General features: G+C 41.6%; 2 protein-coding genes across 2 annotated transcripts in view; both read left to right on the top strand.

The window, feature by feature from the left end:
* Positions 1–42,650: 42,650 nt before the first annotated feature.
* On the top strand, positions 42,651–45,927 carry SPRR4 (small proline rich protein 4). Its single transcript, XM_043964356.1, has 2 exons — positions 42,651–42,680; positions 45,672–45,927. Exon 2 carries the CDS (start codon positions 45,691–45,693, stop codon positions 45,925–45,927), a length of 237 nt encoding a protein of 78 aa, XP_043820291.1. The 5' UTR covers positions 42,651–42,680; positions 45,672–45,690.
* A 24,578-nt stretch (positions 45,928–70,505) lies between these two features.
* LOC122725601 (cornifin-like) overlaps positions 70,506–72,089 on the top strand; it is a 2,361-nt gene continuing 777 nt past the window's right edge. Inside the window, exon 1 of the mRNA XM_043962800.1 lies at positions 70,506–70,540. The gene's annotated coding sequence lies outside the window, so the exon portion shown is untranslated. The remainder of the gene's footprint in view (positions 70,541–72,089) is intronic.

The following is a 72,089-nucleotide window of genomic DNA, read 5'->3' as shown; positions in this document are numbered from 1 at the left end:
ATATTTTTTGTTAGTTCCTCTTTTTTTTTTTTTTTTTTTTTTTGCTTTGGGGCAATGGGTGTTAAGTGACTTGCCCAGGGTCACACAGTAAGTATCAAGTGTCTGAAGCCAGATTTGAACTCAGGTCTACCTGAATCCAGGGTTGATGCTTTATCCACTGTGCCACCTAGCTGCCCCCCTTCTGGATATTTTTTGACTTATCAATTCCAATTTACTCACTTATACAGCTGGGTCCAGGACAGTCAGGCTGATAGGAAGAAGATGCTGTGTTCCAGGGAGATCAGTTCCACAGCTTTGCTTTGGAGATTGTAGGTGTGGGTACAGGAAGGGAGAGATTGATAGAGCCTCAGGGTTTTCAAAATAAAAGAACACAGAGAACCTTCTTCCCTGCCCTTTTCCCACCAAGCTAAGTTCTTCAGTTCCTACCTGGAATCCTAATTTCTAGAAGTCTTTATTTTCCCCAAATTGGGGACCGCTCACTTCATGGCTCAATTTGAAGTGCTACCTCCTGATAGACTCAAGACCTTTTGTGATTTTTCCAGTTGTTAGCCAACCCCTACTCCGGATTTTCTTTGTAATATGTATGTATTTTATATATGTGTGCATATCAATATACATATATAAATGCATGTGTATGGATATAAAATATTCACCTGTGTATATAGTTGTTTCTCTCTAGTAGGATATAAGCTTCTTGAGGGTAGTGACTGAAGTTTGGGTTTTTTGGTTTTGTTTTGTTTTTTGGTCTTGTATCCATAGCACTTAGCACAGTACTGGCATATAGTAGGTGTTTAATAACAATTTGTTTAATTGAATTGAATATGTGATAGACCACTTTATGTAGGAGGAGACAAAATGAGATTCTAATTGAATATCTTGCATCATCCCGCCACCAGAGTTTTTACATTAACCATTGAAGGTGATGGCAGGGATGATGTGTCTCTGTATTTCCTATCTAAGAGCTCCTACAAAAGTAGAAAATTAGGTGTTCTGAAGGCAGTAAATCACGCACCTCCCATCAGAAATAGACAAAACCTAGCTAATTGGAGAACTGAGTCTGAGAAAAGGAGTCTGCTGAGGACATCTGGAAAACCCATGTCAGAAAAAGAATCAGAATTCTGTTCTTCAGAGAACCAAGTGCTATCTGTCTCACCATTAAGATTTTTTTTTCTGGGGCAGCTAGGTGGCACAGTGGATAGAGCACCGGCCCTGGAGTCAGGAGGACCTGAGTTCAAATCCAGCCTCAGACACTTAACACTTACTAGCTGTGTGACCCTGGGCAAGTCACTTAACCCCAATTGCCTCACTAAGAAAAGAAAAGAAAAGATTTTTTTCTGCTCACAAAGGTCTATTCCTAGACTTTCTGGATTCCTAGGCCACCTGGATGCTGATCATGATACAGATCCCTCTTCTGATCTTCCCAACATCTATTGAGGACACTCCTCCTGCACTGCAACCTGGCATTATCTTCCACTCTTCATTCTCCCTCACTCCATATATCCAATTAGTTGCCAAATCTTGGTCTTGGAGTGGTCTGAATCAGTACCAAACAATCACTGAAACAACTACTTAGGTGTATGTGAAGGGAATGGGGAGGAAAAAGGATGCAGATGGCTGGGTAGCCATTGATATAGTGAAATTCCTGCAGGGGAGAATCATAAGAATTATCACTCAGATGGGGGAGGGGCAGAGTATTTGAGTAGGGGTCATTTGTCACCATGAAGTCACCCTATAAAAGTTATAGATATTCCTTTACCACCCTTAACCTAGACTCAGCATTTTAGAGCTGAAAAGAATCTTGTAGATCATGGCTTCTCTTCTGTGTCTGGGATTCTTTGGTAGACTACTACTGAAGCTTGTGTACCCTTTCTCAGAATAATATTATTAAATGCATAAAATAAAATATATAGGAAACAAATATAAAGAAAATCAGTTTTAATGGAGTACAGTTACCAAACTCCAGGTTAAAAACTCTTATACAGGGGGCAGCTAGGTGGCGCAGTGGATAATGCACTGACCCTGGATTCAGGAGGACCTGAGTTCAAATCCGACCTCAGACACTTGACACTTACTAGTTGTGTGACCCCAGGCAAGTCACTTAACCCCCATTGCTCTGCAAAAAAACAACCAAACAAAACCAAACAAAAAAACCCTTATACAGATGCAGAGATTTCAAGCCACAGAAGGGAAATGACCACACCCCGCAAAAGTCATAGTGTCCGGGCCAGGACAAGAACTCTGGTTTCCTACTTTGAAACCAATGTTCTTTCTCCCATATCATGCTATCTCATGACTTTCCTGTCATATAATCCACTATGAATCCTTTCTCTAACAATTCTTAAACTTGTTTCTGTTTTAAGTCTGCACTGTTTCCTGGGGGGCAGCTAAGTGGCACAGTGGATAGAGTGCCAGTTCCATAGTCAGGAAGACTCATCTTTATGAGTTCAATTCCAGCCTCAGATGCTTACTATCTATGTGACCCTGAGTAAGTCACTTAATCTTCTTTGCCTCAGTTTCCTAATCTGTAAAATGAGTGGAGAAGGAAATGGCAAACCACTCAAGTATCCTTGCCAAGAAAATCCCAAATAGGGCAACAGAGTCAGACATGACTGAAAAAGGACTGAACCACCCCCCCCAAATTGTTTTCTGAAGTAATAAGGGTTACTAGATAGTCACCACTCTAGTGTTGAATATGACTTCTTTGCCTTCTCGCATTAAAGATGGGGGAAGGGGGAAACCCTCTGTCCTTGCAAGCATGGGTTTAGTCCATGTTCAGACATACCATGACCTTCAGAGTTTGAGAAGTTTGGTTATATTTTCCACCTCAATCCTTCTTTCTGCAGTCTTCTCTTCAGAAGTATCCAAGCCTTTCCCATTTATCTGCTTGCATCTCTTTCCCATAGTCCTCCTCTTCTCTTCCATCCCATTTCTTCTTCCTTCTAGTTGGTCCTTGCTCACACTTTCCCTCTCCCCATAGAGCGCTCACCCCACCCAGCCATTTCTGTACTCTTGCCTAAGGTTCTTCTGTGCAAAGAGAAATTTTGACACAAGTACAGAGGGGCATTAGGGCAGCAAGGTAGAATGGATTTCTCTTCAGAGAACCTAATTCCAATCTTGACCGGTCTACTTAACTTCTGCGTGTCATTAGAAAAGTTGCTTTTCTTTTCTGGGCTTTAGTCTACTCACTTAGGTATAAAATGAAGAGACTGGACTAGATAATCCCAAAGGCCCCCTTCCTGTGATCCTGTGGAAGAGCTTGATTCACTAAACACAGGCAGGTATTTCCCCATGATGAGCTCACTTCAATGCAATGCTTCAATGCCTATGGGCCCTCCACCTTTATGGTAATCATCTCTCTGGGAACCAAAAAGTCTGGGTTACTTTATAGAGGGAGATAAAGATAAACACCATTCTTGGTAACTGGCCAGCTCTAGATCATGGAGCTTAATGATTTTCACAGTAGCAATCAGAGAACACCAGTCAAGGGTCAGTCTCTTAAATATCTTTGTCAAAAAACAAATGAAACCAAAACAAACCACAAATGCTTTGGGCCTGGCTGTCCTTGAAGGTCCAAGCTGGGTAATTAGCATGGGTATCATGTGAAATAAAAATGAAAGAATTTTTGGGTTTAATGGGCATCCAACAGATTGTCAACTACAGACTGGGCAATTGCTCCTTTCCACCTTTAAAGTGCTGCTACCTCTATTTTTGATGCATCACTGAATCCTCCCTACTTCCATGGAAACCCACTCAAATCCCCTTAAAGATAGTCAGCCCCCACCCTGTGATTCATTATTGCCTGGGATGCTTGGACCATCCCAGATGCCAAGCCTCTAAGTCAAAAGCCATGGGTGGGTTTGGAAATCCAAGGAACCCAGGCCTTGTAAACTACCAAGGAGGTGGGGGCCAGGGCGCTGCCATCCTGAAGTTGGATGAAGGAAATAATGCCACGAGGGAGGTTGCCATCCCTAAGGGGGTGAGTAAAGCCTGAAATTTGAGGAAGGACTGGCGGATACTATTGTGACTGGGAATTAATTAGGACACCCCAATCTTGGGCCACCTCATTGCCCTGGGCAGGGCTCAGGGACCCTATAAAAGAAGAGCGGGCTTAGAGCTCCCCAACTCATCTAACTTCTCCTGTTCCATCTTGCTGGTGAACTTGGGTAAGTCTGAGAATGTCATCTTTCAGGGAGCAGAGATCTTCTCACTGCCTCTCCCCACTTCCACCTTCCTTTGCTTTCTGTCTCATGCTGGCTGGATATAACTGGGCATGGAACTGCCTGTAGCTAGTCAAATGGGGTTGGCCTTGCCTTTGGGGTCATCACTCTCCCTCCTCTAGACCCAAGGGTCATAATTTCTTTTTTTTTTTTCATTTGAACTGATACCCACATCCATCAACGTTTTCAGAGGCTTTAGTTCAAACCAAACTTGTGTCTGGTGATTTCTTTGGCTACAAATGGGTTGAGAGGAGAGGACGGGGTCTACAAGGAGAACGGTAACTTTCTTACCATGGGCTAGGTCTCTTGAAGAGATTGGAAGCAGGGAAGGGTTATTTCTCACAAAGTGTGGAGATTCAAGCAACACCTGGTGTTTCGGAGGGCAATTTTTAGTCTGGGTTATAAAGGAACAGTAGGACAGGAGTAGGTTAGGAAACTGAAATAGAGGAGGTGTAAGAGGGCCAAGGATAGGAAATTAAAATGCCACAGTATGCAAAAGCACGAAGGAAAATCAGATCTTATAAAGACCATTAATTGAGGCTCTTAACCAGGGGTCCATGAACTTATTAAAATTTTTTTTTTGGATGGCCATTTCTCATGTAATTGTTTTCCTTTGTGATCCTATGTATTTTATTGTATTCATTTAAAAATATTATTCTGAGAAGTGGTCCATTGGCTTGGTGAGACTGCCGTAGGGATCCATGACATCCCAAAAAGCTAAGAGCCCTTTCACTGAGGCTATGTAGTATGTTGGAGAAATCACTGACGTAAGTCAGAAGACCTGGGCCCTGCTCCTGGCATGCACTGGCTGTGTAACCTCAGGCAAGTCCCTTCCCATCTTTGGACCTGAGTCTTCTCATGAGGAAAACGGGGATCAGACTTAGCTGTTCTTGAAGGTCTTCCCCAGTTCTGAAGCCCTGTATCTTTGCTTAGGAAGCCGTTAAGTCGCTGGCAGAACTTCTATGCGTTTTGCAAAGTTGTCCCTCTGGGCCCTTCTCAACCCAGCTTCCTTCATGTCTCTCTCTTGTTCTCACAGTCACAGGACTCTCCCAGAATGTCGCAGCAGCAGCAGCAACAGTGTTGCCCCCCGAAGCAGCAGCAGCAGTGCTGCCCCCCACAGCAGCAGTGTCGCCCCCCACAGCAACAATGCTGCCCCCCGCAGCAGCAGACCAAGCAGCCCTGCCAACCTCCTCCTAAGTGCGCCCCTAAGTGTGCACCCCCTCCCTGCCAGCAGAAGTGTCCACCTGCCCAGAAGTGCCAGAAGTCAAAGCAGAAGTGAGCTCACCCCTCACTCATGCGACGAAGACGGAGAGCACCCATCCCCAAGAATTAACTGCCCTTTTCCCCTGCCATCCATCCAGCCGGCCGGCCAGCCACTCACCTGGCTCAGGCCCCAGCATGCCTGCTTCCCGTTGCTGCCGTGTTGCTAAAAGCAGCGCCGAGGTGGCGGCTGTCTAGATCTCCACCTGCTATTTCAGTAGCACGGAATCCCTGACAAGGATCGCACTCTCCGGAGCGTCTAAGTCATCGGCTCGACATGTATCTACATCTCTCGTCTGACTTCTCGGAATCCCCGGGCGCCGTGCCTACATGCTCTCTCCCATTGCTCTTTGTTTTCTGATCCATTAAAAATAGAATTGCTCCAGCACTAGCTTCTCGGCTTCCAGTTTTATTTGAAATCATCCTATGATCCTTAGAGATTATTCACACCATATTTTGGCATAGTTTCCAGCGAAAGCCCTTCCCCCCAGCTGGTCGTTGGGGAGTGAAAACGGTAAATAGTTGTATACATGAGCATTTAAGAGAATCAGAACCACAGATTTAGAGCTGGACGGGCTCTCAGAGGCTGTGTAGCTCGACTTCCCCATTTTACAGATGAGGAAACCGAGGCAGACAGAGCTGAAATAACTTGCGGTCCTATGAGATTGAGAAATTGGGAGTGGGGAGGAGTTGGGGAGGCATATCTAAAAAGTACGGGCCCATTCCGATGCTTCCAGAGAAGAAATAGAGAGTCAATATCCCAACACTTAGGGAAAAAAAAAACACGGTTGTGTGGAAGGAGGAGAGTCACGTCACAGAATTAGAGACAAAGGGAATGCAGAGCTGGAAGGGGCTTTGAAAATCATCCAGGTCAATCATTCCATTTTATAGATGTGGAAACTGAGACCCAGAGTTCAAGTGCTTTGCTTAAGGTCAGGTCAGAGAGTTATACTGCTGCTTCTCCAAATGCCTTGGAAATGAATCCAACTGTTTCCCCATGAAAGACCAAAGTTGCCCCATGTTCTAAGGCAATAATCAGCAATGTAGACTGTTCCATAGCCAACAAGTGCTTCCCACTAGGGCTTTTCCATTTCCACACAAGAGGCAGAGGCAGCACGGCATACTGAAATGAGGAAATCTGTCTCCAAGTCCCAGCCATGAAACTTGGGAGCAGTGGGACTCTTACAAATCACTTCTCCCCCAAACCTGCCATTTCCACAAAAAAGGAGTTTGAATGTTCCCTTCCTCTCCTATTGCCAGCACCAAGTAGGAGAGCTAAGGATGAGGAACATGACCAAAGACACATGGGAAGAGATTGGAAGAAAGGCAAAGACCCAGGAGATCCACAACCCCAATGGCCAGCCTCTGAATTAGTTGAGAGACAATGAGGTGGCAGAGTTCACATGCCGCCTCAGACACTTCCTAGCTACATAACCCTAGGCAAGTTGCTTAATATTGTTTTGCCTCAGTTTCTTTGACTATAAAATGGGGATAATAATAGCACCTATCCCCAGGGTTGTTGTGAGTATAAAATGAAATATTATTATTATGACTGATCACTGTTCCCCTGGGTAATTCCATTCTCCAACAACCTAGTACCTTTCATCTTATCTCTTTCTAACCATTCCTTTTTTGCTACTCCATCTGTTGTCCAAGCCATATGCTATAGGGAAGAGAGTCCTGGATTTGAAGTCATGTGACCTGTCAGTCAGTCAGTCAGTCAAAGAGCAATTGTTGAGCACTTCCCATGTGCTAGGTAGGCTAAGCAGCAAGACAACAGGCGAAAACCTGATCTCTGACCTCAAAGAGCATGCATTCTAATGGGTGACACTACATGTAAATAGCTAGGTATTTACAAGATATATACAAGTTAATGGAAGGCAATCCTAGAGGGAAGGCACCAGCGATGCAGGGAATGGCCTCCTGAAGAGTCACGTGTGAGGAACACCAAGGAAGCCTGGGTAATTAGATGGTAGAATATGTGAAAGGAAGTAAGGTGTAAGAAGACTGGAAGGGGGGTGGTGGTGGTGTCAGGCCGTGAAGGTCTTGAAAGTCAGTCCCATTTCAATCACTTACTGTCTGGCTCATCTTGACCTCAGGCTGGTTACTTTAAATCCCTTGGTCTCCTCATTTGTAGAGTGGAGACAATAACCTCTCACTACCCATATTGCACGCTTGTTTTGAAGATCAAATGAGATGATAAATGGGAAATCGTTTTGTTACCACAAAGCCCTAAGTCAATATGAGCTATTATTTGTTTTTCATCATAAATATGTAGTAGCTGAGTGGCAGCATGGGTTGTTGTTTGTCCTTCATTTTCAGAGGACCAATGACATCACATGGTGATGTCTGAACTCATGGGTGAATTGGATTTAAGTGAGGCAGAGTTGCACAAAGTCGTCAGCCTAACTCTCTCTTCCAGTCATGTAGTGACAGAGAGTTAGCCTAGAAGCCAGGAAGACCCGAGTTCAAATCCTGTCTCTGACACACAATGACTGACTCCGGGCATTCCATTTAACGTTTTAGTATTCTAGGCAATTTTCTTAGAATATAAATTGCCAAGAAGTTGCCCACCCAAGTTAGTAGAGAAGGTTTTCTCACTCAGGAATTCCCTGTACTACTGAAATCACAAATCTAGGCTCTGTCCCTAAATAAATAGTTACTGAGCCCAATCTATGCACTCAGGTTGAGTGAGACACTGTGTGGGAGCTTACAGTTTAACAGGGAAAACAAAACTAATACACACAAAGAAATAGGAAATAATTTTCTACTGGGTATAATTAAGGGATAAATTGTATGACACAGTCCCTAAGTGCTGTGGGATTTCAGAGGTGAGTTTCATGAGGGCTTGGAACAGTTTGGGAAAGCTTCACAAAAGCTGACAAAAGAAGGTCAGGATTAAGCTGTCTTAGAATTTGGGTCAACAAGAAGAGGAGAGGAGGGCATTCCAAACAACATGGGTGAGGGCAGGGAGGAAAGTCTTGGAGCTGGAAGGAACCTTAAAATTAATCTAGTTCAATCTCATTTTACAAAGGAAGAAACTGAGTCCCAGAGATGAGTTACCACTTTGAATAATAAATTCACACTGCAAAGTCACATCTATATTTGAACTCAGGTCTTCTAACTTTAAAGCTGGGGTTCATTGTGGCATACTAAAAAAGGGGATACATTTTTGTGATATAAAGAGGAGACTGGCCTGACTAGAGGCAGAGGGTATCTTTTAGGGAAAAGTGAGAAACAAGGATTTAACACTTTAGTTTCAGGAGTCCCTTTTGCTTTCCTTTCCCTGATCCAGGGAGGCTTGGCTTGGCCAATCAGAATTTTAAAATTAAATTAAATTTTATTTTATTTAAAATTTTTTCCATTTATGTGTAAAGATATTTTTTGAATTCCAAATTTTTCTCTCACCTTCTTTCCATCCCCGCTCCCAAAGCTAGCAAGCAATCTGATATAGGTTATATATTATAATCATGTTAAATATATTTCCACATTAGTCATGTTGTAAGAGAAGAATCAAAAGGAAAAAAAATGCAAGAAAGAATAAACAACAACAACAACAAGAAGCCACAACAACGGTATGCTTCAATCTGCATTCAGACTCCATAATTCTTTTTCTGAATGTGGAGAGTATTTTCCACCATGAGTCTTTTGACATTGTCTTGGATCATCATATTGCTGAGAGGAGTTAAGTCTATCACAGTCCTATCAGAATTTAAGGAGATGAAATCATTCAGAAGAAAGCTACAGAAATCTTCACTACTACATAAAGAAACAGAAGGTCTCTAGAAAGTCCTTGTTTCTATAGGTGTTATACTTGAATAAGGAAAATGACTGGCACACACATACATATTCTCTTATGTTCAATATTATGAACCAGCCCACTTTTCCCATTGCTCAAAAACACCCCTATCCAAGAAGTCCCTTATTTTCCTTCCCAGCCTTCACCCTCCAACACTTGACTCAGAACCCTTCTTTACTCCTTAAGCCATTGAAACTTACAGACCACATTCGCATGTACTTGGTGATATGTAGGTTTATTAATTTCCTTTGGTCATTCTAGACGTGAAGGTTCCATATGTTCAGTTAGACTATGTGCTCCCTGAAGCCAGGAACCCTGCCCTTCCTGTGTTCTCCTTACCCAAGTCTTGGTACAGGCCTTGCTATTGAATGTTGCATGCTTGACTATTCTAGGTTTCAGGATATATTTTTTAAACTTCTCCCAGAAGCAGTATGCTGGGTGTTTAAATGAGTTCACTGAATTGAGTTGACTCTATCTCATGTGCTCTGATACTTTCCTTCTCCTCCAGTTACCTATATCATGGGTAGCATACAGGCTTTAGACTAATGGAGTGGGATAAATGTAAAGCAACCTCACTAGCTGGGATTGATAGTTCTTCCAAAACACCAGGATACCAATGGCTGTTATTATAATGGTTCTGTACAAGGTACAAAGCACTTTAGTATGGTTTTTGTTTGTCTGTTTGTTTTGTTTGTTTGCGGAGCAATGAGGGTTAAGTGACTTGCCCAGGGTCACACAGCTAGTAAGTGTCAAGTGTCTGAGGCCGGATTTGAACTCAGGTCCTCCTGAATCCAGGGCCCATGCTTTATCCCTACCTGATTGCTTTTAAAAATATTTCCACTACCTTTATGTATTATACATTTGGACAATGGCTTACCAATGATAAACCAAAAGTAATGCTTATCCCCGTCAGCTCTTTTCTTTTTTATTATTAAAGGACTGAGAGATGATTCACTTTTTGAAGTTAAGTAAATGCTTTCTTATCCCCATTTTACAGATGAGGCAACTGAGCTCACTGAGGTGGAGTAATGTTGGCCAAATATTTTAGCTAGTAGGTGGTGGACTTACCACTTGAAGCAAGGTCTCCCAGTTTCCATTCTAGTATTCTGTTTACACATATACACATCACACACATCATACCAATACATAATGAAAAAGTGCCAATTTTACTCACCCAGTTCCAAGGCACACAGCTCCCCGGACCACTACCCCGCCTCCCCCAGTGAATCCTAAGCACAGCCCACCAGTAAAGGATAACCAAAGAGGAATTAACCAATGACTCTCAAGAATCTTCCAGATTGTGTATGTGCTTTTGCATGTAGGTTTGACCCAGTTTGTTTAGTCCTGCCCTGTCTAGCATTTGTTTGTATATGTGGTGGCTGTTTGGCATTCCTCAGGTTATCATTGTCATCCTTCATCAAAGAAGCATCTAACCCTTCACATGTCTGGGCATGTGGCGAAAACCATCCGGGTCATACCAATGCCATCTAACATTGTGTGTGTGTGTGTGTGTGTGTGTGTGTAGTTCTTGTGTATGTGGTTTTCTTTGCCCGTGTGTGAAAAGGTCTTTCTGACAGTCCCAGTTCCTGTAATTATGGGCATTCATTCCTAATTTCTTATAGGTATCATAAAAATGCAGAATCTTAGAGTCAGAAAGCACCTTCTCAGTTATGGAGTCTAACCCCTGCCTAAGAAAGAATCTTTTTAATGACATTTCTGACAAGTGCTTATGGAGACTCTCCTTAAAGAGCTCTAGTGACAGTATTTTCTCATCAACAAGGGGAGGCGTGATGGAAAATAAAGTTTTTCTCAGCTGAAAGTAGGGAATGAAGGATCATGGAATGGGGAAGCACCAGCAATTTATAATTCCATAGTCTAGGGCCTGGGGGGGTTTGAGGACTGGCACCAGCAACCAGGTAATTGCAATGGATGGATGCTGCCCATTGAGCTGAATACAATTGTGAACAGTTGGAGACACCTGGCTCATTGAATTGCTTAAGGAGAGATCTGCGTGTACAAGTAAATAATCTGCTGCTACAATTGGACCAGGGAATTCATCTTCTTCCTTTACTTCCTCCCCTTCTCTGCCTCACACTGCTTGGCAAACTATAGCATCATTAACCCATGAGACACTTACCAGCTGTGTGACCCTGGGCAAGTCACTGAACCCTGTTTGTCTCAGTTTCCTCATCTATAAAATGAGCTGGAGAAGGAAATGCAAACCACTCTAGTATCTTTGCTAAGAATATCCCAAGACAGTCAGACATGACTGAAAAATGACTAAACAACAACAACCTCATAAATCTTATTTATTTGCTGTCTGTACAATTATAATGATTTCTGTCTTCAGATAAAGATAAACTGATTTTTGTTGTAATTTGAGGGAATGTTTGCTATATTGGAGTTCACAAAAGGGAGGGATAGTCAAAAGGGAACTTGAGGCCAATTGCCCTGAACTTAACCAACAACTTTTATGAACTCCATCACTGATCACTCAAAGAGGATCTCTCTATACAAAGGGAACACATTAACTCCAAAAATAGTCCATTAAACTTATACACTTTTTATCTTAACTCTTATTCATTCTCTTCCTCCACCAGTTGGCTGTCCACAGGCACTCTCCCCTGACTCCTACCTCTAAGAAGGGCTGGGTTTCTAGATTATTGATTGGAATACTCAGGTGCTGTGTGTGTGTGTGTGTGTGTGTGTGTGTGTGTGTGTGTGTGTGCGCGCGCGCATCCCTGGACACACCAATGCCACCTGCCATTGCATATGTGTGTATAATTCTTGTATTCTACCCATATGCAAAAAGGTCTTTCTGACAGAGTCCCAATTTCTGGTATTTGGGGCATTTAGTCCAGATTTCTTATAGATATCATAAAAATGCAGAATCTCAGAGTTGGAAGGGACCTCCTTGCCTTTAAATCCTTGGACCCCAGCTGGGGAGTTAAGAGGACAGCCCCCTTAATTTCTCTCTGACTCAGTTTTCTCATCTGCAGAGTGAATGTGATAACAAAGTAGCATTTCCCTCATAGGATTGTGAGGATCAAATGAAACATTGTATGTAAAACACTTTGAAAACCTTAAATCGTGACTTAAATGTTGCTTGTCATTGTTGCTGTTATTATTCTATCATATTTTCTCATCCTTGATTTAGAGCTGTAGATACTCTCTATATGGCCATATTAGTTACAATGTTCATAGGGCCTTATTTGGAAAAGGCCTTATGCGATAGATTATGGGTAACTTGAGGATAATTACAGACTCCATCAGATTGGCTGAGAGCCTAAAACCTTACCCCATATCATCTTCAGGAAAGACAGTATGACGTAGAGGAAAGAGCACTAAATCTGGAGTAAAAAAGTTTTCAGTTGTTTCTGACTCTTTTTGACCCTATCTGGGCTTTTCTTGGCAAAGATATTGCTGTAGTTTGCCATTTCCTTGATAGATGAGGAAACTGAAGCAGACTTAAATGACTTGTCCAGGGTCACACAGCTAGTAAGTGCCCAAGGCTGGATTTGAACTCATGAAGAAGAGTCTTCTTGACTCCAGGCCAGTCCCTCTATCCACTGAGCTACCAACTTTTAGAGAACACCTGACTTCAAATTCATTTCTTCTACCATTTACCTTTGTGACCTTGGACAAATCTTTTTCCATCTCTAGGATAGCCTTAGTTTCCTTAGTTTTGGTAAACAGAAGTGGTTGGATTGAAGTATCTCTGAAATTCCTTGCAGTTCTACATCCTCTCAAATATTCAAAGGAATCTGTGATCTCCTTGTAATCTCATTGGTTTGAATATTCCCTCCAACAATGCAGATCACAACCCACCCATGCCTGCTCGTCCATGCCTTCCATAAACTTGCCAGAGGGGTATTAATCCAATGTTCAGAAGGCCTTCCTAGCTTTCTCCTAATATCTTGAAGGTACTACATTTCAACCTTGCCATAAGACAAATCCACCTGGGGGTAGCTAGGTGGTGCAGTGGATAGGGCACTACCCCTGGATTCAGGAGGACTGGAGTTCAAATCCCACTTCAGACCCTTGACACTTATTAGCTATGTGACCCTGGGCAAGTCACTTAACCCTCATTTGCTCTGCAAAAAAAGACAAGTCCACTTTCTTTTTCTAGCATACATTTCCTTAATGACACCCTTTATTCTCCAGTTCTCTTCATTGGTGTAAAAATATTTTGACTGACTCGGGCTCATTTTGGGGTGCTAATTTGATTGGGGTACTAATTCTGGGACTGATGACTGTTTGGCTATCTGACTGCTATTAATTTAGTATGGGCCGTATGTAAAGTTCCACCACACTGCTCCACTCCCAAAATTAATAAGCAAAATATTAAGAAGCCTCTTAACTAAATAATCAAAGCAGAGTTGATTTATGAGATACGATTTAAAATTAAGAATACAGGGAAATAAAATGTACAACCTGACTGCTTTCCTGCGGTCTCTTTCCACCACTGTGTCTCTTTCCCACCTTCTGGGCTTCGAACTTTAAAAAATACAATAAGGGCCTTAGCAGCCTCTCGCCTCAGGGTATGTACTTTCCCTGCTCAACTACTTTCTTCTAACTCCTCTTAATCTTCACTTTCTCTAACCTGTACCCTGTGCTGACTGCTTCTGTGCTCTCCACTGCCTCCTGGTAGCCCAGTCTCTAGTCTGCCGTGCTCCAATCTTTCTAATCTCCCCAGCCGCCTCTTGACCTCTTCTCAGCCCCCTGTCTCCTTGTCTGAACCCAACTGCTGTCTAACTCCCAGGTCTATATATACCTTTTCTTCTCTCCATTCAAATCTTGGGGCTTTCTGCGCCCCCACAGACCAAGCTAATCCGCTAGCCAGGGCTGCGGCTGGTGGGGGTGGGGTGGGCGGTGTGCTCGAGCAGCTCATGCCTCAGCACAGGCTATGCCAGAGCCCAGCATCTCTCAGATACCTCCGCTCAGGGCCGAGGGAGCTGGAGGCTTCCTCCGCCCCCCCCCCCCAGCTGTCTGACCTGGCATCTTGTATAGCCCATGGGGCTTTTTGACTCAGCTGAAGTTGAGGAGGAGGGGCACCAGCCCCTCCCACACAGAAGAGACCCTGAGGGCCTAAGGCTTTCCAATCTCAGCCCAAAGGTAGGGTCCCCAAATCAAAATAAATTTCCACATTGGTTATGATATAGCCTACTCAGACCTGTCATGTGCCCCTCCCTCTATTGCCCTCTGTGTGATATTAATTTCCAACTTTTCAGAGATTGTTGCTGTTCCATGTCTTACAGCCATACAACAAGGGGAAAGCAGTTGGATTGGATTAAAGAGAAAAAGAGGAAATCCTGGCTCAAGATTAAACAATTGTGACGTAATTTAGCAATCAATTCACAAGGTATCTGAAGGAGAGAAAGGCATCAAATGTATGGAATAAGTCAAGTCAAAACAGAAAACATTTATTAAATCTCTACCACATGCCAGAAACTGTGTTAGGTACTGGGGATACAAAGAAAGGCCCACAACAACCTCTGTTCTCAAGGAGCTCATAATCTCAAGGGGGAGACAACATATAAACAACTATAAAATTATAAAAACATATAAGGAGGAGATATTGTGGATCATTTCTGGGGAAGGCACCAAGATTTAGGAGTATAGAAGATGGAACTCAAGGAGATACTTGAAGAAAGCCAGAGAAGCCAGGAAGTAGAGATGAAGAGGAAAAAGAGTTCCAGGCATGTGGAAAAGTCAGTGAAATTTTATTTATTTATTTGGTGGGGGGGAATTGTGGTTAATTGACTTGCCCAGGGTCATACATCTAATAAGTATCTGAGGCTGGATTTGAACTCAGGTCTTCCTGACTCCAGGGCTGGTCCTCTATAGCCAGTAAAAATCTAGAGTGAGGACCAGGAGGGTCAGTGTCTCTAGATCACAGAGTAAATGAATGGGAGGAATGTGTAAAAAGAGTGGAAAGACAGGTGAGGGCTGAATTATGAAGGACTTTCAAAGCCAAACAGAGGATTTTATATTTGATCATGCAAGCAATAGACAGTCACTGGAGTTTATTGACTAGGACAGTAACATGGTCAGGACTGTGTTTTAAGAAGATTCATTTGACTGTTGAATAGTGGGTGGATTACAGTAGGGAAATACTTGAAGCCGTGAGACCACCTGGAAGGCTTTTGCAATTTGTTGTTGTTCAGTCCAACTCCTCATGACCCCATTTGGGGTTTCCTTGGCAAAGATACTGCAGTGGTTTACTATTTCCTCCTCTAGCTGATTTTATAGATGAGGAAACTGAGGTGAATAGGGTTAAGTGATCTGCCCAGGGTCACAGCTAGTAAGTGTCTGAGGCTGGATTTGAATTCAGGTCTTCCTAACTCCAGGCCCAGAATCACCTAGTTGTCTTTGCAGTAGTATAGGCTTGAAGAAATTGAGGGAATATATCAGGGTGATAGAAGTGTCAGAGGATATGAGAGAAGTTATTAAAGTAGAAACAACAGGCATCTGCAACAAATTGAATATGGGGAATGAAAGAGAGGAGTTGAGTATAACATCTCGGTTATGAGTCTAAGGTGACTAGGAGGATGGTGCTATAATTGATGGTAATCAGGAAATTTGGAAGAGGAGAAGGTTTAGGAGAAATGGTTTTGGATGTATTGAGTTTGAGATGTCTAGTTCAAGATGTCTAGTAGGCAGTTGGAGTTGAGACTGGAGGTCAGGAAAGAGGTTAGGTCTGAGAATCATCACCATAGAGATGATAATTGAATATATGGGAGCTGATTGAGATTAAATGGCATAGAGGAAAAGAGAAGCCTTAAGCCAGAACCTTAAGGAACACTCACTGTTAGCTTATATAACCTGGAAGGAGATCTAGCAAAGGAGACTGAGAGAGAGTGTCCAAGCATGGAGAAAAACCAGGAGAGAGTAGTGTCATGAAAACCCAGAAAGAAGAGAGTACTAAGGCAAAGAGGTTGACCAACAGTGTCAAAGGATAAAGAGGGGTAAAGAAAGATGGGGATTAAGAATGGCCATTAGGGGGCAGCTAGGTGGTGCAGTGGATAAAGCACCAGCCCTGGATTCAGGAGGACCTGAGTTCAAATCTGACCTCAGACCCTTGACACTTACTAGTTGTGTGACCCTGGGCAAGTCACTTAAACCCGATTGCCTCACCAAAAAAAAACAAAAAAAGAAAGAAAAAAGAATGGCCATTAGATTTGGCAGTGAGGAGATCATTGGTAACTTTGGATAAAGCAATTTCAGTTGAAAGATGAGGTTGCAAGCCAGACTACAAAAAGTTAAGAAGAAAGTGAGAGGAAAGGAAGCAGAAGCCTTCTCAAGGAGTTTAGCCAGGAAAGAGAGGAGAGATATATGGCAATAGTGGAGATTGGAAAAAATGTGAGACCTTATTAATACCAATAAAGGCAACCAGGAGAACCTCAGGGCTTGTAGGCCTATATATTTACTTTCCCTGCTAGACAGTATCTTTATGAGAATCATTTACACACATATTAGGGGCATATTAGTAGGAAATTGGCAGACTTTTACAAGGGGTTCAATGAGTTTACATCTTTAGGGTCTACAATGGTAGCCATCTCTATACATTTTATAATAGGCCACATCTTTGCTATCTTATAATTGATGGGAAAATATAGAAAATACAAGATGCCATTGTACTTACTCTTTGTTCATTCTGAAAAAAGCATTTGATTTGGTAGAGAGAAATGCTACCTTAAATGCTCCATTCCAACAATACATTAAAATCATTCAAGATTTCTTGAAAGATTTAATAGAAATAACCTTGATCAATGACCTTATGATCATAAACATCAGTAAGGACATAAAGCAGGTAGCTATATGCTTGCCAGTGGTGTTTGCCACTGTAATTGAAGAGATCCACTGCATAGTTTAAATTGAAGATGCATTTCCTGTAGATGCTTCTCTTTGTGGATGACATAATGCTGGTCATATCAAGCCTCAGAACACTTCAAAGCATCCTAGAAAAGATCTGCAGTCACTTCAAAGGGTTTGACCTGAACATTCACATAGCAAAGATTAAGGGGATGAAGAATGTCTATTGTTCAGATTTCAACATGGCTTTGTCTGGGCAGACTAGATACTGGTCTACACCCACAGTTTGTCCATTAGAATGTATATCTGGGAGAGACACAGTCAAACAGAAGGCAAAGTATAGACTGGATTACCTTTAGGAAGTTGCAAAACTCTTTTAATGACCCCAGAAAGGCCTATCTTTTGTGTGTGTGTGGGCAATGAGGGTTAAGTGACTTGCCCAGGGTCACACAGCTAGTGTCAAGTGTCTGAGGCTGGATTTGAACTCAGGTCCTCCTGAATCCAGGGCCAGTGCTTTATCCACTGAGCCACTTAGCTACCCCAGGCCTATCTTTTTTTTTTTTTTTTGGTGGGGCAATGGGGGTTAAGTGACTTGCCCAGGGTCACACAGCTAGTAACTGTCAAGTGTCTGAGGCCAGATTTGAACTCAGGTACTCCTGAATCCAGGGCCAGTGCTTTATCCACTGTGCCATCTAGCCGCCCCTAGGCCTATCTTTTTTAATGCCAACATTCTAAATTCTATGATCCTAAAATTTCTCTATCCCTAAAAAGTTATAAAGATCAAATATGAACTCGAATGAAGTTCTGTGAACTTTTCATCTCTAAAGTTCTGGGAAATTTCCAAGTTGGAGGCTTGAAATTGAGGCAGGCAACTACATTCCATTCATTTCTTGCCTTGTGGTATTACTATATGGCCTATGAGTTCCTAATCATGTGTCCTTGTTAGGAAGTCAGACTTTGACTAGAGGGGCAGAGTATCCTATAGCCTAATGCTAAATAGTTCCTAAGAAGTCATCTGGTCCAGCTTTCTGCTGGGTGTAGGCATGATCTTTGCATCATCCACGACATTTAGGACAGAGGACTGTATTTTGGCTTTCCTCTTTGTCTAGAGTCCAACCCTGTGCCAACTCACTGTCTTATTTTGATGCTGATGGTAAATTAATTTGAGATGATTAATTACCATGAAGTATTATAGTGATGACCAAGAATGATGATGTTGAGGACTGACTTTATTAGCTACATTCATGTTGTTATCACTCCCTGGGGGGAATCCATTGTTGCTTTGTGTCCAGGCAGACAAAGTTGAATTAAAATATGCTAATATTTCTACTAAGAAGATAATGAGGCCAGAAGATATTCATGTCACCTCTGTGTCAATTGTAGGGATTTTTAAAAAAGAAGACAAAGATTTTAGGGATGCAAATCCATGAGGCAGAGATAGGGTGGTAATTATCCACAGATCTCTCCAGGAACTACCATCACCTTCTATACATAGTGAATGTTTAATAAGTAGTTATTAAATGAATAATCATAACCGATCTCTGTGCCTTGTACATAGCAATGTACAAAGCATTGCAAAAAAAAAGCTAGAGTGACTGGGTCATAAATGACAAACTTGTGCCATGGGGGTACTTTAAAATAATTTTATTCTGAATTTTAAAAAAGGGAGTATATCTATACATATAGAGTACAAAAAAGAGAGTTCCATGACCCTGAATCTCCATTTCATACCTCTTAAATACAAAGTCTTTAATAAATTATATACAAGGGGCAGCTAGGTGGCACAGTGGATAAAGCACCGGCCCTGGATTCAGGAGTACCTGAGTTCAAATCCGGCCTCAGACACTTAACACTAGCTGTGTGACCCTGGGCAAGTCACTTAACCCCGATTGCCTTACCAAAAAAAAAAATTATATACATTACTTTCAAAACTGTCCTGTGCACCTGTGCTTCCTTCAGAATTTCCTTCTGTGAAATTAAAAGAAAAGTTATAATGTTCCCTTTCCTCTTTTTGGCATCACTTGCTAACTAATCCCCAGCCATTAAGAGAAAGAAAGAAGAGAGGGAGAATCCTTGTAACAAATAAATATAATCAGTCCATAAAGTGATTATGTCTCAAAATGTGTGCTTCTATACTTTGTATTCATCATCTCTGTCAGAAGATGGGTTAAAGATGCTTCATCATGGTTCCTATCTCTTAGTTCATCATCAGAGTTCCCAAGTCCTTCAAAGTTTTTTTTCTTTATCTTGTTGCTGTCCTTGCATAAAGTGTTTTCCTTGTTTTTATATCCAGGATTCTCTGAAAACATCTCTTGCATTATTTTTATTATTTTTTTGTGAGGCAGTTGGGGTTAAGTGACTTGCCCAGGGTCACACAGCTAGTTTTAAGTGTCTGAGGCTGGATTTGAACTCAGGTCCTCCTGAATCTAGGGCGAGTGCTCTATCCACTGCACCACCTAGCTGCCCCTCTTGCATTATTTATTACAACACAATAATATTTCATTATATTACATTCAGATATTACAAATTTATTCAGTCCTCCCTCAGATATCTGAGGCAATTTTAGGCATACCATTAGATTCTGGTTCTTGTTTTTTTCTTCCTTTTTCTTTTAATCTTTCAGGATCAGGAAGTTTGTTTTGTAACCCTAACCCTAGGCAGTTAAGGTGGTATAGCAGATAGTACACTGGGCCTGGAATCACAAAGACCTGGGTTTAGGTACAGCCTCAGACACTTATTAGCTGTATAACTCTGGGCAAGTTGCTTAACCTCAGTTTCCTCAACTGTAAATGGAGATACTAACATCACCTAACTCACCAGGTTATTAAGAAAATAAAATAAAGTAGTATTTTAGAGTGTTGTTAGTATAGTGGCTGGCATATAGTAAGTGCTTAATAAATGCTTATTCCCTTCCCTGCTTATGACTATTTTATGCCCTGTATTATCCTTCCTCTTAACCCACCTCTTCCTTCCTATCCTCCTCACTTGTTTTCCCCATATGATGTGTTTTATTTTGTTGGGGCAATGAAGGTTAAGTGACTTGCCCAGGGTCACACAGCTAGTAAGTGTCAAGTGTCTTGAGGCCAGATTTGAACTCAGGTCCTCCTGAATCCAGGGCCAGTGCTTTATCCACTGCACCACTTAGCTGCCCCTATATGATGTATTTTTATACCAAATTTCTCTCTCTCTCTCTCTCTCTCTCTCTCTCTCTCTCTCTCTCTCTCTCTCTCTCTCTCTGTCCTCCTTTGTCCATTTCAGTGAGGTTCATATGATGCTCACTTCCCCTACCCCTTCCTCCATGTTTTTATACTCTTCTTCTCACATGCCCCAATTATGAAATATAGACATTTTGACCTCCCACACCTTGTTTTATCTACTAGTCTATTCTTTTTATCCTCCCTTCTCTTTCTCCTCTTCAATCTCTCAGAATAGAACCAATCTACCCCTAGGACCTCTACTTTTCATATATAACTCCCTCAATGTCTTTTGATGTTTAAGGTTATAAAAATTTCTTCCCCTCTGACTTTTTATTAAGGAAGTTAGCATGGTATAATAATACAGCTCCTAATTTTTCAGGTAAATTTACTTTTTTAGGTTTCTTTGGACTCATGTTTGTATTTCAAAGTTCCAATTTAGCTCTAATAATTTCATCAGAGGTCATTTTAATAGAGGATTTGAAAGTCCTTTATTTTATTAAAAATCCTTTCTTCTCTCCCTCCCACACCCAACCCAGTTGTACTTAGCTTTTGATATTGGTTATAAACCTATTCTCTTCTGTTTTGGAATCTTGCATCTCATGATGTCCTTTCACTTTTCCTTTGTTTTTGTTTTGAGTTTTTTTTTTTTTTTTTTTTTTTTTTGGTGAGGCAATTAGGGTTAAGTGACTTGCCCAGGGTCACAGTCCTTTCACTTTTAGTAGAAGCTGCTAGGTTTTGTGTGATACTGATTATGGTTCCTTGGTACTTGAACAGCTTCTAGCTGGATGCTTTCAGCATGTGTCCTTTAGTGTGAAAGCTCTGGATGCCAGTGTGGGACTTTTCCTTTTGAGGTTTCTTTCTGGAGTGCATTAGTGGATTCTATCTATCTTTACTTTGCTCTCTGGTTCTATTAGATTCAGGAAGTTTTCATTTAGGATTTCTTGAAAGATTGTGTAGCCTTTAATTATTAAAAAAAAAAAAATGAATAGGATTGGGTTGGGACAACAATGCCACCTAGTGGTGCATCAACTTCATGGGTATGCCCAGCGTAAAAGGCTTCATTTTTTAATTTGCTTTGGAGAGGGAGGATTGTCAACTAGAAATCCAGAGCTCACTTCTCAGATGGGTTCTAATCTTTTGTTGTATATTTCCTTTTTGTTTACATAGAAAATAATGTTTATAGTTATGTGTACGGTGTGGGGAGGTCTACAATAAGTATATCTGTTAGGATAATTTTGTAATGTTTTAATAATTTTGTAAATCATTTCCAGGCTTCTGCAGCTGTAGATTCTTACTATGAATTCTTTGCTTGCTCATGCATAAGTATATTTGCAATACCATATATGCAGGCTTAGTACTTTTGCCTATTAATGACTGTGTCACATGGGTAATCCTTTGGTTGAGATGTTAAATGGTGGAAAAGTACTGTTGATGTGAATGTGGTAATTTTAATAATTGGTCAAGGGGCCCAAGTTGCAGCAACCAACTTTTTGCTGATTTATTTAACATTGTCCTGTTGCTTTGTATGCATGGACTCTATGAATGACTTCTGAGTTCCCACCCAACTCTTAGGCATTGTGATTCTGGGGCATCTTTAGTTGCTCTCACATTTCTAGCAGCACACCTGTATTATTAAATGTTTCCTGGGGTCTTCTTTTCATGTTGAATCAGTGCAGGGGAGAAGGAGGAGGAGCTCAAGAATCTCTAGGGTACCCTACTTTTTTTTCATTGACTGGCTGAACTGTCTATCAATACTGTATCAGTACCAGATCTGATGAGTATGGACAGCTCAACTAGTCAATGGTGTTTGGGACTCCATAATTATTTGTAGGGTTCTAGTAACATAAAATCCCTGGCCACGGTCCTCTATAGTGCATGAAGCTACCAAGACATATTACAAAAGTCTTGAAGGCTGGAGAAAGACAGAATTGTGTAGTGGAAAGACTGCTTGGCTCTGCATTCTTAAGACTTGGGCTCATATCTTGATTCTGCCACTTATTACCTGTGTGATAAATCATCCAATCTCCCATGAAATCTGTTTTCTCATCTGTAAAAATGAAGTTGGACAGCCCAATTTCTAAGGTTGGTCCAGTCAATAAATATTTACTAAGTACCTACTATGTTCTAGGCATTGTGGTAAATGCTGGGGAGAGAAAGAAAGGAAGAAAAGAAAGAACAGAAGAAAGAAAGGAAAGAAAAAAGGCAAAAGACAGTCCCTATTCCCAAGGAGCTCACAATCTATGTACAAAGTACTGCTGTTGTTCAGTTGTGCCCAACTCTTTGTAACGCCATTGGGAGTTTTCTTGGCAAAGATACTGGAATAGTTTGTAATTTCCTCTTCATTTTATAGATGAGGAACTGAGGCAAACAGGATTAAATGATTTGCTCAGGGTCATACAGCTAGTAAGTGTCTGGGGCTGGATTTGAACTTGGGTCTTCAAGACTCTAGGCCAGGCGCTCTATCCACTGTGCCCCTGTGCCCCAAATAAATAATACACAGGATAAATAGAAAACAATTAAGAGAGGAAAGGTGTCCCTTCCAGCTCTAAATTTTATAAAACATGAAGAAATCAAGGAAGGGCCGCTTAGTAGAGCAATCTTGCAACTGTGATCCTGTAAAGAGAGAGCTCTGTGACAGGTAACCTGGGGAATGAGAAGCAAGGGTATTATTACAGTCATCTGTGCTAAGATCAAGGCCTGATCTCAAGAAGATCAAAGGACCATAGATTCAGAGCTGAAAAAAACGTTTTAAGAGGATAAGAGACTTGCCCAAGGTTACTTGGGTAATTAGTAGCAGAGATAGGATTAGTATTCAGGTCTTCTGACTATATCTAGCCTTCTTTCCACTATGCCAAGCTAAGTCTCTTGCTCTTTGATTGGTAAGACACTCCTGTTTCTCTCTGTTGTTCATTAACATTATACTCTCTGTTCCCCTAACATTGGTATATCCCTTCCTTCTTCTCCTTTTTGTTTCCTATAGATCTTTAAGCCTTTAAAAATTATACTTAGACGGGATAGCTAGGTGGTGCAGTGGATAAGGCACCAGCCCTGGATTCAGGAGGACCTTAGTTCAATCTGGCCTCTGACACTTAACATTTACTGCAAAAAAAAAAAATTGTACTTAGCATTTTCCTTAAGCTTCAGTTCATTTTGGGGTTTAGCCTTCTTGACACTATTCTTACAGGTCTGTGTCACTCTTTTGTATTTTTCCTTTGTTATGTGACCTTCCTTCCATCCTTTGTGTAGGTTCTTTGAAAAGCTGAGATCATCTGTGCAGCCCAGGTTGGTTTTTGTATTGACCTCTCCCATTATTTCCTCACCAGGATGATTCGTAATCATATTGTCAGAATCCAGTTGTCCAGAGCCTCCTGACTTCCTTGAGCAGCAGTCTTCTCTTTTAGTATTTCATGTGATAAGATTATAGGTTTAAATCCTACATCAGACACTTACTAGTTGTGAGGCTTTGGGTAAGTCACTTGAACACTATATTTCAGTGTCCTAGTCTGCAAAATGTGAAAAGAGGAATTGTTGGACACAATGGTCTCTGAAGTCCCTTCTAGCTCTTCACATCTTCTCTGTGATTCCCTGAACTTTTAGAAATCTACTTTCTTTCCTTTTTTACAATAATAAACATTTTGATGGTGCTGGAGCGGCAGGCCCATACCCGGCCGTCGCTGGCAGTGGGCAGCAGCAGCGAAAGGAACCGACAACATGTGCGGGTTCCGTTTCCCGAGTGCGGGGTTCGACCGCGCGCGGTGGGAGGAAGGCGCGCGCGAGCGAAAAGCCGTGTGACACCCAAGTCCTCGGGGGCTAGGCCTCAACGAGTAGGAGGGCCGCCTGCGGTGGGCCTGGAAGCCTAGGGCGCGGGCCCGGGGTAGAGCCGCCGCGGGTGTAGATCTTGGTGGTAGTAGCAAATAAAAAAAAATAAATAAAAACAATAATAAACATTTTTATTTATGGTTTTAGGTTCCAATTTTTATCCTTCCTTTCCTCTCTCCCCTTCCCCTTCCCTGAAGCGGCAAATAATCAGATATAGGTTATACAAGATAATGTAAAACAATACCATATTTGTCATTTTGTACAGGAAAACTTGATTAAAAGAAAAAATGAAAGAAAGTGAAAAACAGCATGCTTCAGTCTGTTCCATCAATATCAGTTCTTTCTTTGGAGGTGGATGGTATGTTTCAACAATAGTCCTTGAGGATTGTCTTGGATCATTGTATTGTTGAGACTAGTCAAGTCATTCATAGTTCTTCATCAAACAATATTGCTGTCTCTGTGCACAATGTTCTCTTGGTTCTGTTCACTTCACTATACATCAGGTCATATAAGTCAGAAATCCACTTTTTTTTTTTTAAATTTTAGTGAGGCAATTGGGGTTAAGTGACTTGCCCAGGCTCACACAGCTAGTAAGTGTTAAGTGTCTGAGGCCGGATTTGAACTCAGGTACTCCTGACTCCAGGGCCGGTGCTCTATCCACTGCATCACCTAGCTGCCCCTGAAATCCACTTTCTTAAAGTACCCAGTTGACTTTGCCCAAGGTTACCATCCTTGACTATCTATCACAAACTCCAAGATGACATCATCACTTTCTCTCAAGGTTTCTGTGATTTCTACTTCACCATTGTGGGTAGCCATCATTGAGTCCTTCTCAATGTTTCATTCATATTTCAAGGGCTGAAACTTCCAGTAAAGCAAGTCAAGAATTTAGTAAGTGTCTTTCTTTTAGCAGAATGAGACTTTCTGCAGATTCCAGAGTGTTAAAGTACTACATCATTTTGGGACTGTGTTAGCCTTTTCTTCCATTTAGTTGGATGGCCTCAGGACTATAAAACTGTGCATACCCTTTGACCCATAATAGTACTACTAGGGATTAAAAAAAGGAAGAGGAAAAGGACCTATATGTACAAAAAATATTTATAGCTGCTCTTTTTGTGGTGGCAAAGAATTGGACATTGAGAGGATGCCCATAAATTGGGGAATGGCTGAACAAATTGTGGTATATGATTGTAATAGAATCCTGTTGTGCTAGAAGAAATGACGAACAGGCAGATTTCAGAAAAACCTGGAAAGACCTTCATGAACTAAGACAAAATAAAGTGAGAAGAACCAGAAGAACATTGTACACAGTAACAGCAATATTGTACAATGATCAATTGTTAATAACATAGGTATTCTCAGCAATACAATGATCCAAGACAATTACAAAGGACTCATGATGGAAAATGCCATCTGTCTCTAGAGAAAGAATTAACGAGGTCTGAATGCAGATTAAAGCATACTTTTTGAAACTTTTTTTGGTCTGTGTTTTTTTTACAACATGACTAGTATGCAAATATGTTTTGCATGACTGCACATGTCTCACCTATATCAAATTACTTGCTTTTTTGTGCCACGCTTTTATTCAAGTGAAAGGGGGAAATACACTATACCAGGAAATGTACAATATGACAATATTAAAGCACAGCATCTGAAAAAAGTTGGAAATAACACTCCAAGTGGATAGATAAGCACACCATACATTGTACATTGCTCAACAGTGCCCATGAAATCGTAATTAAATTACCTGACTTTAGCTTTAAACACCCAAACAAGAAAAGCTGTAACAGTTATACTAAAATAAAAACCCAAATAAACTAAGAAGAACTGAAGATTTTCTATAGCTGTAATAACAGTTAGAACTGGACATTTTTGCCTTGGTAAACTAAGACAATTGTTTGGCAGACTTAACCATACTGATCATAGTCATAATAATAATTTGACCTCTGCTGATGAAAGCACCAGTGTGTTCCAACAAAGTCATTGACAAATCCTGGTCAAATTAATTGCTTTTTCAATGAGGGGGGAGAGAAAGAATTTGGAATTCAAAATTTAAAAAACCCAAATGTTAAATATTGTTTATTATTACATGTAACTGGAAAAAATAAAATATTTTAGTTTAAAGTTCTCTTTCTCTCTTTTATTCTCATCTAAGTGTTCTCTGTCATATCTGTATTCTCATATTTTATTTCATACTTATCAGAAGTGCCTCTAAAGCGCACTGAACTTGGAACTTGAAAGACCTAGGTTCCAGTCTCAAAAGCAGACACTTACTAACTGTGTGACCCCAGACAAGTCACTTAACATCTCTATATCTCAGTTTCCTCATGTATAAAAATGAAGGGGTAAACTTAATGGCCTATGAGGTCCCTTCTAGAGCTAAATTTGTGATCTATATATTTTATTTTTAACTAAATATTTTTGACACCTGTTGCTTTTGTATTGCCTTATTTCTGAATATATTTCTCCCATTCCTCTGTGCAGTGACTCATTCCTGAGTTAACAAAGATTTTTAAAGTGTGTGTGTGTGTGTGTGTGTGTGTGTGTGTGTGTGTGTGTGTGTGAGAGAGAGAGAGAGAGAGAGAGAGAGAGAGAGAGAGCGCTTGGCAATATAATCCAGCATAGAATTGGATATGACATCATATGTAGAGGGGGCAGCGAGGTGGTGCAATGGATAGAGCACTGGCCCTAGATTCAGGAGGACCTGAGTTCAAATCCGGCCTCAGACACTTAACAATTGTTTGACCCTGGGCAAATCACTTAACCCCCATTGCCTTGCAAAAACAAAAACAAAACAAACCCCAAAAAGACATTATATGTAGTATGTCCTCAACAGTCCCTACTTATATGGGATGGCCCAAAAGTCATGAAGGGCTTTCAATATTTAATAACTCCTTTATTTGTTGTTTTAAATTTACAATACCATAGCATCATCTACAGTATATATAGGACATGAATTTACATTATGTGTGAAAAATCAAATCTTGTCAATGGTGAAAAATAAAGAAAAAATAATTTCCAAAAAGTTATTAAAATATCATGACTTTTGGCCCACTGTGTACAAAGAAGGGAAGGAACATGTATTTTCTTATCTCTTCTCCAAGAACACACTTGGTCATTATAATGACAGCATTCAGGTTTTGTTGTCATTGTTGTCATTGTTCTTTCCATTTACATTATTGTAGCACTTAGCACAATGCTTGGCACCCAATAGGTAATTAATAAATGTTGATTGACTGACTTTTTTAGCAATTGTGCATATTGTTTTCCTGGTTCTTTTCATTTAACATCAGCTTATATGGGTCTTCCCATTTTTCACTGAATTCATTCCTTACAATTCATCATTTCTTACAATGAAGTGTTATCTCATTGCTTTCAGGTACCATAATTTTTAAAAAAAATCATATCTGCTTTGTTACTAAGTCTTTGCTACCTCAAAAGAATATTACCATGGCTATGTTGGTTTGTATCAAACCTTTCTTTCTGTCTTTTCTTAGGATAGGTGGTCTATGCTTTCTAGACTTACAGAACATTTTTGTCTGCCTTGTGCTATTGTAGAAAGGATGCTTTATTGAGAATCAAGAAACATGGGGTCTGGTCAAAGCTCTAGGACCATCTTGTGACCTTTGGCAAAATCGCCTCCTATCACATTTCATTGTCTATAAAATATAGGAGCTGGACTGATTACAGGATCATCCATAGATATGCTGAAAGGAATCTTTGAGACCATCTAGTCCACCTGCCCCATTTTACAAAGACCTGGATTTTAGTCTACGATCTACTGTGTGACCTTGAACTAGATCCAAATTTTAGTCCCTCTCTGATGCCATCTTTCTGTGTGACTTGTCCTCAGCCTCCCAGTACATGTTTCCTTATCTGTCCAAAGGTTTCAACTCAATCATTTCTGAGGTCCTTGCCAGCCTTGATAATCTTAGGTGCCATTGGAATTGGAAGGGACCTTAGAGAGGATTTACTCTAACCCCATCATTTTTAGAGATGAGAAAGTGGAGTATCACAGAGGTTACATGACTTCCAAAGGTGATGCTAGAGGGGGAAGTATACCTTGGCCTTTTGAGTCTCAGTCTATCACTGGCTCTATTAGCACATGCTACATTTTTATGATTCAATGAGTCTGTGACAGAGACAGAGACAGAGACATACAGAGAGAGAGACAGAGAAAGAGAGAGAGACAGAGAGACATATATATATATATATATATATATATATATATATATATATATAGAGAGAGAGAGAGAGAGAGAGAGAGAGAGAGAGAGAGAGAGAGAGAGAGAGAGATGGAGGAAGAGAGAGACAGACAAATGTGCAGACCCAGAGACAGACAGGAAGAAAGACAGACAGACACAAAGACAGAGAGAGACACAGAAAGGACAGAGACAGAAAGAGAGAGAACTTATTAAGTACTTATTTTATGCCAGTTATGCTAAATGTTGTAGAAACAAATATGAACAAAGAAGACAGTGTTTGCCCTCAAGGAGCTTACATTCTAATGGAAGAAGAAAATACACAAAGGAGAGCTGGAAAGGAAAGGGGAGGTAAGGCATGATTTGCAGCATGGAGATGGGTGGGAAGTGACATATAGGCTGGGTCTAGTTAAGATAAGGAGAAATATCACCTGTCAAGGCCCTAGCATCCCAGGGACCAACTGAATCCAAAGCTCCTGCCTCCTCTTCATTATGATTCCCTTCTCTTGAAGAAGAGCAGAATCCTTAAAAGTTAGAATTTGTGGCAGAATCAAGAGCATCCAGAAGGTAAGGGACCCATTTGTTCCATGAATATGACTCAGGTCTTAAAGGATCTGCTTGAAAAAATATATCCCGTGCCCTACAGGAGACAGAATAAAAATACAGCCAGCATTGGCACCATAGGTGCAGCAGAGGGCATTCTCTACCCTGGCCACCCAATGGGCTGATTTATGATGTGGTTTGGCAAGAGGGACTATGGTCAGAGTGAGGAATAAAGTGGCATATTTATCTTTCTAACTACAGACTCCAGAAAGGAGCCAACTGGCCAATTTTAAATGGGTGAATGATGTACTTTGAAGATTATATCTATCAAATGTAAAATCTTACTTTGGTTTCTCCACTTTCCTCCCTCTCTCTTGGCTTTTACCCTTTTATTCATTTTTAGATCCTTTTCCTCCCCCTCTGGCCCCCCCCACCCCCAATTGTGGAGTCTTGTCTGTATATAATGATTTACATGTTTTCCTCTCTTTGAGAAAGGAAGCTGGAGGGCAAGAGCTGTCTTTTGCCTCTCTGTACACTCAGCACTTGCCACAGTGCTTAGCACATAGAGAGTCAGCTCATTGATTGACCTCATTTATCTAGCTAACCATCCCATTTTACAGAGGAGGAAACTGAAGCCCAGAGAGAAGCAGTGGTTTGTGCAAGGTCATAGAAATATAGTGTCAGAGCCAGGATTTAAAGTCTACTATCAGCAAAGACTGGTTTTTAGTTTAATATCATTCAGAGCTAAAGATAAGAGGGATCTGGTGTAGCTAGGTGGCGCAGTGGATAGAGCACTGGCCCTGGATTCAGGAGGACCTGAATTCAAGTCCGGCCTCAGACACTTTACACACTTACTAGCTGTGTGACCCTGGGCAAGTCACTTAACCCCAATTGTCTCACCAAAAAAAAAAAAAAAAATAAGAGGGATCTTCTGAACCTGCCATCTGTCCACCCTGACCAATGTTATAATGCATCTCTGACTGATAAACATTAGCAGACAACCAGAATGAATAACAACTGATTAATACATAAACAAAGCATTGTGTATCAACCACTATGTGTCAACAAGTACCATATTGGGCACAGGAAGACAGGCCTAAAGAATGAAATAATCCCTACTCTCAAAGAGCTTGCATTCTAATGGGTGAGACAAGAAGCATATATAAAAATACGTAGCATAAATTAGGGTAGCTAGGTGTAACAGTGACTAGAGTTCCAGCCTTGAGTCAGGAAGACCTGAGTTCAAATCCAGCCTCAGATACATACTAGCTTTGTGAACCTGGGAAAGTCATTTAACCCTGTTTGCTTCAGTTTCCTCTGTTTTCTCAACTGTAAGATGAGCTAGAGAAAGAACTGGCCAACCACTCTAGTATCTTTGCCAAGAAAACCCCAAATGGGGTCATGAAGTGTTGGACGTGTCTGAAAACGACTGAACAACAGAAGTATAAATTAAAGTTCATATGTACGTACTGATAAACACAGAGTAGTCAGTTCAAGATACTATGACTAGTTGGAGGAACAGGGAACGTTTAGTCTGGATAAGAGATTATTTAGGGCTCACATGATACTGTTCTCAAGTATTTGTAAGAAAGGTTAGACATTTTTGTAGAGTAAGATCCAGCAAGGGGAAGGGACCAGTAGGCAGAATTTTGCCCAATGTGAGGAAATAACAATCACCCCTCCTTTCTTCCTCAAATTGCCTTTTAGTAGGATTATTTGTAGACATTGTATCCCCCTCTAAATTTCTTGGTAGATTGTAAATTTCCTGAAGGTAGGGACAATTTATAGTTTTTGTCTTTTTACCCCTAGCACCTGGTACAATGCCTTGAACCCTGTAGGTTTTAGAAATCATGTATTGGCAATAGCTTGGAGCCAGTAGAGATTAAAGCCAGAGGTAAGAAGATTTTGGTCAGTCACCAAGGAAAGCAAACTCATGGGGAGGGAGCAGAGGGGAAGAAGAGGAGAAAGTGAAGCTGCCCCTGTGCTGAGACAAAATCTAGTTGGCCTGTGCCAGTTGTATCTCTGGCTCTGGCTGCTACCCAATGGGATGTTGTGAGTCTGCTCATTTTTCTTGGATCCCTTGTAGGAGCCCAGCCTCAAAACCTGGGCAACTGTTGCTAGGGCAGCCTCTGTGGTCAGGGATCGCTGCCTCTGTGGTTGAGTTAGCTTGTTGCTTGGATTCAACTTGCCCTTATTTATTGTGTTTGCTAATTTATCTGTTTGGTTTCTGATGTCCTATCAGGGCCACCATGGCCAGCTGCCCTGGCCCAGGGGCAGAGAGGTGTGTCCTAGTTGTCGCTCACTATCCCAACTGATTACATACCTGGAGTCACTGGCTCATGATCCAAATCAGTAAGTAAAGAAAAAATAATATCTATTCAGCTAGTATTTTTCCAACACCATATTAACTTTCTTAATGATATTTGTCTTTGGCTGGTGTTCAACTGAACTTGTATGATTAAAGTTCAAACAAGCTGGGCAGGAAACATTCAAGTAGCAGCTAGAAACAGATATGGAGGAAGCCAGAGAAGTAAACACTTGCCCCCAGTGATCCACAGAGTAGACAAAGTCAACTGATCAATCAACGTGCGTTTATTTAGTGCTCACTCTGTGAGGGGTAGGTTGGGAAAAGCCCTATCTTTGGAGGCAGAGGAGCTGGGTTCGAATTTCACCTCTGATACTTTAAGCAATCAATGTCTTTGGGATTCAGTTTCCTCATGTGTAAAATGAAGGATTAGACTAGAGAGGCCCTGAGGTCTCTTCAACCTCTGGAGCTATGATTCTATGAACAAGGCAATGTGTCAGTGCTGTGGGACACAAGGACAGTAAGCCAAACAGTGCTTGCCTTAAGGGGGAAGGAAGGGAGCACTGGCCAAAGAAAACAGTTAAATAGAGCAAAATCATTTTACACATAATATTATATAAAAAGAATACGGGGGCAGCTAGGTAGCACAGTGGATAAAGTGCTGGTCCTGGATTCAGGAGGACCTGAGTTCAAATCCGGCCTCAGCCACTTGACACTTACTAGCTGTGTGACCCTGGGCAAGTCGCTTAACCCTCATTGCCCCACAAAAAAAAAAATACAGAATCTCAAAACTGTAAGGGATCTAAAAGACCTCTGAGTGCAACTTCAAGAAGAAGCCCTTCTTTAACACTGGGTCATGTCATCATCACTTGAAGACCTTCAGTGATGGGGAACCCATTACCTCCCAGGATAACCTATTCCATGCTCGGAGTGATCTAATTGTTAGAAATGGTACACATTTATATCAGGCCAAAATTAGCCTCTCTGAAACTTCCATCTATTTCTCTCGGTTCTGCCCTCTCATTGAACCAGAGATTCTTATAGCTAGGAGGGAACTTATAGATAATTGATTATAACTGCCCTTCTTTTAGGGCAGCTAGGTGATGCAGTGAATATATTACTGGGCCTGGAGTCAGGAAGACTAATCTTTCTGAGTTCAAATTAGGCCTGAACACTTACTAGCTGTGTGACCCTGGGCAAATTCACTTAACTCCATTTGTCTCAGTCTCCTTCTCTGTAAAATGAGCTAGAGAAAGAAATGGCAAACCACTCCAGTACCTTTGCTAAGAAAACACCAAATGGGGTCATGAAGCATCAGACATGACTGAAAATTGCTAAACAACAAAAGCCCTCCTTTTATGTATGGAAAAACTGAGGTCCAAGAGAGATGAGAGAATTTTTCCAAGATGATCCAGCCAATCAGGGGCAGAGATGAGGCTGGAATTCACAATCCTAGCCTCGCACTTCAGCCATCCTACTATGCCAGTCTTGGGTCACAGGATTGCTGCTTGTTGACTGCAGGGGAAAGACTTAACAGTGCGATCCCAACATCGATCAGTTAACACCTCACAACCATCTCCCAAACTGGGGCTCTAATCCATCCCCTCAATTTTCCCTTCACCTTTCCTTGCCTTCATTCCCCTCATTCTCCAGTCCCCCTTGCTGGAATGAGATCATCACTTCCTTCCCTTCCCCACAGAGCTCGTGGTGCTCCCTGAGACCACGCCCTTCCTCACCCTGGCTCATCCGAACAATGTTCAGACCCTTCTTGCCTACATTCCATAGCATAAGATCATAGACTTATAGCTGGAAGGGTTCTTGGGTAGGGGGGGGGGAGGGTCAGAGAATCAGCGATTTGGAGTTGAAGGGGACTGTGGAGATATCTAGCTCAACCAATTCATTTTACAGAAGAAGAAATGGGTTCAGAAGTAAAGGGATTTGCTAAGGTCATGTAGGTGGTGAATGGCAGAAATAATATTTGAACCCAGGTTCAGATACCATACTGATTATCTAGAAAGTCTTGACACTAAACCTGCTTTTTTCTCTTCCTTTTTTTTTTTTTTTTTTACAAAAGTTTGTGTCAAGGGCTGACTTTCAATAGATCGCAGCAAGGGAGCTGCTGGGCTACGCACGAGGGTTTTTTGGTTTTTTGTGGTTTTCTTAAAAGACCAATTCCTGGACCTAGCACAATTAATGTGGGCCAGGGCAGCAGAACTTAACTTCTCTAGTCTTTTAGTGTCTCAAAGGGCAATTAGCTCACCTCTCACCTGACTAAGGTTCCCTCCCAGAAGCCATCATACAAAAGTGACTAGAAGAAGATGGGTCCCGATTGTGCATGAAATGATTAGTATTATGTTTGGGAAGGTCCCCTCCCTATGTGTATGGAGCTCAGCCAGCTGGTTACCCCACTATTTGTTTACAGGGTGGGTCCCCTGGTTTCTCAAGCTTTTTGACTCAGCCCCACCAATGAGTATTCCTCATGCCCTGCCTTTCCTGGCTCATCTCAGGCAAACACCTGTTCTCTCTGGATGCTGGGTTGGAGGCTTGTAGCAGCTGGAAACATTACTCAGTTTCCTTAGTCTCCATTGCATTTACATACACACACACACACACACACACACACACACACACAGATCTGGAACAGAGAGATTCTAAGCTTAGTTCTACAGAAATCATAGGATTATCCATCCAAGCTTTGACCTGGAAGGAAGCTTAGGAGCCACCAAGTTCAAAACTTTCATTTTACCAATGAGAAAACTGAGGTGTGGAGAGGTTAAGTGATTCACCCAGGGGGTCTTACCCAGGTGGCAGTGCCCTTCCTACTTCGGTCTGAGAAACCCCAGTGAAGTCTCCATTCCTTTACTCCACACTCAAATTCCCCCCATGCCTTCAGGTCTGGGTTGAAACCTCTACTGTCAAAAGACCTTATTTAAAGAATCCGAATGTTCTTAGGAAGGGTAATACCACAGGAGTAATCAGCTGACACAAAGGTATTTCTTTTCAGAGGATTCCTAGAGGGGGGGTTGGATTGGATGACTTGTCTACCCTGGTCAACTCAGAGGTTTGATGTTTCAATCAATTCAATGGTAATGGTACCTCGAATGACTAGGGATATGAGGAAGGGAAGCAAGGGAAGGTTCTACTGCCATAGATTCCAGTTAAGCTAGTGGAAAGAGTGAGGGTTTGGATGGAAGTCAAAAGAACCCGGTACTAGTTTCAGACCTGTCATTTAAGAGATTAAGTCTTTTGATATTTCTGAGTGTGTTTCCTCCTCTTTTAAATGAGGATAATGGTTACTCTGTTCTGCTTATGCTCACAGGACTTTGTGAGAATCGTCTGTGACAGTGTGGACTAGCAAAAAGTAAAATCAGTAGTGATGAGTGGAGTAAATAGCCTAATAGGACCAGGTTCAAGTCCTTCTGTGTCAAGCCATTTCTGTCTCTCAATCTCAGTTTCCTCATCTGTAAAATGGACATTATAATACCTGGGCTCCCTCACATAGCTTGCAGAGAGAATGGAAGGGTTGAAGGCAAAAAGACAGGAAATGAAGTCTTCTGTAAAGCAGAACATGCCATCTCAATGTGAACTAATCCAGTAGGTTCTTTTGTCATAGATGCAGCTTAGGTTGTGGTGAGCAAGCAAACCTACTCCCCGAGAGAAGAAAGCAACTCCCAGCTCTGGATGGCTGGATTGCTGATTTTTTTGGTGTAGAGACACAGAGAAGTCACAAGATCCTGGTGTATGAGATGATGGACTTGTGTCAGTTCTGTGTAAGATGATTATGGATTTGAGTTAGATTAAACTCTGAGGATGGGGTTTGGAAGATACGCCCCCCCCCCCGCCCCAGTATAGTTAGTCTCTCTCTTTGCCTAAAAGTTTATTGCTTGTTAAGTTCTCATTGTCTCCTTTACCAATTAGCAGTATTTACTGCCTATAATAAAAATCTTGTCTCCAACCAGCCTGCCTACCCCCTCTCACATGTCAGAACCCTGTCATGGATTAATTGCAGGCAGATAAGGGAGTGATTTCTGCCTCACCTTTTCTTTGACATTCCTCAGACTTGTTACCTCCCTTCCCTCTTCCCTTGGTTTGACCTTGTTCCCCCTCCCCTTTTCCCCCTTGTTCTTGGAACACGTATACATGTCTCCATAAATTGTTCATGAGCTAAGCACGCATTCTGGGTGAGAAAGGATTGGATGTTAGATTGTGAGCTCACCCTAGTGCACATGGAGACTTTCCTCCTCAAAATTACTATAAAACCCTCAAAGTTTGAGTCTATCATTGTGGCTTAATCTCAGGATTGAATTTGCCCATTCTTGCGAGAATGTAATAAATCTGTCTCTGCTTGACTTGGTGGTCTCCTCTAGTTATTTGGGTAAACTGAGGCAGTTTGTCCCAAACACTGGGATCAGGGATTAAGAGCTGGAAGGGACCTCAGTGATTGTGCTGTCCAATGGTTCTCATTTAGTGGTTTTTGAACCACAAACCTGATCGAAGGGGTTCATGCTAAAATTTCTTCAATTCTTTAAGCAGTAAATAATTGCAGAATGTTACATATACCATATTAAAACACCCAGGGGGTTCACAACACATTCTTTTCTTGTATCTGAAAGGAGTTCAGGGAAAAAAAAAACTTTGGGAACCACTACTTTAATTTAATGTCTTAATTTTATATTTATTTATTTATTTTTAGTGAGGCAATTGGGGTTAAGTGACTTGCCCAGGGTCACACAGCCAGTAAGTGTTAAATGTCTGAGGCCAGATTTGAACTCAGGTACTCCTGACTCCAAGGCTGGTGCTCTATCCACTGCACCATCTAGCTGCCCCAATGTCTTCATTTTATAGGTGAGAGAACAAGGGACAAAAAGGTCACATGAACTTGGATGCTTGTTTTAATCCCCTCCTCTCCCTAGAAAACCTCCTCAAATTGAATGAGACATTCAGAAGCAAATTAAATCAGTAAAAAGAATGAGATCATTGAGGAAGAAAGTTAACTCCAATTAGTCAGCTATTAAGGTGATACAATAGAAATGCCTAGACCATTGGCTACTTTTTTCCAATTGCATTATTTCCATCCAAGGGCCCAGGATGGTGTGGAGGTGTCTGTATTAAAGTATTAAAGATGGAATGAGGAAACCTGAACCCAGAAGGCTTTGTCTGAAGGTTAATTGGGCAGAAGGGGAGGAGATGGCCTGAAGGGTTTGTTTTCAGTTCAGGATACCAAGGAGAAGGGATGTGGTCCATTGTGGCACGACCAGAACCTAAGGAGGAAGGAAGAGCCCCTAGTCTCTTTAACACAAGGGTCTCCCTCTACCAAGCAAAGTCATCTTACTCTGTCCTGGAAATAGCAGTTTTCTAATGCAATTATGCTGAGGCTTTTTGGAGCTGTCCCAAGGTGCAAACTTCTCTGCAACCTCAAATATAAAATGTAAGCTCCTTGAGGGAAGGGACATTTTCCCCCATTGTATCCCCAAGCATAGTGCCTAGCATATATAGTAGTCATTTAGTTGTTGAAGAAGACCATGACATCAGGGTGTCATCATGACTTGCACTGAATTGGATTTATGTGACAGGGAGAGCTGTTCAAAGTCACCAAACCCACTCTCTCCTCCAGAGTCATCTGGGTCCAGTGGCAAGATATACATTAGGCTGGGGCAGCTAAGTGGCGCAGTGGATAGAGCACCGGCCCTGGATTCAGGAGGACCTGAGTTCAAATCCGGCCTCAGACACTTAACACTTACTAGCTGTGTGACCCTGGGCAAGTCGCTTAGCCCCAATTGCCTCACTAAAAAAAAAAAAAAAAAAAAAAAAAAAAAAAAAAAAAGATATACATTAGGCTGACTGGAGATGGTTCTGGATGTTTGAGGCAACTGAGGTTAAGTGACTTGCCCAGGGTTACAACCTGCATCAGGTCAAGCAATTACATAGAGCATAATAATCTTCACCCTGCCTACCTTGCAAAGGATATAATAATAATAATAAAAAATAACAATGATAACTTTTCCATCGATCAAGTGGCATTTATTAAGTGCCTACTATATGCCAGGTACTGTGTTAAGCACTGGGGATACAAAGAAAGAAAAAAAGAGACAGTCCTTTTTTTTTTTGTGAGGCAATTAAGGTTAAGTGATGATATGATGGGAAATGGGGTACGGGATGTGTTAGGGATTGGGGTTCTTAGGAATTCCTCTTTAAAGAATTACACCCTCTTGCACACAAAACGTAGTTAGAATAAGGTGGCAGTTTATTTAGGAGCAAGGGAAGGGAAGGGTGGGGGGAGGGAAACCATGAAAGAAATCCTTGGACTTTTCATGGGGAGATTTGGCATAAAGCACATGGCTCAGAGGTACCAAATCTCCTCGAACAGGAGACTGGAAGGTACTTTTATAGAGGCCTGATGGGGGTGGACCATCTGCCCGTGAAAAGTTCCTTTAGTGAGAGAGGACCATCCCCCACTGGTGGTAGCTGGGGGAATTGGGTGAGGAGTGGAGGACCATCCCCCACTGGTAGTGACTAGAGGAATTGGGTGAGGGGTGGCTACGGATCCCTCTTCAGAACACAAAGGCTGCAGCCACACCCAAATTTATCTCCCCAGGGTAAGGGAGACCAGAATGGAGGGTAGGAATCCCAAGCTAGCTCAGTCCGATTTGGTTCAGTTTATCTCTCTAGGCGTTATCTGTCCTCTGGTTTAGTTTCTCAAGGAGAAGGTTCCTTGATGTGCCCCAGAGAATTTCTGGGGTGCTCTGCACCCCATGACAGTGACTTGCCCAGGGTCACACAGCTAGTAAGTGTCAAGTATCTGAGGTCACATTTGAACTCAGGTCCTCCTGACTCCAGAGCCAGTGCGCCACCTAGCTGCCCCGACAGTCCTTATTCTTAAGAAGCTCACAGTCTAGGAGGCAGCTAGGTGGTGCAGTGGATAAAGCATAGGCCCTGGAGTCAGGAGGACCTGAGTTCAAATCGGGCCTCAGACACTTGACACTTACTAGTTGTGTGACCCTGGGCAAGTCACTTAACCCTCATTGCCCTGCAAAAAAAAAAAAGCTCACAATCTAATAGGAGAAATGATATTCAAACTGTGTAAAAAACTATGTGTATATGTAAGGATAAATCAAGGAGGCAACTAGGTGGCAGATTAGATAGAGCACTGGACTCATATTCCTGAGTTCAAATCTGGCTTTAGACACTTACTAGCTGTGGCTAGGCAAGTCACTTGTCCCTGTTTGCCTCAGTTTCTTCATCTGGAAAATAAGCTGGAGAAGAAAATGACAAACTACTCCAGTATCTCTGCCAAGAAAACCCCAAATGGAGCCATGAAACCTTGGATGTGACTGAAAGGACTGAACTACAAAGAGGGAAGGCACTAAGATGAAGGGGGATTAGTAAAAGCTTCTGGTAGAAGGAGGGTGTGTCTTTTGCTGTTACCAGAAGGAAGCCTGGGAAGCTGGAGGAAGAGGTGATGAAGAAGAGCATTCCAGGCATGGGCGGTCAGACAGTGAAAACACTGGGCCAGTATTCTTGGATCTTAGTGTACCTGGAGGGGAGTAAGGTGTGAAAAGATTTAGAAGAGTAGGAAGGAGCCAAGTTTTGAAGGACTCTAAAAGCCAAACATAGGATTTTATTTTTGATCCTGAAGGAACTTGAGTCACTGGCTTGAGTGTCCAGGGATTCAGATCTCAGAAATCCCTTCCTTCCTACCTGTGGAAGAACCAGAAGTCTTACTGAGTATGAGTAGGGAAGGGCAGGGGGCAGGGGGCAGGGTGGGGTGGATCATGGCCAGGTCTGAGTTTCAGGAGGGTCAATTTGACAGCTGAGAATGAACTGGGACCAAGGCAGGGGAATCAGCTGGAGGGGTACAGTCACAGTACAAATGTGAGGTGTTGGAGGCTTACACCAGGCTAGATGCAGCATCAGAGGGGAGAGGGGGACATATTGGAGAGATGGTATAAAGGTAGAAATCACATGCTTTGACAGCTGATTGGATATGGGAGTTGACAGAGATTGGAGTCAGGACAACACAGTTTTTACAAAGTGCTAATTTAAGGTTTGCAAGGCACTTGACATTATCTCACTTGATCTTTGGCTATCCCATTTTACAGATGAGGAAACTGAGGTTGAGAAAAATCCTCACTCTGTTATTAATATCCTCATTTTACAGTGGAAGAAAATGAGGCAGGCAGTTAAATGACTTGCCCAGGGTCATACAGCTAGTGAGTATCTGAGGCTGGATTTGAACTTGGGCCTTCCTAACTCCAAGTCCAACACTCTAGCCATGGTGCCACCTAGCTCCATGATATGCTTCGGGGAGCATATGAAATAATGGATGACAAATCCCTTTCAGAAATAGTTAATGGCCAGCAGAAGACTTGGGTCCTAGTTCTGGCTCTGCTACTAACCTACTGTGTGAGAAGAGGCCATATGGTATAGTGGAAGGAATACTGGATTTGGAATCAGAGGAAGCTGGTGGATAGAGCACCAGGCTGGGAGTCAGAGAGCCCTGAGTTAAAAATCCAGTCTGAGACCACTTGTGTGACCTTGGGTGAGTCACTTCACCTCTATCTGTCTCAGCTTCCTCAGCTCTAAAATGGGGATAATAATAAACCCTCTCTCCCAGGCTTATTGTGAGAATCAAATGGCATAGTATTCTTGTTTCATTTTGGTTTTGGAGGCAACTGGGGTTAAGTGACATGCCCAGGGTCACATAGCTAGTATCTGAGGCTGGATTTGAACTCAGGTCCTCCTGACTCTAGGGCAGTGCTCTCTCTCTCTTTCTCTCTGTACATATATATATATATATATATATATATATATATATATATATATATATATATTTGGGGCAGGGCAATAAGGGTTAAGTGACTTGCCCAGGGTCACACAGCTAATAAATGTCAAGTATCTGAGGAGGCCAGATTTGAAAACTCAGGTCCTCCTGAATCCAGGGCTGGTGCTTTATCTACTGCACCACCTAGCTGCCCCCTATAACATAATATTTTAAAAGTGATTAACACAGTGCCTGGCACATAGGTGCTTAATAAATACTAGTTCCCTTTCTTCCTTCTTATCCCCATACTCTCCCCCCAACCCTTTCCTCCAACTCTACCCTTGAAACTTACTTCCTGGGTGATCCTGGGCAAGCCCCTTTGTCCCTCTGTAACTCATTTCCTTCATCTGTAAAACGAGGGGACTGGATTCAATGACCTTTAATGCCTTTAGTTCTTATTCAGTTGTTCTTCATGACCCCATTTGGGGGATTCTTGATGGAGATACAGGAGGGGTTTGCCCCTTCTCCAGCTCATTTGACAGATGAGGAAACTGAGGCAAGCAGGGTGAAGTGACTTGCCCAGGGTCACACAGCTAGTAAGTGTCTGAGGCTGGATTTGAACTTGGGAAGATGAGTCTCCCTGATTCAGGGCCCTGTGTGCTCTGTGCACTATGGCGCCACCTAGCTGTCCCTACCAGTTCTACATTTATGATCCTATGGCCTTGGACAAGGGCACTGTCCTTTTTGCACCTCAGTTTCCTCACTTCTGAAAAGAGTAGGCTGGCCCAGATCATCTCTTTCAGCTCTAACATTTGGCGATTCTTTATGACTCGGGTCGCTAGGCTGATTATCCAGAGATCCAGATCACAGAAATTCCTTGCTTCCTACTTATAAAAGGACCAAAAGTCTAGGGCTTCCTCTATCCAGGACATCTTTTGGACCTTGCTCTGCCCAGAGCTGGACAATTCATGCCAGGTGGTGCCTCAGTTAAGGAAAAGGAACCTGCCTATATAGAGTGTGTACTATGTGCCAGGCCTTGAGTCAGAGAGACTCCTCTTTCTGAGTTCAAATCCTGCCTCAGACACTTCCTAGTTGTGTGACCTTGGGCAAGTCACTTAACCCTCTTTGCTTCAGTTTCTCCATCTGTAAAATGAGCTGGAGAAGGAAATAGCAAACCACTCTAGTACCTTTGCCAAGAAAACCCCAAAAGGGTCACAGAGAGTTGGACTTGACTGAAAAATGACTAAGCAACTAAAATGTGCCAGGTACTGTGCTAAGTGCTTTAAATGTATTACTTCATTTGATCCTCACAGCTGTTGTTAATATCCTCATTTTGCAGTTGAGGAAAATGAGGCAGGCAGAGGTTAAATGACTTGCCCAGCCAGTAAGGATTTGAGTTCAAATCTGAGCTCTGGTCTTCCAGAGTCTAAGCCCAGGGCTCTATCCATTGTGCTACCTTTAAGAAGCTGTGAGAGAGACTTGTTTTGGCCTGAGTATAAGCTGGGGCCTTTCCCGTATAAGGTGAATGGGACAATACTTTGGCCATGGAAGCACCAGTTGGGGCATTTGCACATTGCCTTTGTCCACAGCAGTCACAAAGCTTTCAAAGCAGTATAGAGGTGGAAGTTCTGGGTTTAAATCTTTTTATGATATTTTTCATCTGTCTATCCTCATATTTAATAGATACTTTTTTTTTGGTGAGGCAATTGGGGTTAAGTGATTTGCCCAGGGTCACACAGCTAGTAAGTATTAAGTGTCTGAGGCCGGATTTGAACTCAGGTCCTCCTGACTCCAGGGCCAGTGCTCTATCCACTGCACCACCTAGCTGCCCCTTAATACTTTTTTTTTTTTTTTTTGGTGAGGCAACTGGGGTTAAGTGATTTGCTCAGGATCACACAGCTAGTGTCAAGTGTCTGAGACTGGATTTGAACTCAGGTCCTCCTGAATCCAGGGCTGGTGCTCTATCCACTGCGCCACCTAGCTGTCCCCCCCCTTAATAGATACTTAATGCAAATTTGTCCCACTGAACTGAATTTTCTGAGCCTCAGTTTGATCATATGTAAAAATAATAACATTTCCCCTATGTCCTCCCTGACAGGGCTTCTGTGAAGCTCAACTGAGATTACATTAATAAAGTACTTTGTAGGCAGCTAGGTGTCACAGTGGATGGTGCTGGATCTGGAGTCAGAAAGACCAGAGTTCAAATGTGACCTCAGACATTTACCAGCAAGTCACTTAATCTCTGTCTGCCTCAGGTTCCTATCTGTAAAATGGGAAAAATGATAGCACTTGCTCCCAGGGATGTTGTGAGGATCAAAGAAGACAATCTTTATAAAGCACTTTAAGGCAAACCTTTAAGCACTATATAAATGTTAGCTGCTATTATTATTATTATTAAGTACAAAGTGCTCTATAGATATAAGCTATTACTGTGATTTAGAAGTGCTCCCCCCACTTCATTTTTCTACTCCCCCAGACTCCTCCACCCCGGGACTATCTCACCAGATGTGTCTAGGTGGAGAAGGACCAGGCTTGCTAAAAGCACCCAGTGGGTGGTTTCCACCAAAACAGGCCAGTAAAACTAGTCCCTGGAGGAAGTACAGGTGGGAGAAATTGGCAAGATATACTCATGGGGATGTGGTAGTCATGGGCCATGCCAATGCCCTGAGGCAGTTGGGGGGACTGTATAAAGCTTCCCAAGGTCTGGGAGCTGAACAATCTGCTCTCTGATTCTTCCCCACTCATCCTACCTGCCTCTTTGGGTAAGTTAGGGCCTTTTGGCTCTCTCAAGACCAACCTTTGTTGATCTTTCTATTTTTCTGAAATTCAGGGAAACTGGGGATCCCTTTAAGTTTCTTGACTATTCTGGAAAAGAGTGGCTTACTAGCTAATGATTCAATTCCGATTACCATTTGCTTCACTACTCTCCTGTTTGGAGGAGGGGGAAATGAGGTTAAGGATACTGCACTAGAGCTAGGCAAGGATACTGCCGGGTCCCACACTTCATCCAGACAGAACCAGAGAACACGGGAGCTGAAAGGGACTTTAGAGTCCATGTAGCTTGATGCACACCCTTGCTGTGTCTTCCTGGACACATCACTTCCTTTGTGGGGACCTTAGTCTCCTCATCTGTAAAGTGAGGAATTAGATTGAATGATCTCTACAATATCTTCTGGCTTGTGAGTCTAAAGATGGGGCAGAAAGGGTTTAGAACTCAGATGTGCTGACTTGCAGGACGGTGCTCTTTCCAGTACATCCCGGTACTCCCTTGAAATGTGCTCTGGCTTCTCAAAGCACCTTTAAATCCATGATCTCATTTGCTATTCACAGCTCCTCTAAGAAGTAAGCATGGAAGATGTCATTATCTCCATCGGACATATGGGGAAATTTAGGCTCAAAGGTACTGGGTTCTCCCTCACTCTTCAAGAAGAAGCTTTTTGTCCTTGATGGGCAACTTATACAGGGGGTGTAGCTAGGTGGTGTAGTGGATAGAGCACTGGCCCTAGAGCTAGGAGGACCTGAGGGCTGAGTTCAAATCCAGCCTCAGACACTTGACACTAGTTGTGTGACCCTGGGCAAGTCACATAACTCTGATTGCCTTAACACAAAACAAAAACCTTATACAGGGGAATTTTTGCTTAGGTTGGATGAGATCGTCTCTGAAATCTCTTCCCATCTTGAGGTCCTATCACAGGTTGTCTGCTTAAGGTCACAGAATGAGTCAGGAGCAGGGGCAAGACTAGACCAAAGGGCTCCTAACTCCTTGTCTAGTGATATTTCCATTATTTCTCTCTTGTTGTTCAGTTGTGTTCAACTCTCCTTTGACCCCATTGGAGGTTTTCTTGGCAGAGATACTGGCATGGTTTGTCATTTCCTCCTCCAGCTCATTTTACATATGAGGAAGCTGAGGCAGACAGGGTTAAGTGACTTGCCCAGGGTCACACAGCCAGTAAAGAGTCTGAGACCAGGGGGGCAGCTAGGTGGCGCAGTGGATAGAGCATCAGCCCTGGATTCAGGAGTACCTGAGTTCAAATCCGGCCTCAGACACTTAACACTTACTAGCTGTGTGACCCTGGGCAAGTCACTTAACCCCAATTGCCTCACTAAAAAAAAAAAAAAAAAGAGTCTGAGACCAGATTTGAACTCAGGATGTTGAGTCTTCCTAACTCCAGGGCTGGTGTTCTGTGTACTGTTTCTCCCTCCCCCAAACCCCAGGAGGTCAAAGTTTTAGGCCCCTAATAATAATAGTTAGCATTCCCATAGTGCTTTAAGATTTACAAAGCACTTTAAATACATTGTCTAATTTCATTTTAACAACAACCATGTGAGATAGGTGCTATGATAATACCAATTTACAGATCAGGAAAATCTGCTGGAAAGAGCAACTTGCTCAGGGTCAGACAGCTAATAAGTGTCTGAGGCAGGATTTGAACCTAGGTCTTTCTTTGGACTCTAAGTCCAATGCTATATACACTGTGCCACCTAGTGACTTAAGGTGACTAATCACCTGGCTGGTAAGATGAGGGAAGACCAGAATCTCAGAATTGGAATGTCCAGACCTTAGAGTCCATCCATCTTAACCTTTGTGTGAACAGGAATTCTTTCAACAATACTCCTGGTGATACCTCTGCTTGATGGCTCCCAGTCATAGGGAACTGACCACCTTTTAAGGTGGCCACATTGGGAAGAGGGGTAGAAAAGGGTCTGGGATTAGACCTCACGGCTAGGGCAACCATCAGCCTATTCACTGTCCAACAAGTATTTATTGAACATGATAGAGTGGAAATCATGCTGAGCTTGGAGTCAGATCCACTTTTTGGTCCTGGCTCTTCTGCCTACTACCTGTGTAGCTCAACTCTGTGAACCTCATCTGCAACATGAGGTCCCACCGGGACTGTGCCTAGCCATTCAGTCATTTCAGTCATATATGACTCCTTGTGACTCCATTTGGCATTTTCTCAGCAGAGATGCTGGAGGGGTTTGCCATTTCCTCCTCCAGCTCATTTTACATATGAGGAAACTGAGGCAGACAGGGTTAAGTGATTTGCCCAGGGTCACACAGCTAGTAAGTATCTGAGGCTGGATTTGAACTCAGGAAGTTGAGTCTTCCTGACTCTAAGCCCGGCACCCTATCTACTGTGCCACCTAGCTTCCTTTAATAATAATAATAATAATAATAATAATAATAATAATAATAATAATAATAATCTAACATTTATATAGTGCTTTACACATATTATCTCATTTGATTTTTGTAACAGCCCTGGGAGATAGGTGCTATTATTGTCCCAATTATAAACATCAGGAAACTGAGGTTAAGAGATGTTAAATGATTTGCTCAGGATCAAATAGCTGGTAAGTATCAGAGATTGGATTTGAACTCAGGCCTTCCTATCTATCCTCTTCCGCATCTAGCACTCTGTACCATCTACCTGTCCAAATCAATCAGTCTATGACCCTGGTCTGTGTTCGGTTCTGTACTAGGTACTGCATGTAGAAATGTGTAGGAAGTGACAGGTTATAGCTGAAAAAATGATTACAGGGGAATCCAAAGACCTGGGTTAGGCTCTGGTTCTGCCACTGACTGTGACCTCAGGCAAGCCATATTTTTGCTCTGTGCTCCAGTGTCCTCATCTCTAAAATGAGGGGTAGTTGGCTGGGCTCATTCTTTTAGGACCAAGACAGTGTGACTCTGTCTTTCCAGCGGGTTCTGGGGTAGTGGCTGATGTGGCCTGTATTTTCTCTCTTTTAAGCTCACCTCATTGGAGAACAATGTCATCCCAGCAGCAGCAATGCCCCTCCCAGCAGCCTCAGCAGCAGCAGGTGAAACAGCCCTGCCAGCCACCCCCTGTCAAGTGCCAGGAGCCGTGTGCTCCCAAGACAAAGGATCCCTGTGCTCCTCAAACCAAGGACCCATGCCCACCCAAGGGCACAGCTGTACCATCCCAGCAGAAGTGCCCACCTGCCCAGCAGAAGTGCCCACCTGCCCAGCATCCCAAGCAGAAGTAAAGGCCACTGGGACTTGTGCCTAGCCATGCCCTCTCTCTGTGGGAACCATCGATGCATAGAGACCCTCCCATTCCCTGCACTAGGAGGCCAGTAGCTCCAACAGGTTTCCCTACTTTAGCCCAGTCCCTGCCTAGGCCCCAGGTGGGGCAGTTAATCTGCTTACTCCATGTTCTCTAAGACTGTGAGCCCTGACTTGGGAGAAGAGAGCTGACTCAGCCTTACTCTCACCATCTTTTCCTTCCCCTCTTTGGCTCACAGTCACAACCCAGGCTCTACTCAGCCCCTGGGGCCAGCCCAGCTGGGGAAGCATGGGGTTAGTCTCGTATTCTATTGCCCCATGGGGAGATGGAAGATCTAATGTACAACTGCTCCCAAGGGCTCCCTCTTGCTAATCTAACCCTCAGTATCCTCCCTTCTCTGACCTTCTCCTCCCAATAAAGCTGATGTTACATGTTGCCACCTGTCCCCTGGTCTGTTCCTCACCTTATACTCTGTGCACTATTCTTGTGTGAATCCTGGGGGAGAGAAAGAGTGAGTGTGTTGGAGGTGGAGGGAATGCCGCAGGGAGTGTTGATGGAGAAGGGTGGGGAAGGCTATGTGTTGAGAGTGGGGAGGGTATGTGTGTTGGGGAGGACCTCCAGAGGGAGAGCTAGGGTTCAGGAGTTTGGAAGCTTCTTGTGGGGGAGATATGTGTGTGGTGAGGGCTGAGGAGGACCCTAATGGGGAGATGGGGCCAGGGACCTCTATGAGTTTGTGAATTGGGAGATAGGGAAGGTCATACATTGCAACTACTTGGGTTGAAAAATGGGGCTAGAACGAATGCTGTTGCAGGGAGTGGGGAGGGTCAGACTAGTGTTTCCTGTAGGCAGGGCTTGTCCTGGACCTTTTTAAAAATTAAAATTAATTTTTTTTAGAAGATCTGTGTGGTAAAAGGAACACCAGTGAATTAAACTTTTTCTACCAATGCATATTAACCCCCCAGCCCCCTTCCAGCAATTTATAATTTTAGAGATTTGCCTAGGTGCTATGAAGGTTAATGATTTGTCCAGGGTCAGCACAGCTCACCCCAGGTCTTCTTGACTCCAAGGCAGAACTGTATCCATTCCACCAAATAAGTATGATGGAAAAGAGCATAAAAATGCAAAAATGACTCAAAATCATTCACCAAGAAACCTTCAAATGAATGCAAACAAAGATGAGCGACCAAAAAGTTTGGAAACAAAGACACCCACTTTGGGTCACTTTGGATGCACCCCTCCCCAGAGAATCAGGAAGGAGCTCTCTTCAGACTGTGACCTTAGAACCCTAGCCTTGTTCCTCATTGCTCTCCCAGGCTCCTTCTTTGTTAGAAGATGACAGAATGTCACATCCACAGTCAGTCTTGTAGTGTGTAAAATTACTTTAGTGTGGAGGACCTCTTGGTTTACCAATTATATTTAGAAGGTAAATTACAGGTATCCAGTTTAGTTAGTCTGGTTTGACAGAGAGAGCTTAATGCAAATTTTGTGCTTACCAGATAGAGTCCGGGTATTAGAATCAGGAAGAGCTGAGTTCAAGTTCTGCTTATAAAGCATATTAGATGCATGATGAGGGAGAAATCACTTGACTTTTCAGTGTTTTGTGAGACTTTAAGTTGCAGAAAATTATCTTTGCATTGGTGGAGGGAGTTTGCATGCTGGGAGTTCCCTGCATGGAGTAAATCTCATATTTGAACTCATGACTGTTTTTTGCTTTTCTCTGTATTTCCAGCACTTAATACAGTGTCTGGCACATAATAAGTGCTTAATAAATTTTGGATGACTGGCTGACTGTTTATTATGGCCACGTGAGGCCAAAATCAGATACTGTTTATAGGATGAAACAAAATGACAGAAGAGAAAAACAGTTTGGGGAATAAGAAAATGAATGGAAAACAAAGGGATGGTGCCGCCTTCTTTTAGTTAAATCACAGCTTACAAAACTTGACTACAATGCCACAAGTCTTATTGATTGAAAATTATTTAAAATTTTAAGACTTCTAACTATGTTCATGGATATTTTTACTACACATATATGTAGCACCTTAAATGCAATAAAGCATTTAGGATTTGTTAGGATTCTTAAAATTTAATAGAGTATTATTCACTTTAAGAATACTATTAAGAGGGGGAAGTTAGGTGGTGCAGTGGATAAAGCACCAGCTCTGGATTCAGGAGGACCTGAGTTCAAATCCAGCCTAAGACACTTGACACTTACTAGCTGTGTGACTCTAGGCAAGTCACTTAACTCTCATTGCCCCACAAGAACAAAAACAAAAACAAAAGAAGGCATATGAATGATATGAGATGAAAAAGAGGGGAGAATGGTCTTAATTATTTTTGTAAAATGTATTAATTTTGTTATAACATATATAACATATTACATATATTATTTAATTAATGCATTAGTTCTTTTCTTTTCTTTTTTTTGTTTTGTTTTGCAGGGCAATGAGGGCTAAGTGACTTGCCCAGGGTCACACAGCTAGTAAGTGTCAAATGTCTGAGGCCGGATTTGAACTCAGGTCCTCCTGAATCCAGGGCCGGTGCTTTACCACTGTGCCATCTAGCTGCCCCCAATGCATTAGTTCTTAATTCTTTCTGTTCTCAGGTGAGTGAGGGGAGGGAAAGAACCAGGGGTGATTTGAGGAGAGATGAAGAGGTTTAGAAGAGCATCTGTGGAGAGTGTGATAGTTGATAAGGGAATTGTAAAGAATTGCCCAGCAGCAGTGAGGGCCCAGTTGAGGTTGTATAACATAAGACTGTAGTGAACCTCATCAGGATGGGAACTTGATTTTCTCTACCTTCCTTCAGCAGCACATGTGTAGGCACAAGGATAGAATATTGGAAGGGGGAGGTGGAAGTTGGGTATAGCCAGAAGAAAGGTACCAATATGGCAGCATTGTGAATTAACCCCACAGAGGGTGGAACAGGTAGAACAAGGGTCTTACTCCAAACCGCTGTCAGAGAGAGTAGATACTTCAGGAGATTGGATTCTGCAAGAAATAAGTATTCATATAATACTAACCGCCATTGGTGTTGGAGTGGGGAAGAAGAATTGGTTGGAAATCTGGGAGGGTAAAACTTAGAAATTGTTGAACAGGGTCCATAGGTACAAAGATAGTAAGGCGTGTCACCAAGAGAAAGCAATGAGGGAAAATACAAAGAACAGGAACTGCCTCCCATCTAGGAAGGAAGGAAAGAGACAAGCATTAATTAAGTGTCTACTATGTGCCAGGAACTGTGCTAACCTCTTTGTTAATATTACTCCATTTATAATCACCTTGGGAGGTAGGTACTATTATTATCCTCATTTTACAGTTAAGGAAATTGTTTGAGGGAGGTTAAGTGACTTGCCCAGAGTCACACAGCTATTAAATGTCTGAGGGTGGATTTGAACTCAGGTCTTCATGACTCTAGATCCAGCTGTTTAGAGTTATAAAATACTTTCCATTGCAATCCACTGCCTCTATTGAAAATTAACTTTTTGGGGAATATAATGCAGAGTATCCAAGAAAAGGTAAAAGTAAGAAAGGCATGAAATAAAAATAAAGTTTTTTGTCCTTGAAATAGAAAAATAGATGGGGTCTGTGTTTTGGGGGTGGAGGTGAAGAGGATTAGGCACTGCCCTCTCATCTGAATTGGGAAACAGAAAGGTGAAAGAAACAAACGAGAGAATTCTAATAAAAATAAATTCAAGGAATTAAGATCAGGCAGGGTAACAGAAGAAGACAAGAACTTTACTATTATAACCCTAAATGTATATGGACTAAATTACTTAAAAAGAAAGAAAAAAAATAGAGAAGAGAACAAGAAAACAAAATCCAACATTTTGCTGTATGCAATAAACACATTCAAAACACATAATGAGGGGGCAGCTAGGTGGCACAGTGAATAGAGCACCAGCCCTGGATTCAGGAGGACCTGAGTTCAAATCCGACCTCAGACACTTGACATGTACTAGCTGTGTGACCCTGGGCAAGTCACTTAGCCCCAATCGCTAAATACACACACACACACACACACACACACACACACACAACCAAAAAACCCCATATAATGAACACAAAGGGATAAAACAATATCTTTTATGTTTCAGGAGATTAAAATGTAGAAGTTTCTATTATAATTTTATGATTAGGCAACAAGAAAAATCGATAAAGTTAAGAGAAACAGTGAAACTGTTGTTTGTTGCTGTTTGTTCTTCATGCTTGAAGGAAACCAAGATGACATCACTATGTTGGGGTCAATGGACAGTGTATCTGGCTGTAGCTGATTGTATCTATACATGGTTGGATGGTTCTACCACAGGTCAGGCACAAATAATCCATAAGACCATTTGGGAAGGAGATGTCTCTAAATTTGTGCATCTCATATTTTTTTAAGCTACCAAAGTTTTGCTTTGCTTATAGAAGAGAGCGCCATCTTTGATGCACAGAGTACTATGCTGTGCAGTCCTGTGACAGCATCTCCCATGTCTCACAATCAATACTAAAGTTCTGCAAAGAGACCTTCAGAGTGTCCCTGTACTGCTTCTTTCTGACTTCTGTGTAAGTTCTTGTATAAGTTCAACGTAAAACAGTCTTTTAGGTAAACATGTTTGGCATTTGGCCCATGTGGCCAGCCCATCAGAATTGTGCTCTCTGCAGCAGATTTTGAATGCTTGGCTGTTCATCTTGAGAGAGGACCTCAGTGTCTGGTACCTTATTCTGCCAAGTAATCTTCAAAATTTTCCCAAGACAATTCAAATGGAAGCGGTTCAATTTTCTGGCATGGTGCAGGTAGACTCTCCAGATTTTATAGGTGTATAACAATGAGGTCGGCATAATGGCTCTGTAGACCTTCAATTTGGTAGGCAGCCTAATACCTCTATTCTCCCACACATTCTTTTGGAGCCTCCCATATACTGAGCTAACTCTGGCAATGCATGTGTCAACCTCAACATCTATGGAAAGTATAGTGCCAAGGTAAGTAAACTTATCTATAGCATTCAACATATCTCCATTTGCTTTAATAGATGGTTCCATATATGGATGGTGTGGTGCTGACAGATAGACAACCTCTGTTTTCTTGGTACTAATCATTAGGCCAAAATTAGCACAAGTGACAGAGAATTGATTCATACTTTGTTGCATCTCAGCCTCAGAAGCTGAATTGACTGGACAATTATCTGTGAACAAAAAGTCATACATCAACTCTTCCTCCATTTTAGTCTAAGCTTGTATCCCTTTTCAAGTTAAATAATTTACTCCCAGTGCAGTAGTTGACTTTGGTGCCGTTTTCATCCTTGTTGAAGGCATCTGATAACATCACTGAAAACATCATACTAAAAAGCATGGGAGCAAGCACACAGCCCTGCTCCATTCCATTGGTGAGTGGGAAAGCATGTAACATTATCCAGAATCTGTGCAAGCATGCCATCATGAAATTGGCATACAATACTGATGAACTTCTCAGGGCCTTGGTTAGATCGACAAATGTTTACAGACCCCTGTTCTGCATCTGGAATTTCTCCTGGAGTTGTTGGGCAGTAAACATCATGTCAACCATTCCTTTACTCTTTCTGAAGCCACACTGACTTCATTAATCAGGAAATTTAAAGACTAGCAAAAACAGTCCTACAAGAATATAAGAAGAAATCTTGAAAATTGGAGGAGAAATTGAGAAATTTAAGTATTGCAAAATTATGAAGAACAAGCATATTCTTATCTTCTCAATGGGTGAGGGAAGGGTGTAGGGAAAAGGAGAATATAGAAGTAAAAGTAAAATTAAAAAGAACGAATATATCCTGAAAGAAGAGATATGAGAAGATATGCCCATGCCACCCCTTTGCAGATATGTGAGATCCCAAAGTGGTCTACACTGCACATATTTTCACACTTTTTTGATGTACTGATCGTTTATATTGATTTTATCTTCATATTTTTCATTTTTGTCTTTAAAATACTATTTTTATGTAGTCTCTATATGAAGGAGGGAAGGGAAGGAATATTGAGGGAAATTATGGTAACAAAAAAATAAAGGGCATCAATACAAACTTATCTAAAACAAAAAATATGTATTTCCATCTTCTCTATGTTGGTTATAATCTGTCCTTTGCACCCAACATCGAGCAACACTTCTATCCCTTCTTTCATCATAGTCTTTTCCCCAATATAACTAAAAAATGCCCTCATCATTCTTAGCTTTCCTTGCCAGCACCCTAAAGGGCCCAGAGAATATTCACAGATCAAGGGAAGAGCTACAGGCATTCAGAAGGACTTTCTGTTTCCTGTTCTTCTAAATATCAAGTGTTGCTGCATTGCCCCCACTTTACCCTAGTCCCTGATACGGCCGCTTGGCTTTGCCCATTGGCACTGCTCAGGGCATGGTATTGACTGACTACCTCTCTCAATGACTGGCTCCCTTAGTGACTGAATGATTCTGGCACTAATTTAAACTTCATAAGAACTTTAGGACAAGAGCTCTAGAGCAGGGGTTCTTAATACAGGCTCCATGGACCCCAGATTTCAGGAGTTCATAAACTTGAATGGGGCAAAATACATTGTTATTTCCACTTATCTTTGATTTCCTTTGTACCATTGTTGTACAGTTATTTTCAGTGATGTATGACTCTTTGTGACCCCAGTTGAGGTTTTCTTGGCAAAGATACTGGAGTGGTTTGCCATTTCCTTCTCTATTTCATTTTACAGATGAGGAAACTGAGGCAAATAGGGTTAAGTGACTTGCCCAGGGTCACCCAGCTAGTAAGTGTCTGAGGCTGTATTTGAATTCAGGAAGATGAGTCTTCCTGACTCCAAGCCCAGCACTCTATCCACTATGCCACCTAGCTGCTCATTGATGCCCCCCATCCCATCCAGTTAGAAAAGTCTATTAGGCAATTGGAGATGTAAAACTGAAGGTTAGGCAAGAGGTGTCCATGATTTTTATTTTATGCATTTAAAGACATTTTTCTGAGGCTGGGTCCCTAGGCTTTGAGAGACTGTCAAAGGGGTCCATGACTCAACAAAGGTTAAGGACTCTTGCCCTGGAACTAGAAGCTACCTCAGGTGCCATCTCCTCCAACCTCCAATTTTAACAGATGGAAAAATTGAGGCTGATGAGGTTAAGCTACCTCCCATAAGGCGTGGAATGTAAGCACAGATTTTTTGCTTGACTCTACATCCAGCACTCTTACCACTCCACCACATCTGTTCTCAAGGCTGACTTTAAGGCTTGTTTTTGGAAAAGAAGTGGATTATTTGTTAGCAGAAAAGCTTTGCCTATCAGCTCAGAATATGAATTTGGCCATTGGGCTGCCTCACTGACTGTGTCACTGATTTATTATCTCTCTATCTCATTTGACTGATTGACTTAATGATTTCAGGGAAAATCAAGCCTCTGCAAGCCACTCAGCTCCCTTCTGGGAAGGGTGGAGACCCAGTTTTTGGAAGTGCTCTGTCTACTATCTACCCCAGGTGGGAGTTCATTACTTCCAAAGGCTCTGGCTGTCTTTGGGTCAAGGCACCTGTATCCATTAGCAACAACAGGCAACATCTGCTCCACACACTGACGCTCCCACCTGTAAACCATTCCACTTCACTAGGAATTCCGGGGGGGCCCCAGAACTTTCTATCTGGATTCAGGTGCAGGCAAGTTCACAGGACCACAGTATTTCCCAGTGAGACAGATCTGGGAGTGGACACCTGGGTCCCAGATGCTCGAGTGGTATAATGTTATGGGATGTTTGATATCTATTTTGGAAAGATAGGAAGAGGGGACTGAATGAAGCCTATCTCTGGACCTGCACTTCCTTCCCCAGAGGAAGTTCATTTGCCCAGCCTTGGAAGTACCTCCCTGCCACATCCCCTACATACCTGAAGCAGACACAGCTGCAGAAACAACAAACAAGGAGAGAACTAAACAAATACAGAAAACAATGACCTGTTTATCTTTTCTATCATCTAGGAGTAATAATAATAGCAATTCACATTTCCCTGATGCTTTCTGGTTTACAAGGCATTTCCCTCATGACCATCCTGTGAGGTAGATAGTGTAGGTATGATTATTCCTATTTTACAAATGAGGAAACTGAAGCTCAGAGAGCGTGTGGCTTTTCTAAAGTTATATGACTAGTAATCAATAGGTAGGGTCAGGGCCAGACCCCAGATCCTCTGATTTCTTCCAGCTTCAGGGGTCAGAAAACTGAGGCCATGGGGTCAAATATGTCTTGGGATTGCTTTTGTACAGCTCAGGAGCTAAGAATGGTTTTTACACTTTAAAATAAAGTTTTGTAGTATTTTCAAATAAAAATTACTCTTACCTCTCACACGAAAACAGGCTGACAGCTGGGTTTGGTCCTTGTCTTGTAATAGTTTACCAACCCCCTGAATTAGAACATTAACTCCCCAAGGGAAAAGATCCCACAGAATCATAGGAACATAGACCTGTAAATGACCTTGGAGATGATGTTAAACGACTTGCCTAAGATTGCATCCTAACCTTATAACAGAACTAAAATTGATGCCTTATATAATTTCTCATTGTGGCTGTTCCAAAGCTTTCTCTCTCTCTTCCTGCTCCCAGTCTCCCCTGGCCCTAACCCTGCTCCCCCTCCCCAATTTACAACAGATGACTTAAGCCTCCAGCTTCACCGAGGCCATGGGCTAGATTGTCTCATTGGCCTTCCTGCTTTCTGTCTCACCCCTTGCCCATTAAGTCTTCACAGCACTGGCAAAACTTTTTCTGAAGTGCAAGCCTGACCTTAGGCTTTTATCTTATTGTTTTTAAGATCAACTATAATATAGTCTTCAGCCTGACCTTTAAAGCCCTTCACAGTCTAGCTCCAGCTTCCATTTCCAGATTGATTTGACATCACTACCCTTCACTCACCCTTTATTTTAGCCATGTTGGCCTCTTTGTTTTTCCAAGAACTGGACATTTCATCTTCCATCTCCATCCGTGTCTTTGCATAAACTATCCCTTATGACAGGAACTTGTTCCTTCCTTACCTCTGCCTCTTTGAGCCCTTTCCTGATCTCCCTATTCTAATGCCCCCAAACTATTCCATAGTGTCTTGTATATATTTTGTACTTATTCATTTGTACATATCTTGTTTTCCTCCAATATAATGTAAGTTACATGAAAGCAAGTGCTGTTTTGTTTTTGTCTCTGAATTCTGTGAATCTAGCAAAGTACCTGGAACATAGTAGGCCCTTTACAAATGATTATTCAGTAAAAAGCAAAAGATATCAACAATGATTTATTTAAAAAAATGATTATTGAGTGAATGAACATACTCTATCCCATTACCTCCTATACCATCTCTAAGATTTTATTTCAGTGACTATTGCCTCTCTTATACATCTTCAGTCTCTATTCCTCTAAGGATTTGTTCCTCTCTGCTTATAAGCATGTCCAGGTCTCCTCAGTCTTAGTAAAGTCTTCTAGGTTTTTACCATTCTACCCTATCTGGCTGATATTCCATCTTTCTTCCACTTCTTCACTGCCTAATTTCTCAAAAAGTTGGCTACTGGCCAATGCCAACATTCCTCAACTCCATGTGATTTGTATTCCAACCCCATCACCCTGCTGAAGCTGTTCTGTCAAAGGTCACTGATTGTGAAATATAGCTACCTGTTTCTGGTCATGGGCTTCCTTGACCTTTGCAAATTTTGACACTGTGGACCACCTCTTACTTGATGTTTTTTCTTCCCTTGGTTTCCAAACCATTACAGTCTAATAGGTCTCCTTTTATAGCTCTAATTATTACTTTTTTAAATCATGGAGAATTACAGAATATTATAGTTGAAAGAAACCTCAGAAATAAGCAGGTCCAACCTACATTTTACAGAAAGCCCTTCCAAAACCACCAACAAATGGCCATCTAGTCTTTGGTTAATGACGGCTAGTAATCCTGCTACCTCCTGAGGCAGCTCATTCAACACTGGACAGCTACAAGTCTTACAAAGTTTTTCCTTGCATTTTCTTTACAGAGCCTAAATCTGCTTTTCTGCAACTTCTGTTCACTGTTCCTAGTTTTGTCCTCTGTGTAGACCACAGGACAAATTGAATCTCTTTAGCTAAAGACTCCTTCACTAGCTTTTCCTCTTCTCTTCAACCCCTAAATGTAGGTGTGGTTGAATTAATTCCAGAGGACTGATGATGAATGATGAAGCATGTTATCTTGAGAGAGAGATTATGGACTTAGTGTGCAGAAAAAGATAGAGCTACATTTTTGGACATGTCCAATGTGGAAATTTATTTTGCTTGATTATGCATATTTGTTATAAGGTTCCCACCCTTCCCTTAATCCTCCTCTCTATGGTGGTAGGATGGGAGAGACAGGAGGGGATAAGGATAGGGTAAAAGAAAAAGAATGAAGGAAGAAAGGAAAGAAAGAGAGAGAAATAAAATAGAAGAAAGAAGTAGAAGAAAGGAAGGAAGAAAGGCATCTTTTAAAAATTGTACAGTAGAGGACAAAAGGAAAGCCTGAGCCAGACAAGCAGAATAGCTTTGAAAACTACATGGGGCAGCTAGGTGGCACAGTGAATAGAGCACCAGCCCTGGAGTCAGGAGGACCTGAGTTCAAATCCGGTCTCAGACACTTGACACTTACTAGCTGTGTGACCCTGGGCAAGTCACTTAACCCCAACTGCCTCACCAAAACCAAAACCAAAACCCCCCCCCAAAGAAAACTATAGGCTGAATTTATTATATATAATATTGTATTATGTATTTTATATACACATATAATATATTTAATATACTTATTTTAATAATTACATATGTGTGTGTGCACATGTATGGCAATCAGGGTTAAGTGACTTGTCCAGGGTCACACAGCTAGTAAGTATCTGAGGTTGGATTTTAATTCATGTCTTCCTGACTCTAGGATTGGTTCTCTATCCACTGTGCCACCTAGCTGCCCCTATTTTATATCTTTAAAGGAAATAAAGGTATATGGAATAAAGATTCTTCATGTCATATAAAATCCTCCTTTTTTCTTTTCTCTGATATATATGGAAATGCCCATTTTGTTTGGTGATTTAAATTAAAAACAAAAATTAATATATTTTTTAAAATTGGAAGACAGTCTAATTTAAGAAATAAATAAACACAGGTATTGTAATAATTTCGTTCTGAGCTTTCTTTGGTTCATTGTCATCAGGGAATTAGATTTTAAACTGAGGCTCTGTCACCATGTCACCTTGCACAAGTCACTTCCCCTTCTTGTATCTCAGTTTCTCCTCCTGTAAAAATAGATGGTTGGACAAGATAATCATGAAAATCCTTTCCATGTCTAAATCTTATGATACCCATGATTATCTCTGTGCAGATAAATCCCAAATCTAAATCTCTAGTCCTGGGCTCTCTTCTGAGTTCTAGATCCTCTCCTCTGATTTAGTACCGATGTCCAATATATCCAAACTAAATAAGTCCAAAATAAAGCACACTATTTTCCTCTTAGAGCTGCTCATCTTTCGGACTTCAATACATCTGTGTGTGGTATCACCATTTTACCCATTTTCTCACGTTGGAAACCTTGACATTACCTTTCACTCCTCCTTCCCTCAACTCTTTTTGTGTGTGTGTGTGGTTTTTTTTTTTAAGTGAGGCAATTGAGGTTAAGTGACTTGCCCAGGGTCACACAGCTAGTAAGTATTAAGTGTCTGAGGCCGGATCTGAACTCAGGTACTCCTGACTCCAGGGCCGGTTCTCTATCCACTGCGCCACCTAGCTGCCCCCTTCCCTCAACTCTTAACCCAATCATTTCCCAAGTCTTCTTGGGGCTTTGTGCACAGAATCAGAGATTCACAGAATATGAGTTGGAAGACACCTCATTGGCCATTTTGTCCCATCTACTTCTGAAGAAGAAACTGTTCTAGTATATACATAGCCCGTGATCAGATACACTTTCCTCCTCATATTCCTTTTGCCTCCAGTAAAGCAGAATGTGGTACCTTCCAGGGCAGCCCATTCTGCTTTTAGATAATTGAAGCTGGTGGGAAGGTTGCGCTCTCCTTCCCTCTCCCTTACATCAAGACTACATCTACCATTTCAGCTTACACCTCTTACTCCTTGTCATGACCTGCTGAACCAGTCAGAACAAACCCAATACTCTTCCATATGACAAGGATAGCTTTCTTATTCCCCCTAACCCTTCATTTCTCTAGGCTAAATATCCCTGCTTTCCTTCATGATGTATAATATTGGGGCCATTCATCATCTTGGTTACTGTCCCATGGAGACCTTCCTGCTTATTCAATGTCTCTTCAGAATGTAAGCTCCTTGAGGTCAGGGATGATTTTGGTCTTGCATTCCTGGCACCTGCCACAGTGTCTGGCCCATAACAAGTAATTAATCAATGTTACCTTAATTCCTAAAACATAACAGCCTGAATTGTATACAATACTCCAGCTATAGTCTGGCCAGGGCAGAGTATATGTGGTGGGACCATCACTTCTAATTCTTGGAAGTCATGCCTCTTTTAATATCGCCTAACATTGTATTAACTTTCTTGGCTGACATCATATTGGAGACTCATACTGATTTGGAGGGTAGCCAGGTGGCACAGTAGATAGAGTGCCAGGCCTGGAGTCAGGAAGACTCATCTTCCTGAGTTCAAATCTGGCCTCAGATACCTACTAGCTGTGTGGCTCCCGGGCAAGTCACTTAACTCTTTTTGCCTCAGTTTCCTCATCTGCCAAATGAACTGGAGAAGAAAATGGCAAACTACTCCAGTATCATTGTCAAGAAAACCCCCAAAGGGGTCACAGCGTATCAGTGGGAAGTATTAATGAGAAGAGGGAAGGCATAAGCAGTTTCAGTTGAATGATGAGAACAGAAAGCAGAATGAACCCAAGTATAAGACTGTAAATCTATCCCAGTTAGATTTCATCTTATTAGATTCAGTGCAATATTCTAACTTGGTAAAATCTTTCTGGATCCTAGCTCTAGCATTCTCTGTGTTTGCAGCTCTGTGTCACCTGACAATTTTACATCTTCTTCCTTTGCCTTTATCCCATGTCCTTGATGATTATGTTAAACATCACAGGTTCAAGCACAGGTTCAAGATCCCTGGGCTGCTTCCCTGGAGACCTTCTTACAGGTTGATATTAAATCATTAAATGATATTAAATCATTAATGATTAAACCTTGGGTCCATTCAAAAAGTTCTAAATCCACCTAAGCACACCAATTGAACACACCACCTGTCTCCATCTTTTCTAGCAGAATAACTTGTGGGACTGTTGAACGCTTTGCTAAAATATAAGTCAACTAAATCTACAACATTCCCTTGCCATGGGGTATTTAGTCTGGAGTAGAGAAGAATCAAAGATGACATGACAGCTCTTAATTTGAGAGGCTGCTTACATTTGGCCCTAGAGGACAGAACCAGGAGCAGTGGGTGGAAGGAGCAAAATGGCAGATTTGGTTTTGATGTCAAGACAAACTTCCTAACAAGCAGAGCCATCCAAAAAGGAACTGGGCTTCCTATGGGGATAGTGGAGTCCCTGCCCTCACTGGATGGCTTCAGGCAGAGGTCATTTTCTCCCCAGATTGCACTCCTCTAGAGTTCTCTGCCATGTTCCAGAATCCTCTTCATCCTGGAAGATGACTTTAGCCCTAGAATTCATACCCAGAAATACCCTATGCCCCTGGGGTCCCTTTTTCTGATTGGATTTTTCAGGGATCTCTTGGAACCTCCATTTAAGAAGGGTTCTCAGGGCATCCATCTCTTCATTTCCCACCAGGCCCGGCTTTTCAGTTTCCTTGTATGAGTTGTCTTCCCCATTAAAATGTAAGCTCCTTGAAGATAGAGATTATATTCCTTTTTTGTTTTGTATTCCTGGTGCTTAGCACAGTACCTGGCACATAGCAAGCACACAGTAAATTGACTACTGGGAATGGTCACATTGCCCTCCATGCTGACACTCCCTCTATCATCCCCCATTAAGCTGAATTTGTTCCAGGAACTTTGATTCCTAGTTATGACTCTGAAAAATTTGTCAAAACCAAAATGCAGTTAGTCTGGAATGACATGCTCTTAATGAGGCAATGCTGCCACACCACCATCACTGCTTCTGTTTCTAGATGTTCACTAGATCCCTGCTCCCCCTCTCCTCCCCCCCCCCAATCAAAATCAAACTCACTGGCCTAGAATTTGCAAACTCCATTCTCTTTCCATTTTTTAGAACTGAGGCAACATTTGCCCTTGAGTCCTGCCATAACTCCCCTTCTTGTACCAAACTGAGGCCGTATGGCATGGAGAGCTAGACTTGGAGACAGGAAGACTGTGTTAAACTCCTACCCCTGGCACTTAGAAACTTTGTGACAAAAGAGAAGTAACATAATTTCTCTGAGCCTCAGTTTTTTCATCTGTAAAATGAGGATAATCATTTCTGTTTTATCTGTCTCACAGAAGAATTAGAAGACTCACTTCCTGGCTTCCCCAGCTTCTTTCAATTCTCAGCTAAAATTTCTTTCTTCTCCTGGAGTCTCTACTTCCCAATCCTCCTAATGCTAGTATCATTCCTCTGTTGATTATGTGGAATTTTTCCTACATATATCCTGTTTGTACATAGTTGTTTGACTGTTGTCTCCCCCATTACACTTTGAGCTCCTTGAGAGTAGGGACTGTTTTTGCCTTTCTTTCTACCTCCAGCTGCTTAACACAGTGCTTGGCCCATAGTAGGTGCTTATTGAAGTTTGACTCTTCATTGTTGGTTACTATCATCCTGTCCACCCTAAGCAGTAGTTCTTTTTCTTTCCCTTTGGCATTAAGCATTTATTAAATCATATTAAATGTTAGTAAAGAGAGAGCACATGCCTCTGAAAGTTCTGAAGCCCTACATACCTAGGATAGAGAGAGAGTGAGGGGGTCACATGGCTGCTTCCTCCAATGTCCCAGCCCAAGAGAGCCAAGCAGTAGTTCTAATCCTTTTTTTTTTTTCAGGGCAATGAGGGTTAAGTGACTTGCCCAGGGTCACACAGCTAGTAAGTGTCAAGTGTCTGAGGCTAGATTTGAACTCAGGTCCTCCTGAATCTAGGGCCAGTGCTTTATCCACTGCACCACCTAGCTGCCCCTCTAATCCTTTTTTTTTCTTTTGCAGGGCAATGAGGGTTAAGTGTCTTTCCCAGGGTCATACAGCTAGTTAAGTGTCAAATGTCTGAGGCTGGATTTGAACTCAGGTACTCCTTAATCCAGGGCCAGGGCTTTATCCACTACACCACCTAGCTGCCCCCTAATCCTTTTTTGATCCAAATATTTTCCCCCAGGTATAGTTTAAAACCTTCAAAAGTTCTTGTTCTCTCTCTCTCTCTCTCTCTCTCTCTCTCTCTCTCTCTGTCTCTCTCTCTCTCAGCAATCTTTGGTATTCCTCAACATCCTTAAATCATTCTGAGCTTTAGTGCTCTTAACACAAATGTTACAGGGCCATTATGCCATGCTTTTGTATTTATCCTTCATTGATGGTCCATTTTTCAATCTTCTGCATTATCTTTTAAAAATCTACATACTTATAGGCTCCTAGGGCTAAAGTTGGAAGGTAGCAACTCTCTAATTTTAGGAGGGAGGGTAAGTCTAGTCAAAAAAAGCATTTAAAGGCCTACTATGTGCTAAGTGCTAGGGATACAAATACAAGCACAAAAGAAAGGAAGTCCCTGTCTTCCAGGAGTTTACATTCTAATGGGGAAGTCAATATATAAAAGGAAACTGAAGAAGGTACTCATGCAGGGCCATGGTTCAGAAAAAGGTCCAGAGAGTCAGGAGTGGAGTACAGAGAGGAATGAAAGAATGAATATGAGTGGCTTTTAAATGGAAGCTCTGAATGATCAGAGGAAGAGGCTGCAGGAAGACTGACCTTCCTGAGTAAATGACACTTTACCAACCCATACCTGATCCCCTCTAAAAATATTTCAGATATCTTTATGTATTATACCTCCCTGGCTTTCTTTGAGTCCCAACTGAAATCCCATCTTTTACTGGAATCCTTCCCCAGTCCCTCTTAATTTTTTTTTTTTTTTGCAGGGCAATGAGGGTTAAGTGACTTGCCCAGGGTCACACAGCTAGAATCCCTCTTAATTCTAGAGCCTTCCCTCTGTTAATGATTTCCTGTTTACCTGCCACATAGCTTGCTTTGTATATATTAGTTTACATGTTGTCTCCCCCATTAAATTGCAAGCCCCTTGAGGACAGGGACTGTCTTTTGCCTCTTTTTGTAATCTCCAGTGTTTAACACAGTTCCTGGCATGTAGCTGATTGATCGATTGATACCTCTAGATATTTCTCCCAGTGAGCTCATCATATCCTCCCCAGCAACCAGTTTCTCCTTGTCAGTGAGGATCAGCTCTCTTCTCAGCCCACTTTGTTGCCTCCTCTACTTTTTTGAAGGATCAAATGGTCTTTAAGGCAAGCCAGGAAATTATTTGTCCTTTCTGCTTCTGGCAGAGAGAACTTTAATAGATATCAGAACAGCTGGAGTACTCCCTCCCTATCACAACATGCCAGGTTGATGACTTGTTTTCCAAACCCCTTGTCTTATCTCCAGTTCTATAGAGATATCCTTGTCATTCCTGCCAACCTAGGTCATTCGTCATACCAGAAATATGTCTTTCCTTCTTTCCTTCCTTCCTTCCTTCCTTCCTTCCTTCCTTCCTTCCTTCCTTCCTTCCTTCCTTCCTTCCTTTCTTTCCTTCTTTCTTTCTTTCTTTCCGGGGCAATGAGGGTTAAGTGACTTGCCAAGGGTCACACAGCTAGTACATGTCAAGTGTTTGAGGCTGGATTTGAACTCAGGTCCTCTTGAATACAGGGCTGGTTCTTTATCCACTGCTCCACCTAGATGCCCCCTTTGCTTTCTTTCCATTCTGCCTTTGCTTGTACGTTTAGTTCCCAAGGCCTGGAGTAGAGATGGAAAGGAGTGAGTTCAGGTTGTTGAGGGGAAGGGGACATCACATTCTACTTTCTACTCTGCGGGCTTAGATGAATTCCTCCTTCTGGGACAGAAACCACAGCTGTTTCCTATAGATAGGGTTGAGAACCACTCTCAGGGTTTGCCCCTTTGCTCTCCCTACACTGCAAGTCTATTTACATGGAGTTCATTGTGTGATACAGAACCTTTCAATCTACTAATTGGATGCTTGGGGTTTTTAAGGTAATGACTGAGGGCTGAAGGGACTGACTTTTGCACACATTATATAGGCAGCCACAACATCAGTATGCAGGATAATATTACAACTGCCCTATTTGCTTCACTGGGTTGTTTTGAAGAAAGTGCTTTGTAAACTTTAAAGTACTATATAAACATGAGTTCTGTTTTGTTTTTTGGTGAGGCAATTGGGGTTAAGTGACTTGCCCAGGGTCACACAGCTAGTAAGTGTCAAGTGTCTGAGGCTGGCTTTGAACTCAGGTCCTCCTGAATCCAGGGCCAGTGCTCTATCCACTGTGCCACCTAGCTGTCCCTAAACATGAGTTCTGTAGAGTCTCAGAGTTGGAATCTCCTATCCAAAGCAAGAATCTTCTATACGATGTCCCTGACGGGTGGGCGTCAAGCCTCTGCTTGAATGCTTCTAGTGACTAGTAGCTCACCGCCTCATAAGAGAGTTTAATTTCTACATAGCTTCTATTGTTCTAAAGTTCTCCAAATCAGAGACTATGAATCTATGGCATTTCTTCTACCAGTCTCACAGGGTTGTTATGAAGAAAGTACTTTGTACCCAGTATAAAATTATTATAATATCATCTATTGGTTGTCCTGGTCTCTTGGGGAAACTACGCATCCCATTGTAGGGAGGTTGCCTTATGTATATCACATTCCATCATTCTGAAGCCCCTATCTTGTCCATGATATGGGAACCTTGAAGAAAAGAAAGGCATCAGGGTGCTTTAGGTAGATTTCACACGATTCAATGAACTAATTGGTAAGCACCCAATGTACTAGATCTGGGGGAAGTTTAAAAAAAAATTTATTTCAATTTAAAAAATGTTTATCTTTAAAAATTTTGAGTTCCAAATTCTCTCTCTTCCTCTATCCCCTAGAAAGAGATTTTTTTTTTTTTAGAAGACCCTGAAGCCTAAAGCAACTGAACAAATTAATAGCAGGTTTTGGGTGGGGACAGTATATAAAGGTTCCTGCCCTGAGGAAACTGATGGTTAAACTGGATGAATAGAACCCTGACTGAAGGAAATTGCCAAACCTACATATCACAAAGTGCATGCTAATGTGGTCTGTATGTTTCAGTGGCTAATGGAGATAAAAAAGCATTCTCAGTCAGGTAGAAGGGGTGAAGGTCGGGGAGAGGTAAATAAGGACAATTTCTTAGATAGGGGAGTTTCTGAGCAATGGGATAAATGGAGTGGTTTTTGGTCTGGGTTAAACTAACCTCTAGGATTCCAGGAATACATGTATATATGTGCAACCATCTTCCTTATTAAAGTGTAAGCTCCTACTGAGATAGGACATTCTAGAGACCTTTTATTTCTTTGTAGAGTATCCAATGTTTCTATGTCTTCCTTCTCTAAGGTTTTACCTCATCAAGTTCTGATTATCCAAGCCAAGTCTTCCTGGGTAAGGGAAAGGTAGATAAAAGAGAATAGTCAAATTCCTAAAATTCTTATTTCTCATTGCTCACCAGCATATACCCTCTGCCTCATCAGGCCAGTCTCCTCATTGTGTCACAAAAATGTATTCCCTTTTAGTATATCACAATGAACCCTGGATTAAAGTTGGAACCACACATAAGTCTAGTAAATTTTTCACGTGAAAGTTTTCTAAATATTCTGTAGTAATCATTTCTCTTCCCCCATTTTGTCATAGCTTCTCTTCTCCAGGTTAAGCACCATTAGCTCTTAAACTGAGCCTTGTATGTCACAAGATTCTATGGTTCTGTGATTCTGAGATGTTGCCAGACAAGGCCAGAATCCAGGGCAAAGATGACGTCCTATTTTTATATTAGGGCAGCCTAAGGTTGACTAAACTTTTTCGTGACCATGTCACTCTGTTGACTCAGACAAGCAAGACTCTGTCTTTTTCACATGTTAAGCAAGCTCTTCCCCATCCTATCTTTTTGCAGTTGAATTAAAGTTCTAGGCTTGACATTTATCCTTATTCAAATGTTATCTCTTGTAAGATTCTACTTGGGATTCACCTCTTGTGACTTTCTTTTGGATCCTTATTCTATCATCCAAAATGACTGCTCTCCTTTCTAGTCTTGGCATCTCTAGTTCCCTGCAATGTTCAGCTCAAGTGCCTCCTCCAAATGAGGACTTTTCTTCTCCACCCCTCCTAATCACTTTGTGCTTATTATGTATATATTTGCATTAATTCATTCATCTGTGTGTATGTATGTATATGTGTGTACATATGCATGTATGTGTGTATATACACACATACACACACACACACACACACACACACACACACACACACACACACACACACACACACATATATATATAGGGCAGCTAGTTGGTATAGTAGATAGAGTGCCTAGTCTGGAGTCAGGAAGACCCATCTTCCTTAATTCAAATCTGGCCTCAGACACTAACTATGTGACCTTGGGCAAATCAGTTAACCCTGTTTTTCTCAGTCTCCTCATCTGTAAAATGAGCTGAAGAAGGAAATGGCAAACCACTTCAGTATCTTTGCCAAGAAAACCCAAATGTGGTTATGAAGAATTGGACACAACTGAAAAACTACTGAACTACAAAAAAATCTTTGTATATGGTCTACCCATATTAGAATGTAAGCTCCTTGAAGGAAGTAACTATTTACTTAAAAAATAATACTTTATTTCCCCTCAATTAAACATAAAAACAATTTTAACATTCTTTTAATTTTTAAAAAAAGTTTTAAGTTCCAAATTCTAATTTCTTTCACTTACCTTCCCCCTTCCTGAGATGGTAAGTAATCTGATATAGGTTATACATGTACAATCATGTAAAACATTTCCATATTAGTAATTTTGTGTAAGTACACTAGAAAGAAAGGAAGAAAAAAAGAAAGGAAGGACAGAAGAAAGAAAAACAAGAAAGAAAGAAAGAAAGAAAGAAAGAAAGAAAGAAAGAAAGAAAGAAAGAAAGAAAGAAAGAAAGAAAGAAAGAAAAAGAAAGAAAGAAAGAAAAAAGAAAGTTAAAAACAGTATGTTTCAGTCTGTATTTGACAACATCAGTTCTTTCTTTGGAGATGGATAGCATTTTTTATCATCATCCTTTTGGGATTGTCTTAGATCATTGTATTGCTGATGGAAGGGTCTAAAATTCTAGCTAGTCTGTCTAAAGTATCTAATGAGTGGCCGCCAATAAATTATAAGCTTTAGCAAGAGTTTAGACTTTTAAACATTTATTAAGGAGAATAAGAATTTGGTGAAGAGAGAGAGAAAGGCCTAGATTCATCTATCTATCAAAGGGAGAACACCTCTCTGCCAGAGTCCTGATGAAAAGAGTGAGAGAACCAGCCTCGCCCCTTCTTCCTCCCACAAGCAAACGTCACTTCCTGACACCAAAGAAAAGCTGTATGGCCTTGCCCTCAGGTGCCTTCTCCTCATGGCGGAGCTTTCCTATAGTAGCTCTCCAGCAGGTGGCGTCATTCCAATCGTTACACTGAAAAGAGCTAAGTCATTCACAATTCTTAATTTTATAATACTGCTGTTACTATGTTTAACATTCTCCTGGTTCTACTCACTTTACTTTGCATCAGTTCATGTAAGTCTTCTAAGGTTTTTCTGAAATCATCCTGTTTGTCATTTCTTATAGCACAATAATATTCCATTACAATCATATATATCAGCTTGTTTAGCCATTACCCCAATTGATGGCCATCCCCTCAATTTTCAATTCTTAGCTACCACAAAAAGAGCTGCTATAAATATTTTTGTACAAATAGATCCTTTTTCCTTTAATTTTTTTTCTAATTTCTTGAGATATAGCAGTGGTTTTGCTGGATCAAAGGGTATACAGACCTTTATAGTGCTTTGGGCATAGTTCTAAATTGCTCTCCAGAATGGTTAGATCAACCACAACTCCACCAATAGTACATTAGTGTCCCAGTTTTCCTATATCCCCTTCAATATTCATAATTTCTTTTTTGGTCATATTAGCCAATCTTTTAGGTGTGAAGTGGTACTTCAGAATTGTTTTAATGTGAATTTGTCTAATGAGTAGTGATTAAGAGCATTTTTTTCATATAACTATAGGTAGCTTTGATTTTATCTAAAAACTGCCTGTTCATATCCTTTGACCATTTATCAATTGGGGAATGACTTGTATTTTAATAAATTTGATTCAGGTTACTACATATTTGAGAAATGAGCCCTTCATCTGAGATACTTGCTATAAATTCCCCTCCTCCCTAGTTTTCTGTTTTTCTTCTAATTTTGGTTGCATTGGTTTTATTTGTGCAGAAACTTTTAAATTTTATACAATCAAAATGATTCATTTGACATTTTGTAATGCTCTCTATGTCTTGTTTGGTCCTAAATTCTTCCCTTATCTATAGATCTGAAATAGATCAACTATTCCATGGTCTCATATTTTGTTTATGATATCACCCTTTATGTGTAAATCATGTACCCATTTTAATCTTATCTTGAAATATGGTGTAAGATGTTGTTCTATACCTAGTTTCTTCCATATTGTTTTCTAGTTTTTCCAGCAGTTTTTGTTAAATCATGAGTTCTTGTCCCCCAAAAGCTTGGATCTTTGTGTTTATCGAACACTAGATTACTATGGTTATTTACTACAATGTACTATGTATCTAATCTATTCCACTGATCTACCACTTTATTTCTTAGCCAGTACCACTTTATAATACAGTTTGAGATCTGGTACAGCTAGGCTACCTTCTTTTTTTAATCATAAAAGTTTTTTATTATTTTCCAGTTACATGTAAAGATAATTGTCAACATTTTCATAAGATTTTTTGGGGGGGCTCTTTTTCTTTGGGGGGGCGGGGCAATGAGGGTTTAGTGACTTGACCAGGGTCACACAGCTAGTAAGTGTCAAGTGTCTGAGGCCAGATTTGAACTCAGGTTCTCCTGAATCCAGGGCCGGTGCTTAATCCACTGCACTACCTAGCTGCCCCCATAAGATTTTTAGTTCCAAATTTTTCTCCCCATCTCCCTTCCCTTCCCCCTCCCCAAGACAGAAAGCAATCTGATATAGGTTATATATGTATAATCACATTAAACATATTTCTGCATTAGTCATGTTGTGAAAGAAGAATCAGAATACAAGGAGAAAAACCTCAAAAAAGAAGAAAAACAACAAAAAAGTAGAAACAGTATGGTTCAATCTGCATTCAGAATCCACAGTTCTTTTTTTTTTTTAGATGTTTCATTGCCCCCCCCCAAATCTATTACAATGACAGGGACATTTAAGACACAAACCCAAAAGAAAAGAATGACATTAAAACATTTATAAGCTAATACAGGTTATATCAAACCAAACTGCATTAATTTCATAAGCATGTTATCTGTGTCTTCATCTAGTGAACTCATAAAAAGATGGGCAGGACAAAAAAATAGAATCCTGGGCCCACAAGTAGAGACTTATTCCTAGGTTGTCATCACTCTATTAATCAGTACTCTTTGGATAGAATTGTTCTTTAGATCAGCTTTAAATTCAGCTAAATGAATTATCATTCAACTGCATTCTTTTTCTCATTTTGTTCACAGAAATATATATATATATATATATTGTGTGTGTGTGTGTGTGTGTGTGTGTGAGGCAATTGGGGTTAAGTGACTTGCCTAGGGTCACACAGCTGGTAAGTGATAAGTGTCTGAGGCCGGATTTGAACTCAGGTCCTCCTGAATCCAGGGCCGGTGTTCTATCCACTGTGCCACCTAGCTGCCCCTATTCACAGAAATATTAAGAGAAGGTTACTGAAACTGAGGAACATTGTGCCTGTGGAATTTCCCAGATCTGTTAGTCCAGCAACTAACTCAGTCAGAAAAGCAGATGAAGTAAATCTGGCAGGACCTGTTATGAACCTTGACTAGGTCCTGGTGATCACCACTTTCCTTCCTAAATGCTCATAGATTATCCTCTTAGTCATAACTCCTCCAATTTTTCCAGGAAAGTCCACTGAAATACAGTCACATTATGTCTATGGCATTTCCTTGAGCTACCAGTCTAGTAAACCTGTCAATAAAGAACACTCAATGAAGGTAGGCACAGGATGCTTGAGCATTTACCTGTCCCAGACTTGGTCATGCTGATTGGGGAATGTTATGAATGAATAACATTTCCATCTGGACTAATTTAAACTACTCTTCCCACATGAGGCCATTGAGAGCTAGAAATAGTAATGTCAGGTATTAAGCAACTGAGGGCCAGGTGACTTGTCTACCCAGGAGGCAAGGCTGGTTCTGTCCTCTCCCAATGGTACTAAGAAATATGTTGTCTCAGGGAGAGGGGACAATATTACAGAGACTGATACAAGCCCGGTGCTTACTCCTCCCATAAATGACTCATCTTCTGTGCTCAGTTACCCTTGTAGGTAGAGACTTGTCCAAAATGTGTATGTGAGGGGGATAAGGTGGGGGGGGGGGTGTGGTGGTGTTGGTTTATAAGGAATCCTAATAAAGAAAACAATATTTTTACTCTGGAAAGATAGGGAGGAATTAGAGAGAGTAGATTCCTAGAACTCGAGGTAGGGGGCAAGGAGGTCAGTCTGAAGAAGTTTATTTTGGAAGGGAGGCATATAAAAGATGTTTCAGAAAGGAGAAAGAGCCCAAAGTGGGTAATGAGGAAGGGAGGGAGCATTTAAGATTTGTGGGGAAGAAATGAGAGAGATGGGATGCTGCCCATTCATCTCCAGGCCATGAAAATCTCAGAGGCAAAATGGAGTAAGACATGGTCAGGAGATGGGCAGCAGGTATACTGGGCTGGAGCCAAGATTTTATGAGAAGAGAGCTATATAAGGAATGATAATAGATGGGATGGGGAGAAAAAGGAGGGAACATTTTGTGAGGGGGCCTGAAAGTTCCTGCTGAGAAGTTTATAATGTATTCTAAGATTATATCTATCCCTACCATCACTGCTGCCCCCCTCCAGTGTCCAGACTCCATGTTTCCCCTGCCCCCAACTACCCGTGGTATTGAATATTTACTAGCAAAACTATTTACACAATGAAAGCACCCAGGAAAGGATTTTATCTAATGTATTTTTATCTTATATTATCTAATAGACTCAGGGGTCATTGGAGAATGGGAGACTGATCATACCCTAGGAGGTCCCTATTGTTTTCCCCTCATTCCCCAATTAAACTCAGAAAATATCCCTAGGAATAATCTGTCCTTGGTCCCACCATGAACACATAAAAAAGAAGAAGTTGTTGGGGGGCAGTGGGGATTAGGCCATGATGACATCCTTGTCATTCAACTGCTACCAAAGGAATGTTAAGTGGGTGGTTTTCATCACAAAGACTAGACCAACAGGTAATTGAGGGAAATTATGGTGATTCACATTTGGGCAGGGAAAGAAAGAAAACAGTAAGGCCTGGAGTGATCCCATTTCCTTGAGGCAGGGTTCAGAGTATGATATAAAAGGCTCTCAGCAGATCTAGGATTCAGCAACGGACGAGCAGCCACATAGCTCCTTCTTCTCTGAACACCAGGTGAGTTCCTCTTCCCTGATTTTCTTGACACTTTGCTAACCATAGAGTCTTGAAGTTGTAGAATTTCGTTTAAGACATGAGGAATCTGAGGAGTAGCAGATGCGGGACTAGAAATTGGGAACTGTATTAGGGACCACAGCTTCTTACCCAATATTGGACAGTTCATCCTCTACAGGCATGGATGCAAAAGTGGCCCATTGAGCTAGATCTGGTATTTAATATGCACTTGTTCATTTAGGGTGCTTTGTAGAACTAGAGTTCTCTAGGGTGGAAGGGACCTTAGACTTCGCCACTAGCCCAATCCTTTCATTTTCCAGAGTAGGTAACTATGGCCTAGGGAGGCGATTTGCTCAAGATCACATAGTTAATCAATAGCAGTGCTGGTACTTGAATACAGGTCTCCTGACTCTTAGTCTGGTGCTTTGTCCAGTAGAGTGCCACTGACCATAAAGAGGGCTTTCTAGAGAATGATAAACCTTGGGTGTTTAACATAGCACGATTGTACATAAATATAGAGCATTTCATGGAATTTGAGACAAAAAATGGTAGGTCATAGGATTGTAATCTTTCTGACACATCTCAGGCCCAAAGTGACCCAATGATGTTTTATATCTATCCTAGAAATATGTTGTATTATGGAAACCACTGATATGGAGTTAGAATATATAGAAAGAACTAGTTAAAGCAAGAAGGACTGGTGAAGACATAAAGAACAAGTCATAGAATGATAGTGTGAGAGAGAGAGAAACCTCAGGAAAAGAAGGAGACCCCAGGGAGGGAGAGAGAGAAAGAGAGAGAGAGAGAGAGAGAGAGAGAGAGAGAGAGAGAGAGAGAGAGAGAGAGAGAGAGAGAGAGAATGTTCCTTCAGCAGGGTGTAGTAAAAAGAGGGTTAGGTTTGTAGTCAGAGAGCATGGGTTCAAATCCTAACTGTGGAGACACTCTCATGTGACTCTGGGAAGGTCACTTAGTAAATGCTTTAATAAAGTCTTGTTGTCTAACTGAAGAATAGACTCTGTGGGAAGTATAATGAGTTGACCTGGAAGATCCATGTTAGTCTCATGGATGATGACTAGTAATGTCCTTGTTATTTTCACCACATGAAGGGTCAAAAACCAGGGGGTACCCAGGACAATATCATCTCAACCCCCATCTATTGGGAATATAGAATTCACCAGTGTTACTCAATGGCTTAAAAAATCCAACTACTTTAGTAAGAAGCAGGGACCAGGCTAAGACTGAAATGAGGTTGGTTTGAGGATAGGGAGGAGGTATGTCTATTAGTAAAATGCTCAATGGGATTTGCTCTCTTGCTCTCAGTTTCCTCATATGTAAAATTAATGGGGCCAACTAGATAACCTCTAAAATATCTTCTATTGCTATTGAATTTATAATCCTATGACTCTACTCATAGATAAAACCTTCAGCAGAGCCAGAAAGCATTGAGATCAAGGGTGAATAGCTGGTTCTCATTTTGTCTGAAGTTAGAAAGTTTCAAAGTCTTTTCATTATGAAAATGGGGAAGAGCTTAAAGGGGGAGAGGGAAAGATCT

This window comes from Dromiciops gliroides, chromosome 4 (genome assembly GCF_019393635.1).
Source record: "Dromiciops gliroides isolate mDroGli1 chromosome 4, mDroGli1.pri, whole genome shotgun sequence".
NCBI lineage: Eukaryota > Metazoa > Chordata > Mammalia > Microbiotheria > Microbiotheriidae > Dromiciops > Dromiciops gliroides.
This window is presented reverse-complemented; position numbering and strand designations above follow the sequence as displayed.

Bases quoted from the DNA above. Each gene is read 5' to 3' on its own strand.
- SPRR4 (XM_043964356.1), top strand. From the start codon at position 45,691: ATGTCATCCCAGCAGCAGCAATGCCCCTCCCAGCAGCCTCAGCAGCAG.